The following is a 72,089-nucleotide window of genomic DNA, read 5'->3' as shown; positions in this document are numbered from 1 at the left end:
AATATTATTATTTTTATTGTTGTTTCAGATGCGGTTGGCGCTGCTACTCAAAATGGAATTATTTCCCATTATTTCGTACTTTTGTTCGCCACAATTTTCTTCTATTTTTGAAACTGGCGTATTAGGCATTCATTAAAATATTTATATGTATAAAAAGAGAAAAGTCGAGGAAAAAACTAATTAAAAGTTTTCAATTATGCATAATGAAAAATATTTTTTCCCTATAATTTTTTTTCGTTCTGTATGTTTCAAATGTCATTGTGCTCGTGAAAAAAAAAAATAAAAATAGTGAAAAGTAATAAATGCAAAGTAATAAAAAAAAATTTTTTTGAGAAACAAATAATTATAAGAAAAAAAGTCAATAAATAGTTTCAAAAGTGAGTTAATGAAAAAAATTGTGGTTTTGTTTTCCATTCATTTAAAATAAAAAATTAACAATCAACTTCGAGTTTCTCTAAATTATCAAAAGATGGAACAAATTGATAACGAAATGCAAGAAATTAAGAAGGAAATATTGTTTGTAACAACTTTCTCGCATTATATCGTTTCTACTTAATTCCATTTTTCTGACTCATTGAATCCTCACAAATGTGACTGCAAATGAGCAGAGACAAAAGATGACATTTGCACTCAACTGCCACACATTGTACACGGAAACTTGTTCTTCGTCTCCTTCGCAAAAACAACAAACATGAAAAAGACAACATCCATTTACATTCATTGAAAATAACTTTTCTTTGTTAGTTCCATGCCATCAGAGTTTGTGTCTGTTTTAATGTATGACACAAATTGTTGTTTCTTTTTGTTTTTTTTTCTCTCTCTGTGCTCTCTCTTGTGTCATGTCGCTCCCCAATATTTTTATGTAACATGAAATAGTTTTTATTATGTTAGAGTGACGTCGTTTTCGGGGTAAACAAACAAATTAGTTTCAACCGAACAAATCTTCGACTAAAACTTTATTATGTCATTACAATATTTGCACATATTTAGGTTGCGTGGTAGGTACTATGTAGGCGATGCGATGGACGGTTTTGCTTCAACATATTGTTTTTGATTACTTTTACTACCACATTTGTCTTTACTGTATTTTTGTTCTTCTGCGACATTACCGCATTTCGGGGAAAAATGTGGTAATTTTTATGCAGTGAATCATAAAAATCTACAAATATTAAGATTTTTAAAATTTAATTTTTTTTTTCAATTTTAATTTAATTTTTTACTTAATTTTTAATTAATTTTTAATAAATTTTTAAATTAATTTTTAAATAAATTTTTAATAAATTTTTAAATAAATTTTTAAATAATTTTTTAATTAATTTTCAATTTATTTTTAAATGAATTTTTAAAATTATATTTTTTTAAATTTTCGCGTAAATAAAAATTAATTTTTTTTCTACCAATTATTTATGTATTTGTAGAAAATTTTTTTTATTATGAAAAAAAATTGAATTAAGTACCGAATTTTAATAATTCTAAATTGAAGTGACTTTAAATTCAAAATCAATATATTTATGCTTAAAAAATTTTCAGCCCTAAATACAAAAAAAATTTTTTTTTAAATTCGTTGAACTAAATTTATTGCAATAATTTTATATTAAATTATAAATAATTATTAATTAATAAAAAAAAAATAAATATTTAATTTAAAATTAATATTAATATTTAATAAAATTTATAATTAATTATTTATTAAAAAAAAATTAAAAATTAAAATAAAAAAAAAATAATAATCGAAATTAATTCCATAATTTCAACAATAATTATTTTTTTAAAATTTAAATTTTAATTAAATAAAAAATTTAATTTCAAAATGAAAATTATGAATTAAATTAAAATTAAATAAAAAAGTAAAAAAAATGCGATTAAGTTCTCAAATAGTTGCTCAAAAACTTTTATTTCTCATTTTCTTTCATCATTTATCGACGTCGTCATTGTGCTTTGATAATTTTTTGTTATGAAAGCCAGTAAACGATGTTATTTAGGGCCAATGATTGGAAAAATGTCTACACATACACAAACGATGGATACTTTCCTAGACATATTTAATGTCTAATTTGGAGCCTCGATCATATTACTGTTCTGCTCTGCATATCATTGTTTCAATCTTTATGACGGTTGTAACGTATGTTTGTGTATTTTCTCGCAACTTTCTGATTATATATCGCAAATTGCTTACAAGAAATTGCTTTTTGCGAAAATGCGGTGACCAACTATTCCTCTTCTTTCAATTTTCGTTCGAAAAACAAACTAAACTCCGACAAAACATTCATTTATTATTATCCGTATGTAGTGTAAGAGAAAAGTTTACGACCAAAATTATTCGATATATAATAAAATAACAAATATAAATTGGAAAATACAAGTTTGAACAATCTTGTAAATTTTGCAGTTGATTATATTGGTAATTGTGCCATTTTGTTCGATGTAGTTTATTATTTTTGTGTGTGACGTATAGAGAAACAAGAAAATTATCATTTGTCTTTCAATTTTGCACAACAATTGATTTATGTGGAACATCATTTCGTTTTGAGAAATGCGAGAAAATGAAGGAAATTGATTGAAAAATTTTTGTGGGAGTTAAATTAAAAAGTTTTAACAAGATTTTTTATTAAATATTTCATGCATTTGCGAATTTAATTAAGACAGTAACGAACCGCATGAAAAATTTATACATTTTCATAAAACATTCCTCTGCCTCTGAGCGAACAAAAGGCTTTTAAACGATGCTTTCCTGAATGTAAAATGATAAATTTCATAAAATTTTAAACTTTTTTTTTATTTTATTTTGCCAACGGAACACAATCATTTACACAAAAAACCATTCATTATTGTTTGACTGAGGCGCACAGAAGAGAATTCGGAATTTTCACAAAGGTAACTAACGATGGCCAGAAAAAGCAAATATGTACGATGGGGGCTACGAGTTGTTGTAACTTTGCGTCTCATCTCATTTATTTTGCTATTCCGCAACGAAATCAGGTTAACAGATGTTACCTTTCATATTAGCAAATAACAAGCGAGAGAGGAAAAAACTTTTATCATTTTGATTGACAAAAAAGTACGAGAGCACGATGCCATAAGTGCGTGTTTTGTATTAATATTTCGAGATGCGAGAAATTTTCACTGATTGTCCGTCATGAAAAGTAAAAGTTACGAAAGGTGAATTCACACGTGGTTACAAAAAGTTTATTTTTTTATTGAATTATTGTCGAAATGTGAGCTTAAAGCTTAAGAAAAACTTGAAAAATATTCATCATTTTTGCTTTTTTTTCTAGTTTCGCGTTCGTAAATGATTAAAATAATAAGAAGTCGTGCAAGAAAGACAAGAAAAATCGAAACAAAACAAACTTTAAATGAAAAAAAAAAATGGCAGACTTGCTCAACCTGCTACCAAAATCCACACACACAGCACTCGAGCAACGAGAAAGAGAGGAAATATGAAGAAACTTTTTTTCTGCCATACTACGTGATTGATTTTTCAAGTATTTTTCTGACACACACACAACGTGATCGAGAGCAGCGAAACAGTGATAAACTTAATTGATGCGTAAATAATTTGATGGAAAAACAATCGACATCAATGAAATTGAAATTTCACTTTTATATTACATTATTTTATTATTAAATTATATTTATTTGTGCGAGTTGCTGTGTAGCGAGATGAAATATTAGCACTTTTTATCGTCTTTTGCATCAGCTCAGCTTCATCAGTGTTGTGTCAGGCACGAATGAAAAAAAAAACGGTGGCGATGAAAATTTTCCAATATTTATTCACGAATATGACGCAAGACAACTTAATTTAGCATAACCTGATTTTTTTTACATACGGGTCCACAGTTGTATATGAGGAGAAATATTGCTCTAAATTCGGTTCTGTCAAGTGTTAACAAGAAAATACGTAATTCAATTGGAATGTAGGTTAAGTAAATGTGATGCGGGATAAATATTTAATTGAATTTGCTTTTCTTTTGTTTGATTTTAGGTTTTATTTATGGAAAAAATTTTATCCTTTGATTAGATTTAGACAGTTATAATAATAAATTTTTATTTTTCTATTAAATATTAATGAATTAATATTTTTTATATAAAAATTTATTGGCAAAAAGCTAAAATTAATATTGAATTTATTAATTATTTTTATTTTTTCATTAATAAATATTAAAAAAAATGAATAAAAAATTATAATACATAAAAAAAAATAATTAATTTAATAATTAATAAAAATTTAAAAAAATATTAATTGATCAAATATTGATTTTTAAATTATTAAAAAAATAATGTTTTTATATTTTTCTAATGTTTTTCAAAAATAAATAAATAAATAAGAAAATATAAATTTATTAACAATTTAATTTTTTAAATCAAGTACTTTTTCAAACACAAGATTTTATGACAAATTGTTTTTTTTATCATTTATTTATTATTTTTTTTTTTTTGAATAGAAAAAATTAATTTTATCCGAAGCTTAAAAATTTTTTTACGAGTACATATTTATTTAATTAATTAAAATTTAAAACTAAAATAAATTTAAATTTTTAACTTTATTGACCCTAATTTTTATTTATATTTTAAAAACAGTTTAGAGTACTCAAAATAGTTTAAAAAAATTTTTTTATGAAAAAAATGCATATAAAAATTTATTTAATTTTTATTTTATTAAAAAATTTAAAATTTCATCAACGAAAAAATATTTCGTCATCATATCTCTTGATTTTTAAAATATTTCATAAAACCATAAAACTATAAAATAAATGTTACAGTTGCAATATGAAGGAAAAGAGTAAATGAAAATTCCCTAAAATTTCAAATATTACATTTTCATCATCTGAATGTTATTTGTGCGGCGTTGGTGCACCTACGTATCTATCATCAAAACAAACAGAAATCCCATCTGCTTTGCAAATTGCACTTTGCACATAAAAGTACAGAGGCAGCAAAAAGAGCAAGCTCATGTGCAACGAGACAATCTAAACATTTATTTAAAAGAGATTGCGATTCATTAGATTTATGTTTAATTAAAAATGTCTTCATTCATGTGATGATAGTTGTGTGTGCATCACTGAATATTGTGCAATCACATCGTTGTAAAATTTTGCAAAATTTAGACATATTTTTGTACAAACTGCGAAAATTTCTTTGCTTCGCACTCGAATCAAATACGAGTTTATACAAACATTTGTCATTTTCTGGTGAGTTTTAAAAGATTCTGTTTATATATTTAACACCATCACAGAATAAATATGGCTTCCATGGTGCTAGAGCTCCCTTCAAATGAGAGACGACAGGATTTTGATGGAATTTAATTTGCGTTGAGTGTTTCTATTCATAATAATCGGGTGAAAGACAAATATTTGCTTTACTCTCTCCGGACTTACAAAGGATTTTTCGAGAAATCGTAAAAACAACAACTTGGTCTGTCTTGTGGCACAAAAAGGGCTATAAATAGTTACAGCAGATTGCAAAGTGGAAATTAACGTCACTTTTTGGCAGGCCATAGTAAAACTACGATAAATTGCAAAAATTATAAGAAAAATATGAAATAAATGTATTGAGCTGTCAAATAAATAAAAATGACTTCCTTTTGGAAAAAAATTTATGAAATAATAACAGAACAGTTGAAAAATAAGCGCAAAAAACGATGAATTTGAAAACTACTGCAATTTCACTCAGTGTAGACATCGACGACTGACTGTAATTTCCAACCCAAACCATGCAACATTTTCCGATATAATTTTTTGCCTCACAGCAACAACAGCAGCAAGCGCGCGTCGAATCGTTTCCCCAAATAATAAAATATTTCTTATGTTTCATTGTGTGAATGGAATATTTGTGTCTGTAGTAGATTTCTACGCAAAGCACCCAGCCAAAGACAAAATTGCAACCTGATTGCTTTCCCGCCTGTTTCCGCTGCGGTTTTTGATATATTTTTCTACAGCATTTCCTGTCTTTTTACCTCGCACTACGTAATTCGTTATTTTTTTGTCTGTGACAAATATCTGGGGGAATAAGACAGCATTCGGGATAAGCTGAAACAAAACATGCAAAAATACACACATTTTCTTAATAATAATAAAAAAAATAAAAAGTTTTCGTTGGCGAACAACCAACAATGGTATCGCATTACAAAACCGTTAATTACAAAATTTTAACCACGTGGTTTTTTTTTCATTTTTTGATCACGTGACTTGAGTTATTTTCAAACCATATGATCTGAAAGTTTCTCAGATCACGTGATCTAAAAATCTTCAAAGCACGTGATTTAAAAACCTTTAGTTCACGTGATTTGAAAATCTCTCAGGCCACGTGGTTTGATAATTTCTCAGGTCACGTGGTTTGAAAATATCTCATGTTACTCGATTACAAAATGTCATAATTTTGAAGAACCCTCATGTCACATGATCTAAAATATCGTCAAAGCTGAGATATTTTCAAGTCACATGGTTCGAAAATATTTTAAGTCACGTGGTTTGAAGTTATCGTAAACTAGGTGACTTGAAAACTATTGAACCACGAGACATGAAGATTCTTCAAAATTGTAACATTTTCAAATCGAGTGACTTGAGATATTTTCAAACCACGTGACCTGAGAAATTATCTAACCACGTGCTTTGAGGATTTTTATGTCACGTGATCTGAGTTATTTTCAATTCACGTGACATAACAATTATTATAACCACGTGATCTAAAAATCACCATCAAACTGATAATATCACATTTTTTTCTTCGAAATGCGGTAAAAAAATCGCGTGTACCAGGCATCTCCATCATAAACTTTGATATTTATGGTTTGATCGATTTTTCGTCTGAACTCGTTTGGCTTTCATTGCGTTACATTTCATTCGCATCTCATTTTTTCTTTGAAAAAAGTTTTATAAGCTTTTGTTCTAAGTAAACAAAAGAAACCAATTTTCATATCTTCGACATATACGAAAAACTCCAACACGCTACACAAACACATATTTGTCAAGTGTATTCCGTTCCAGTTCACAGAACAACAAACAACCCACTTTTCAATAACTGTTTGTCTGTTCACCTATCATCTGTTTGTTATCAATTTATTGTTTTGCTTCATACTTGATCCCGATGCCTCCGTAGCACCATCCGATGTTTTGTTGATTTTGCAATTTAGCATATGTCTGTGAGTGTGAAGGCAAGCCTCTTATTCCAGTTCTTTGACATAAGCTATGTGAGCTGGAAAATATATACGTAACAAAAACAAAAGGGTTCCTTTAATATTTTTTGATGGCATAAATTGCAAGAAAATTGGCAAATTTTTCAAAAATCCGATTTAGATTTTTTTTTTTGTAAATTTTTTTCTTTTGACGTTTGCTCATCAGTGAGTTAGTTTTCCGTTACGTTTTCCTATCTATCAGGAAAAAATAGTTTACAAAACGATTTCGAGTAAAATATTACCCCATTTTGTACTTTTTATTCGTTTTTTCTGTTCTTATGTTTATGAAATATGGTTCCAATTTGTGTTTGATTGTGTGGGAAAGGCAACATTTCCTTTTAAACTTTTTCTGTTTTCATTTATTTAGGAGCTCCATGCCTTGACAAATCTCAAGAAACGCCTTCTGCCATGCGATAAATGGCCATTGAGTGCTAAACAGTCCGAGAATGTCACAAAACGTGCCATTTCTTATCGAAATTGGATGCAACAGTCAGCAAATTAAAGTCCATTATTCTCAAGTAGACCATCTTAATGTCACAAAAATACTTTGGAGCTGCATCTTTTGCACCGTACCTCTCGTATATGGCAAACTCAAGTTGTTGGAAAACACAAATAATGGAGAAATAAAAACTCGGGAATTTTTCTCATTTTTTTTTTTTTTTGCCGAGACACAAATATACGGACAAGAATCTTTCCAGATATTTAATAAATACACACAGCTTTAAAGTTGTGGAGTATTTATGCCATTTTGTGCACATATTTGTGTCAAAAGAATGCTTTTGATAGATCGTGTACTCAACTCATCGTCATAACTCTTTTTTTTTTTTGCTCCACTGTTTGCTCGTGTTGTCGTTATTATATCACCCTCCTGGTAGTACATGCGACCGAATCTCAGCATGTATCACATTGTTATTATTTTATTGTTGTCGAGAAAGGCTCAGGCACACACACACACACACAGTGAGCAGACACAAGAGGACAATCATTCACAGAGAAATATGCCATCAAAATTTCAACAGCAATCTTTTGCCATATCTTTTATTATTATGTGTGTGTAACATAGTTGGTGTTGTTGTGTATTTGTCATATCTCCTTTAGTGTAGTAGTGAGTAGTCGAAAGAATTGCTACTAGCTGTTTTCCATTGAAAAACATCGACAATGAAGACAGATAAAAAAAACGAACATCTATCATTTAAAATGCCTAAATAAAATTTTCAAGAGATTCTGAACCGGATCAAGTGACATTGTGTATGGGATGGGTATCGACACCTTTTTGCTGCAAACGGAGAAAAAATATTATAATAAATATGAAACATCAATTTTTGTCGTTCGATACAACTAAAACGCATCAGTTGACATATCGGAATTTTTATGGAACGATATTTTTTTTTATTTTTCATTTTTATATGAATTTATTTTTCCAAAAGATTGTCTTTTTTTACATTTAGGAAAAAATGCAGTTAAAGGTTTTGAGTGAATGAAATTTTAAATATATTTATTTTTTTATTTTGAAAATTTTACAAAATTTAAATTTTTAATTTTAATTTTTTTATTTTATTTAAAAATTTTTTGAATTTTTTATTTATTTTTAATTTTAATTATTTAAATTTTATTTAATTTATTTTTTAATTTTATTTAAAAAAAAAAGTTTAATTTCATTTTAAAATTGAATTTATGTTTATTTTTTCAATAAATTTTCAAAAAAAAAAATAAAATTTTTGTATTGAAAAACGAAATTTAACATGAAAAATTTTTTTTTTAATAAAATAAAGTTAATTGAAATTAATTAATAAAAACAACTTTTTTTAAAAAAATTGTTTAAATTTTTTCAATTTGTATTTAAAAATATTTCAAATTTTTTTTTTGTTTTGCCCCGCCCCATATCTTTTGGGAAAATTTTTAAAAAATTAATTATAAATTTAAAAGCGCTCACCATAAAAATATTTTTTTTACATTTTTTTCTTGACAATTTTCAATAACTAAAAAAACATCTAAATTAATTTCTTTATATTTAAAAAAAAATATTTTTGTCACTTTTTTATAAATTTTTTTCTTGTTAAAATATTTGTGTAAAATATTGTCATTGCTCACATTTTATCCTGTTTTGTTTTGTCAACATTTTTGTTTTTTTTTTTACAATAATAAAAAAAAGAAAAATTCCATCTTTTGTTTGTGCATTTCAAATTTGATGTTACAAGACAAAAGATTCCAACTGAAAAAATGCGCAAAAAATAATCATCATCGAAAACCCAGACAGCTTTATTCTCATAATAAAAACCTGGTGAGCATTTAAAATATTTCTGTTCACCTAGATTTTTTTTTCATTTTAATTAAAAACAAAAAAGTTCAACGTTTCAACTTGAACTCATCCGAGACACGAAGAAACAAAAGCGTTTAAATTCTTTTTTTTTTTCAAATAAAAATTACACAAGAACAATTTTGTCTAAAAACATTTTGATGAAAGTTTTCTACTACAAAAGAATGCTCGGTTTACTCGTTGTGTGGGAGAAACAACGCAGCCCAAGCGAGATAAGCGACGATGATAATTGTAATGAAATTTCATTTACACTTTGGTGCATTTTAGAGCAGTGCATATTCGACTTTAGAGAAAATTATGGGCGGAAAAGCATTAGATAAATTACAGCGTTTGCCCAGTGTTTGCAAAGTTTGAAAAAAAAATGGAAAATTATACAAAAATTACTGGGATTTCTGGTTGTTTCGGATGTAGGTCGTTCACATGATGAATTTTTTTAAAAAAATAATGGAAACGCCTGGTTTTTTATTGAATTTTGTTGAAATCCACACGGTCACAAACAATAAGCACTTCCTTTTAATTATGAAAGGATTATAAAATAAAATCCTTTTTTCATTACCGCCCTCTTATCTCACAGCTAATTCCACTTTTAATTTAATTTTCGTGTGTTGTTCATTCATTTTGTTTAGCGAAAATTCACAAAGACGTAAAAAAACATATTTTTTCGCATGTGTGTATCAAGATAACCAATATTTATTGTAGTGACAACATATAAAAAGTCCTTGATATTATCGTAAAAGTTATTGCATCCATGATTCGACGCAAATACGACACACGAGGAAAAAAACGACGACACAACAAAAGGGAAAAATTAGTTAAATTTATACAAGTGTCATAAAAAGGAATTGTTTGAGATGCGCGCGGATTGAGTGAAATTTTGCTTTGTACCCCGAAAAAACGAGCACAATTGTCGTAATAATACAATCATCAAGTTGTTCCTTTGTTCATGTTCTGCATACATTATGTCGCCCCTTTTACAACAAATACCTTCGTTCGAGCAAGGATGTCAATGTATGTAGATTTTTGTCGGAGATTACTCACACACAAAATCTTCTTAGTCTCTCTTTGCGATGAAAACAAGCAACAATTGCACATTTTGTGTAATAACTATATGTTTGAGTTGAGATAATCAAATTTTGATTCTAATAAAACGACAAAATTCGTGCCACAAACAACGGGAACTGGAATGTCGGTCGGATGAAAACAACTTTTGCTCGAAACATAAATTTACGGAAACGATGTTTTTTTCTCAAAAAATTCTTTTGACATTGGTCAACAACTTTCAAGCAGGAAAATTACAACAACATTACGAAACATGTTGCTCGTTCGTAAGTTTCTCTCCATCTCTGACATTATCATGTTTTCATATTATGTTGCTCCTTTTATGTGTCTCTGTGTATTTACACACTAACTTTATTAAAAATAATTTTTGAAATAATTCAACAAAATCTCTTTTGTTACGCACACAAGGTTGTTGTACAAACATTGACAAATACAACAACAGCACAAAATGTACCGAAAAAAAGCGGCAGTACGCTGAAAATTTGCTTATTGTTTAAGGAATGGAATATTTTTTGTATAACTAGGTATGTAATGTTATGATGATATACCAAAAATGCTGCATTTAGTTTAATAAAAAAATATTTCGCAGATGATGTGGAAGTCGTCGACGAAAAAATTAAAGAGAGCAGTGAAGTCGCTTTTTAAAAAAGTATTTTTCGTTAAAAAATTATTTTTAAATATTATTTTATTTCAATTTAATTTTATTTAATTAACTAAATAATTTAATTTTTATTTAATTTAATTTTTAAAAATTTTATTTATTTATAAAAATTTTGATTTAATTTTCATTTTAGAATAATTTTTAATTTAAGAAAAAAATTATATAAAAAATTTTAAATAAAAATTTTTTTTCTGAATTTAAATAAAGTAAAAATTTTTCAAAATTTAACTTTTTTTTACATTCTTGTGAAATAAGCTTACAATTATTATTCAAAAAATTTTACAATATTTCAATTATTGAATTAATAAAATTATAAAAATATTAAATATCAGAAAAAAAATATTTTCTCCATTTAATAAAAAAAAATAATGTAAAAAATTTTTATTTTTAAAAATTTATTAATTTAGGTACTTTAATTTTTTTTTTAGAAAATAACTGTAAATAAATAATTTTAATTTAAATTTTACATTTTTTTCAAACTTAATTTTGATTTATGACTGAAATTAATATCAATTATTCTTTTATTTATTTTTTTTTTGACTTAGATGATTTTTCGGCCCTACTCAAGATCTTAAAAAAAAAGTTTGTTTTTTGCACAAAACATATTTAAAAAAAATGTACAAAATACTCGATTGTCCATAAAAAGACATGAAAATCTCCTAAAAAACGCAGTTTGAAGATAACTGTAAAATAACAAACAAGCAAAAAAAACAGATAATAAAATTTTCGCAAGTCTGTGTATATAATCTCTACTTTAGAACAATACAACAACAACAACATAACTTTGTTAACATTTTTAGATGAATAAAAATAATAATAATAATTATGCACGTATGCCTGATTCGAAAAATGTTTCTCTTAACTCTGTCGTCCTTGTCGTGTCGTTGACGCTGGCACACTCTACTAAAATTATTATTTTTTTTTCTCTCTCTCATGAAAGCAACAACAATGAAATAATAAAAATGCGAAAGAATGTTGCTTTAATGAAAATTACTAGTGTATGAAAGCGTAGATCCTAATTAACACTCGACACAATCTACTTGCGAGACTTTTCTCTCTTCCTCTCTCTCTCCCTCGCTTGTGCCTATAAAAGCGTAACTGTCTCCACTTGGCATGCGGTCGTAAATGAGCGCATATGTGAGTCTGTGAATATGACAAATAATTTTGCAAATAAAATTAACGTGTAACAACGTTCTGCGATTTCTGTTGTGATATTATAAAATTTTCTTTTGTCTCTTTCGACTTTTCTGTACTAAACGAACAAAAAAAGTCGCAAGCAAAGGAAGATGACAAAAAATTTATGAACCGCAACGAAGACGAGGAAAATAATAAAAATATATGTTTGACGCAATTAAAGGCAACCATTTTTGTGTCTTATCGCAGATCTGGCATGTAACATTGCGCGACAATGATTCAATAAATAAAAATGATGAGACAATAAACGAAATTAGGGAGACAAGAAAAAAAGAGAGACAAATAGAATTAATGAAATTTTTCACGTTAATCTCAAATTGTTTCATATGACACACAGTAACAGCAGCAACAACAACATGAAACTGTGCCAAACTCATTTCCAGTATAATTTAAAGTAATCTACTCGTTTAACAATAAAAATTATTTCTAATGAAAAGAAACGATTATGATAACGAGTTTCAATATATTTATTTCAAAAGTAAGGCCATTTTCTCCGCAACTACTGTTTAGTGTGCGGTTAGTTTGTAATACGGGCAAAGATGCTGCATTGACAAATCTGATAACAATGGTAATGCAGCCAACTGAGAATGTTATTGAATTAAAGCCTGGAGTAATAAGATTGAATATTGTTTAAAAAATTCAGTGACATTAAATAAGTTTTTTTAAAGGATTTTATAAATTTTAAAAATAAATTTAAATTAATTTTATTTAATTATTTAATTTTTATAATTAAAAATTATTAAAAATTTTTTAAAATATTTAAAAAATTATTTTTTTTTTTGTACTTTTTAATTTATTAAGTTTTTATTTACTTTTTTTATATTATATTCATAAAAAATTAAATAATTTGATAAAAAAAAATAATTAAAAAAATAATTTTTTTATTATATTTTTCATTCCTAAATCTGTACAGAATAAATATCGTAATTTTTAAATTTTTTATTTTTTTAATTAATTTTTTTTTATTTTATTTATTTTTATTTATTATTTTTTTTAAATTTAAATTTTGAAAATCTTTTTATTTTTCTACCAAATTTTTCTAATGAAAAATAAAATTAATTTTAAAATAAATTCCATCCCTGCCTTAAAACTTGAAGAAATATTGCTCAGTGACAATGGAATAATATTAGAGGTCGACTAAATCCTGTTGTGTAGAGCTCAACAAAAGCGGATCAATCGATTTTCTGTTCATCTCTTCACACGCCATTGGCATGTCAATAACAACAAAATCTCTCTGTATATTGCTGTGACAAGAAAAAATAGAAAAAAATTCAACTACAAAACGATGATGCACACAAAATTAAATCTAATACGAAAGGGTTATTATTATACTTGAGACAGATAATATTTTCAGTTTGTATTTTTCACAAACATACCCGATGTTAACATAATCGCAACACAATAGAAAACTGTTTTCGAAAAATGCACTGCTCGAGAGTATTTTCGTTCGGTGAATGTCAATTTCACAGAAAAAAACTAATAAAACGAATGTTTGTGTCATCAAAGGATATATTGAATTGTATTTCATGAGAAAATTTTGAGAAGTCCCTGAATTTTTTCAGCTCAAATCCAGATTTTAATTAACTTTGTTTTAGTTTTATCTCGGTTGATCTCGGTAATTATCAAGAAAAATACAAATAATGGAATGTTTTTTAAGTATTTTTCTCATTTCCGCACTTTATTATCAATTTTCAATCAAATTATCGCATACAAAGACCAACTTTTAGCATTTACTGAAGCGATGATCCGTTAAAAAGTGGTGACGTGCAACTATTTTTGATGTGCTAAAGTACTTTTTTTTCCAACTCGACAATGGAACGCAACTTCTTTCGATTTAAAATATATTTAAAAACTTTTTCTTTCTCAGTTTATTTAGAGAGAAAAAAAGAACGAAGAAGTATGTGGAATCTAGGCACATTTTTCATTGAATTCATTGAAAAGTTCACTGTTGTACAAAATCAAATTCAATATGCCTTCGTTTATGATGAATAGCATTCTTTTCCATGTACACAGTTTCTTACTGCCAGAAGACGAAAAAAAACTATTAAAAGAGAGGCAACAACAACAAAAAAAAGTCTTGGCAGAGAAATTGGCATTATTCAATACTTTTTACTTGCAAGAATTGAATTTTACTGGTTGAATGCCACTTTGCTGCTGCAACGACACACAACGACGTGCCGTACAGATAAAAGTTGGAGGAAACAGGAAATCCAATCATGAATAAATGGTGGAGTACGGTTCAGTTAAGCATAAGTGTTATAAGGGAAAAAGTTGTTGAATATCTTGTCGATTTTCGTCGTGTACATATGGGTATGTAGAATTGTAATAGACAGGGTCTGAAAAAAATTTGACTTGAACTTTTTAAATAATTAAAAAAAAAATAGATATTTTTATTTAAAAAAAAAATTAAAAACGTTTTTTTATAAAAAAAATTTACAAAGCGAAATAGATTTTTAACTTAAGCTAAAATTCAAATATTTTTGATTGATTTACTCAAGCACAAGCTAAATTAGATAGACTTACACTTACCAAATATCAAAATAATTTTTTTAAAATCCGCCCGGCAAAGAATCTTTACTAAATTTAAGTCTAAAAAATATAAGTAAAAGTTAAAAGTTGTCATTCAGTTCAAAAATTTCTCTCTCATCTGTAAGGTGCAAAAAGTAGCTTCAATTTCTTTTTAAAGCTAATCTTTGGTAAATCAATATCACTCATAGCAAAGGTTGTTTTAAATATGCTATTGCGACGGTTCAAAGTGGAGTTTGCCTCAAAATTAGTCTTAGCTCTCTTCTCCATAAAAGGACGTTGTCTTCTTAGGTTGTAGGGCGTAATTCAAATGCGTTGCAGATATGACTAGAATTTATTTTATTAATCATAAGGCTAAAAAACCCTAAGAAACGTAAACTTATGCCTTGACGACTTAAACTTTAACTGGAGTAAAAGTAAAAATTTTGTGACTTAAAATGATAAAAAAAAATTAAATGTTGGCTTTTCAAACTATTTTCTAGAAAAAATAACACCATATTTTTAATTATTTCATAAAATAAAAATTTAGTTAATTTAAATTGATTTTTATTTTAAGTTTTAATTTTTTTTAACTTAATGAGTTTTTCAACAATGGGAAAAAATAATTTGACTTAAACCAATAAATCGAAAATTAATAAGAATTTTATTTTTTACCATTTAAAAAAAAAATTGAGAATTATTTAAATCTTTTTGCAAATTAAGTTGTTGACTTATTTGAAGTTTAAGCCAAAAGTCAAAATTTGTTATTTTTACAAATTAAAGTTTTCTCGACCCTGTTAGTAATGTCGATCGATCCTCTCAAAAGCACAAAAGTGAGAAAGAAACCGGGTGGCAAAGAAAAATTCTAATCTTTTTTTTTCATTTCATAAACATAATAATCTCTATCATAATAATAATAATACATGTCTGTGTAAGCGTCTGCATTATTCAGACCCATTTTTTTCCTACTTCTAATTTTTTTTCCTGCTTCTCACACAGCTTGGAGTCGCTTGTAGTGAAAAAAGGCACTTTTTATATGACATTTACAAAATACCATTATCATTCTCGGTGTTCATCCTCTCTCTCGCTCTACAAATGGTAGTGATACGGTTGATGTTGTTAGTGGTATTGTTCCTTGCATGCATATCGCGCGCGTCTCCGTCGTCGTCGTCGATGAAATATAAGAAGCGAGAAGCGACGCAAAGGCAATATGTGTGAAAGAAAGTTAACAATCTACGTCTGAAAGATTATTCACAAAGCGCTTTGTATTCCGCAAGTGATGCTGTGTGCACGAGAGCCAGAGTGTGAAAGTAATAATATTACACCATTAAATGTGAAATGAAAGTACCTCGCGTCTAACAAATATGATAATATGCTAAACCAAAAGAGGAAAATATCTGAAACCACATTGATGTAAATGTGTGATGTGATGGAATAGATAATAATGTGAAAGGAGGCAGCATCCTACCCTGTGAAGTAGCGGCAACGAGAAAAGGAAGAAAAAATCATATATGCGGGATAACAAGACAAAAAAAAAGTTTGGAGTAAATGAAGAAGAAGGAGCTCGTTGTGCGTAAAGCAAAAAAAAATAGGATGACGCAATTTTTTGTGTTTATTTTAAAAAAAATCTCGAAACAAAAAAAAATATTTAGAGACACCCTCTTTATGAACTGCATGAATAATTGAGTAGTTATCACGTTAAGCATGAGTTTTTGAAAGATTTATTTAGGTTTTTCGCAAGGAGCGAGCGCAAAAAAAAATAAGCAAGAAAGGTAAAACCACAAAACACATCGAAATCATGTGTAATTGGGTAGAAATGACAGACAAGTACATGAGCTCTGTGCAGAAATTCTACGAATGACGACACACATGGCTTTAAAAGATGACTGTAATTTGTAAAATTGTAAGGTAAACTTTGTTGTTTACAAGATTTTTCTATTCGCTTCGGTTGCGACATCTTTGGGAAAAGACGTTGCCGGCATACAACATGAGGTTAACTTGATTACAGTAATTTTCCTTATTAAATGATGTCAAAAATTTTATGTAACAGTATATTTTTTTTGCGCTTCGTCTTCTTCTTCTTGTTCTTTGCGGCTCATGGAGTTGACAGGTTGCCTCTTGATTAATTCAATTTATGGCACTTTACACTTTGTGTGCGTCTTTATCGCGGTTCAATTAATTTTAGAGTATCGGGCGTCTCCATTTTCTTTCATAAAATTTTTGTATCAAAAGTGAGGGGCGTAAATTAAATTTAAGAGTTCTCGATAAAAATATTTTTAAAATTTCTTTTATTTTTTTTAAGCCGTGAGTTCTTAAATTTTTCTATTTTTATTTTTAAAAATATTAAAAAATATATTTTTTGGCAAACAAAATAATTTGATGATTATTTTTTTATTTAATTTAAATTTTATTTTTTAAAAATATTTTTTTAGCAAAATAATGAAAATAAAAACTTTTCGATAGACACAAAATTTTAAATATTTAAATGGAAGCAAAAATTTAAAAGTTGGTTTCTTACTCTAAATGAAGAGTAAAAATTTTTGAGAAAAATAAATTAAATATATTTATTTAATAAAAAAATAGCAATTTAAAAATAAAATAAATTAATTTAAAAATTTATTAAAAAATAATTAAAGAAAATTAAAGAAAAATAAAAAAAATATGAACCTAAAAATAAAATAAAAAAGTTAAGTTTTTAATTTAAAAATTTAACTATTATAAAAAGAATAATTATCAAAAAATTTAAAATAAATTTCTAAAAAAAATTTCCTTTTTACTATTTATATGCCTCCAGTAAATTGCTTTACCACTGCCAAAAACACATTTTGAAATATTTATTGATCGTTTTGTGTAAAATACGTCTATCACATCAATTAATTTAATAGAAATTGCTCAAACATTTATCAACAAGGCAAACGATAAATTTGCTGAAATATCGAGATCATCCGAGAGAGAAAAAAAAACTACATTTCCCGATAAGATAATATTCGAAACAAACATACAAGTTGAATCTTAAACAGAACTCGATGCGAAGAAATATGAACCTTATCGAGATTGTGAAGCGTATGCGGCGAGAACCGTATCAATATAAATGTCAAGACGTAATTCATGACTGGAAACCTTTTACACCTATCATGTTTAATCGTTTCTGCTTCGTTTTCTCTGCTCTCTCTCTCAAATGATGATGATCCTTATTTGTGTGTTATATCTGTTTAGATAAGTCTCGAGGGCTGAGAAATCGCCGGCAGCACCAAATTTCACATCGATGCGAAAAAATACGAAAAATCATTGGGAACAACAACCCTTGCAGCATCGATATCTCTTCATCTTCTTATAACAAAAACACACAGAACAGTAGAGACGAAACATCTTTTCCACATTAGACCATGTGTGTGTGCATTCGGAGACCACAGGAGAAATCAAATAGACAGAAATACATGCCATCACATGTATTATTTAAAACAATATCATTTATAGAGCTGTTTTATAAATTGTATTTCTATTCATTCGTCCATGTGTGTGAATTGAAAAGTTTGCATATGCACAAGATCCAAGAGGTAAATTGTCTGTGCGTATTTTATTTATCGTGCTCACACAAACATTTTAGTGAGAGATAAAAGGGTGGAAATAGCACCTGTCTGTAATATGTTATTCTGTTTTTCTTCCGTCTCGCATATTATTGTTATTACTGTTATATCTCCGACTGCAGCCTCTGCAGCAAACAAAAATGCATCTACGTCATTTGTGTGGTGCGAGCGAGAGATAGGAAAATGTGCAAAATACAAAAGACAAGACGACATTTTCTCATTTAAATTTCAATAGAAAACAAAAGCTGGTCAATTTTCCGGATATTATTTGTTGTTCTATTTTATTTCATTTTCATTTGGAAAAACGTTTCAGTTCGTGTGTTGATGTAAAATGCTTTTTGCCGGAGATAATAGGCTGAGGAAATAAAGAGAGAAACTCATTCAAATGTTTACTCGAATGTTGAAAAGCAAATTATTGAGTAGCACATGTGTACTTTTTGGTACAATAGTCACTTTTTCCCAGAAAATCAACAGACTTTTAATTTTGTTAATTAAATGATGAAATTCAGTTTGAATGATTGGTTGTGTCCAAAAATCAACAAAAAACTGACGATTCAAAGAATTTTTCGATCACAAACATAAAACTTTGTCTCACAGAACAAATCTATGATCAGAGATGAAAATTGTTTTTTTCTCGGGATCTAAATTCGTTTTTTGAATATAAATATAAATATAAATATAAATATAAATATAAATATAAATATAAATATAAATATAAATATAAATATAAATATAAATATAAATATAAATATAAATATAAATATAAATATAAATATAAATATAAATATAAATATAAATATAAATATAAATATAAATATAAATATAAATATAAATATAAATATAAATATAAATATAAATATAAATATAAATATAAATATAAATATAAATATAAATATAAATATAAATATAAATATAAATATAAATATAAATATAAATATAAATATAAATATAAATATAAATATAAATATAAATATAAATATAAATATAAATATAAATATAAATATAAATATAAATATAAATATAAATATAAATATAAATATAAATATAAATATAAATATAAATATAAATATAAATATAAATATAAATATAAATATAAATATAAATATAAATATAAATATAAATATAAATATAAATATAAATATAAATATAAATATAAATATAAATATAAATATAAATATAAATATAAATATAAATATAAATATAAATATAAAATATAAATATAAATATAAATATAAATATAAATATAAATATAAATATAAATATAAATATAAATATAAATATAAATATAAATATAAATATAAATATAAATATAAATATAAATATAAATATAAATATAAATATAAATATAAATATAAATATAAATATAAATATAAATATAAATATAAATATAAATATAAATATAAATATAAATATAAATATAAATATAAATATAAATATAAATATAAATATAAATATAAATATAAATATAAATATAAATATAAATATAAATATAAATATAAATATAAATATAAATATAAATATAAATATAAATATAAATATAAATATAAATATAAATATAAATATAAATATAAATATAAATATAAATATAAATATAAATATAAATATAAATATAAATATAAATATAAATATAAATATAAATATAAATATAAATATAAATATAAATATAAATATAAATATAAATATAAATATAAATATAAATATAAATATAAATATAAATATAAATATAAATATAAATATAAATATAAATATAAATATAAATATAAATATAAATATAAATATAAATATAAATATAAATATAAATATAAATATAAATATAAATATAAATATAAATATAAATATAAATATAAATATAAATATAAATATAAATATAAATATAAATATAAATATAAATATAAATATAAATATAAATATAAATATAAAAAAAAATAATTTTTCAGTTAAAAAAAAATTTCTCAACATTTTTTTAAATTTCCACACTTTTTCCGCCCCCGTTTTTAATTGCATTTCATTGCAATAATAAATGTTTCAGATGCAATCAAGCGTCAATTGCTGCAAAGTAACAAAAAAGTGCTGACAACTTTTGATGCTCTTTTTCCACACAAAGTTACACTACAAGAAAATCCAGTACAAGCGATCATAAAATAATGATTTAAAAACTTTTGTACTGAGTCAGGAAGAATTATAGTGAGTGAGTGAGTTATAATAGAGCAAATAGATCTAACGAAGCCAGGTTAAACTTCGATGTGTAAAAGTTCGCTCAAAAAACAAGGAAAAAAGTTTTTGGATCAAATTTGTTTTTCTGTTTCCCTTATTTCAATATTTATATCGCCAGCATCATCATTATTTTCTTCGTCTCTATACTTTTTGTCGCACTTTCGCAAAAATCGCAGGGAATAAAAGTGAGCAATATAACATCATCATTGTCGTTGTCGTCGTCGTCGAATTCTTCCTATACAAACATTATAATAACATGCTAAATATACAATTCTCAAAGTTTCGCTGTGTCGTGCCGCTCTTACGTGAACGATGAAGGCAGTAAATATAAATGAAAAGATAAAGAGATTAAGAGGTCTGAACTTTATCTTTTACGCTAAATTTTACTCTTTTCGATGCGATAACCGATCTATGTAGAGCTAGGATATGGGAAGTAAATGTTGAATGAAATGTTTGCCTCAACAACTTTTGCTCTGAGATACGTGGAAGAGCATACCCAGAGGAATGAAATGGATTTTTTTAGGGTTCAGAGATTTTAAAATGAGGTCCTCTAAAGAAAAATTTCCATTTTTTTTTTTTTTTGAAAAAATCATTTTTAATTATTTAAAAAAAAAAATTGGAAAATTTTCCTATAAAAATTCTGATGGCTTTATTTTCAAAAACCTTAAAAAAAAGTAATTTTTTGTCCACTGAGTGATAAAAAAAGACGATAAATATATATTGGGAAAACAAAACGACGATTATGATGGCTTAGTCGTACATTCAATATTTTTAACCCTTTAACGAGCTTCGTCCAATCCAAGCAACTCAGGTCAACCACAACTCCACACAAAATTTTTCCTTTTTTCAATAGACTTGACGATTTGTATTCATATCATATTTACAGTGAAAGTTTTTTTTTCGTTTTTCTTTCTCGTTCAGGTCTTGTGTTGGAGCAGAGAATGCGGTAAACTGATAAAAACATTATATTATCGCTTTATCTCTACATTTTAAGCCTACTTAATTCATAATAATATCTATTTGGAGTTTTCGTTTTCTGCCTTGCCTTGCTACGGTACGCTGATAATAGTATTAATATGCATGATAAATACAGGGTAAAGTGGATTATTTTACAACAGACAGTACAATCAAAGGCAATAAAAGTCGGAGAAAATCTTGGAAAAAGTTGCTTTTGTTGTTGTGTGATGTAAGCTGTTGCGCATCATTATTATTATTTTTTTTTTGTGAACGAAAATATTTTATTTAACTACTTACGGATGATTTTGATAAGGAAGTGGTGAAAAATTTACCTGCAAAGAAAAAAAGGAAAATATTTTTATTGAAAGTAAATAATTTATAAAATTAAAATCCTTATTAAAATAATTAATAAAGGATAAACGGTGATTTTAATTTCTGTCTGAAAATTAGAAAACAAATTTTTTCAAATATTTAAATAATTTTATTAATTTTTTTTAAATAATTCGAATATTATTTAATTAATTTAAAATATTTTATAAATTTTTTAGAAGGCTTAAACTACAATTTTTTAACATTTTTAACAACTGAAAAATTTTCAATTAATTTTTGATACTAATTTCATGAACGCGATGGGGGATTTTTAAAGATTGTTGAACTTTTCCAAATTACAAAATGGATCCTGTTTTAATTGTAGAATAATTTTAGATTTTAAGTCACAAAACTGCTTTTTTGCATTTACCTATTTTTAAAAAACTTAATTTTAATTAATTTCTTAATAATAATTTTCGTTAATTCCTCACCTAATTTCAGAGAAAAAAAAAAGAAATACGTCTTTTAAAATCTAATGTCTCTCTCAAAGGGAGGAGCAATTATCGAATTTGTGACTTTTACATTAAAAAATAATTCTTAAAATGTTACTCGGGTGCGTTCAAATTTTTTGAACGGTTATTCTCGTTCATAATATTTTTTATAATTTAATATTACTAATTTAAATTTTGGAAAAATTTAAAAAAAAACATTGAATTAAAAAAAGTCTTCTTAGAGCACCGTTTCCCACATTCACTTATACGAAAAGTAATTAACTTAATAATTACATGGTTTTATCGAGAATTTATTATCATTAGTCTTATTACGCAAATTTATTTATTATTGTGTGCATACCCGTCCAACACATTCACTCCTGATGATGATGATGAACGAATTTAATGAACGTCATAACCACACATCCCGTCATGTACAGGTTTCCGTTACTTACTGCAAGAGGAGACGACATAAATGGCATTTGTAATAAAATAATGGCGATAATAAGGGCACAACAAGTATGTCACGGTCAATTACTTCCACATCAATGATAATTATTATTATGGCAAATATTAATCTGTACCCTTTAAACTTCTTGTTATTTACGCGTGGCATCTTCATTTGGTCAGGGACGATGGATTTAAGTAATTTTTAAATAATTTCAACTCATAGAAGAAAAAGAACGCCACTGACTGCGTTCAATATGGGGTCTCATTAATTTCAATAACGATGATGATGATGCTTAAAAGTCTCCTTAGCATGACACGCATTTTTCTACGACTCTTTTTTATATTAAATATTATTATTATTTTTTGTCCTTAAGCACAAACTCATACTTCATCCCATTTTTTTTTTTCGTTTTTTCAGTAAAAAAAAAAGTAAACAATGAACGCTCATAAAAGGACCAAAGTCCTGATAATACAATAATAAATTTTATATTGTACACCACTTTGAATGACTTATTATTAATAAAAATGTGATATTTTTAAAGCTTTTTTTTACGGCGAACAGCGTTAGATTATAAATAAAAATATCCCGTATGGATTTTTTATTATTGTCCCAAATATCGAGCAATTTTTTGATCGTGGTTATAAACATGAAGTTATAATAAATAATAATTTTTACATAAAAAATTGGTTTTCATAGTTTTTTTTTGTACGAAACGTGTAATCAGAACAGATCAGAAAATGCCCTAAAATATTATTTATTGCATTCCGCGGTGGGATGGAAATCTATCGAGTAATTATTATTATTTTCCCGGATGTTTTTGATATTTTTTAATAAAAAATCCAATTTTTCGTAGTTTTAATCAACGAAAGCTATAAAGCAATTTGCAAAATACGTATTTCAGTAATTACAGAAAGTTGAGTCAATAAATCCAACAAACAAAAAAAAACGGAGCAATTGAAACCAACAATTTGCGCCCCTATTTTTTCGAGTGCTTCGACATCATCGCAAATGGCCATTAGTCGGAAAAATGACCCGAAATAAAACAAAAAGTGATAACCGTTCTCATTTACGACTCTTTTTTCTCATTTTTTATGTCCATTGTTGATGCCTTAGCCTGCGAGTCCCTTTAATTTTTATTGTCTTGCTTTTGTTTCCACTCGTTGTCCGTTGATTTCGCATTTGTTTTCGCCGCTAGCAAGGATTTTACGGCATTTCTTTGTGCAACGCAACAGCAGCCCGTAATGATGCAGTAAAGTAACTTTTTACGCCGTTAATGCGATGCTCTTGGTTCGGACCTTAATTGAAATATATGGAGGACGTCTTGCAAGAAACATGCACTTAACACTGGCATTTAAACGAGTAAAGCGAACGGAGATCATCTCATATGACGAAAGAAGCCGTTTTATGATGATACAGTGGGTTGTTGTCGAGAAAGAATTTTAAACCTGCACGATGAGACAAGAAAATGTTAAATTTTATGACCTGAACTATCTCAACGTCATCAGAGTTCATGTTTACGGTTATTTGTCGTATGTCGCACGTCTTTTGCGCTCTCATGTAGAGGAAGACATATTTTCATGTTTCAACGGCAGCATTTTTGTTTGTCCGTTTTTTTCTTTCCTCGTTTTGAGGCACACGACAACGACAATGACGACGACAACGTCGACAACAACCCATTTAATGCTTGATCTTTATTTTATATTTTATTAACATCTCGGCATAATTTTACTCGGAGGACGATATGTGTGAACGCGTTACGATTTTTTATGACTTTCGCTTTTATCCGAGAGATACGATGATAAGAAGACAGCAGGCGTGACATCGCTTCGGGCAAGGAAAAAGTCGAAACGTCTTGGAATGTCCTATTAAAAGTTAAAAATAATCTTAAAAGTGGACAACAAGGAAAATATTGAAATTTGATGAATTTAAATTTTAAGTTAAATTATAAGTTAAAATTTTGAATTTATTTTAAATTAATTTTTAAAATAAAAAAAATATCAACCGCCCATGAATTTTATTTTATTTTTTATTATTATTATTTTTTATTTATTTTTTTTTTTTTTGAATAATTTGGAATTAAATTATTTTTTGCATATTTTTTTTTTAATTTTTAATAAATAATAAATAAAATTAAATTTAATAAATTAAATACCTAAAAATAAAAAAAAATAAATTAATTAATTAAAAAATAAATAAAATAAAAAAATAATTTTTTTAACTAAATAAATCTTTATTTCACCATTCCAAAAAATTTTAATTTGTGTTAGCATTAATTAATTTATTATTTTTTAAAAGCGTGCTCTTAATTTTAAAATAATTAAAGTAATTTATAAGTAGCAAGAAATAAATTATTTTTTTTTATTTATTTTAAATTATTTTTAATAATATTAAAGAAATATTAATCTATGTATGTACTAAAAAATTATTTAAAAAAAATAAAATATTTCATTGCAAATAATTAAATTTTACCGGGAAAAAAAATTAAATTTTAAATAATCAAAATAAATTTTTTAACCGAAGATATTTTAAGAAATAAATTAAATTAGAATAAAAATAATAATTTTTAAAATAAATTAAAATAAATTTATTTATTTATTTTTTTTTTTTTTTTTTTTTTTATTATTTTCCTTAAAATTTTTCTGTATTTTTTAATAAATTCTTAGTAAAATATTGTTTCGCGTTAAAAATTAAATATTTAATAAAAAAGGTCGAAAAAATAACTTTAAAACTCGTTACAAAATTGTTGATAAATTGCATTTGTCTAAATAAAACCACGAAGCTGTACCTATAGTACTAAATTTTCAATAACGAATTCTCCGAATGCCACCCAATACAAAAAAAACTCGTAAACATAAACAAGCAATGGCTGCAATTATGCGAAATATTTTATTTACAACGCAGATAGCTTCGTCACCAACGACGAACAGCACAAAAGGAACAAAAACTGAGAAATGTGCAAAACATTTAATTAGATTTTACTTATCATTTTTTTTATTTTCATTTAAAAACAACATTCAGGGAAAAAATTTTGTTTAGAAATAAGCCTCTGGCATGTTCTGACATTTACAAATCTGTTTACCTTCCTTTTTTTGTCTCGCAGTCACATGTATGAATTAAGATCTCAGACATTTACAAACCTAAAATATTTTCATATAGCAGCTAAAACGCACATAAATATGACAAAAGGAATGCTGAAAATATTAAATATAAAAAGAATTGTGTACGAAATAAGTAAGAATGCATGTCACCAAATCCCATCTGCACAAATGAAAAATATTACGGATATTAATTTTTTGTCAGGTGTGTGTCTCGTATTCTGAGATGACAACAAAAAAAAATTTTTTTTTCGACTCAGCACGAAGAATGTTGTAAATACTTCGTTCTGTGTTAGATGATACTAGTCACTTTTTTATTATTATTTTTTTTTGCTCGTGAACAGAAAAACACAAGGACAACAAATGCCACATAGCAAAAAAAAAAGTCAAGTGAATACAAATCTCAAAAGGATTGTATTCATTAGTAGCTTGAGATCCCACATACATTTTTTCATATTTTTCCATTTATTTTCTGTCTGTGCGCCGTTTCGCCTGTAGCATCAAATGCAGAAAAAAAGATGAAAATAAAAAAAAAATAGCAACTCTGCATGCACGATCTTTATAGAAATTAATCGAACCATAAACACGACAGAAGGTGATATATGAGTTATTTCTATTTTTTTTTTCATTTTTCTCATCCTTTTGCACTGAAATACTCCACTCGACTCGCATAAAGGTAGTTTGCGGTGTGATTCGTTTCTACGTTTGTTATGCGAACATAAATAACTCGTTCCAGCAAAAGAGAGAAAGAGCAAAAGAGAGCGAAAAAAAATTGTGATACAAAACAAAAGGACGAAGGATGATCTACAACACTTTTGTGTCTATCCTTATTTATTACAAGCCAAAACGATGTTTTATCATTTTTTGCCCGTCTGTGTACTGTATTTCAACAGAAATGCTGTTGCTACGCCCAGAGTACTCGACAGCAGCATAACACAACAATGTTGACCATTTTATATTTCATTTGTAGGTTGTTATGCCGTTACTGCTGCGTATACGTTTGTAAAAGTAATAATTTTTGTTAGACCTCAATGTTTTTGCAGTTACCACAAAGGCGATGACGTCCTTGGAGATTTTTATATCGGTTGCTGCTCCAATTTATTCTGTGTATTTTGTGAGATGAAAGGTTTATCATTGTGAAAAATTTTTGTTTCGCAAACAGACAAGATTTTTTCATGTGTGATAAATAAAAATTTTTTGACATAAGATTTGCTCTAAAAAAAAATTTAAAAAAATAATTTAAAAAAAGTAAAAAAGTTGCTCTGAATCAGTTTTATATGAAAAACGTATCAAAGCCAAGATCGTTTTTTGAAAAAAAAAAAATTAATCCTTTCAAAATGAATTAAATCTTAACAGAAATTTCAAACTTGAGAAAAAAAATCTTAAATATTTTTACTTAAAATATGTTTTTCTTAATCGTACGAGTTTTCGACCAAAATTGAGCAAAGAAATATATTTAAAAAAAAATTACAAATAAAATAAATTTTTTATAAAAACTTAATTTTATAAGATATATTTTATTAAAATGATTTAATTTATTAAATCAAATTTTTGTAAAAAATATAATTAAATTAAATTGAATAAATTAAAATTATATTTAATAAAATCAATTTTAATTTACGAATTTTTAAAAAATTATCAATTTGTATCTAGATTAAAAATTAGAAAAAAAATGAAAATTTAGGAAATAAAATTTTAAGTTTCTTTAAACTTCTGATAAATTTTATTTCAAAAAATAAAGAAATTCAAAAAAAAAATTGAAAAACTTTTCATAAAAAATGACAATATTAACAATTTTTAATCGTCAAAAAATTTTTAAAAAATATTTGTCAAAATATTTATTTGTCAAATATTTGTAGAGAAGAAATATCATGTTAAAATTCCATTTTTAAAACAAAAATTACTAAAAATTAAAAAAAAAATTGAAAATTTCTTGAAAAAATATGGAAAAAGAGCAAAAAAACGGTCAATTTTGATGAAATTTTCAACTTTTATTTTATTCTGCCCCATTCAATTTATGACTTTCAAAATGGGACAGGAGATAAAAACAGAAAAAATTTGGAGCGGCCTGAAGATAAAAAAACTTAAATCTCGCATTTTTTTTCAGAAAAAAATTCAGTTACAAAACACAAATTCCTCACAATGCACTCTACTGAACTAGATTTCATGAACGAAAAAAAAACGGAATGCAAACAGACTCTTACTTAATCTCGTTAGCGATTAAAGAGTTTATAGAAGCATTTCCTCTCGTCGTCGTCGTCGTCCTCGAATTGCGTCGCCTACTCTGCACACCTCTCACATTCCATTATCAAACTTTCAGCGAGACACAAATTGATTCGAATTGGGCTTTTGGGTATTTAAATGGCGAAATAAGCAAATAAACTGTCTACTGCTTTTCTATTTGAATTTTTAAACAAGAACGACAAACAAGCACCGAGAGAAGAGAGGGAGAGAAACAAGGAATGACTGACGACAACGGCACTGATAAAGGTAATGGACGGGTATTAATTAGGAAGCGTTAGTGTGTGAAAGGAATCATTTTATTAAGCAAGTTTCCAGAAAACATGCCAACATAAAATATTCAAAGGGGTTAGATTGGCAAAGTGAATGCGAAAAAGCACCTCGGGGATTAATGACGGAGTGAGGAACCTATTTTACGGTGAAAATACTGCCTAGTTGCGAAGAAGGAAAAAATCTTTAAAATTACAGAAACTTTTCGTTGTTACGGAGTGTGAAAACCTCATGTAAAATTATAAAATTTCTTGTGTGTGTGGAAAGACGAAATTTCTGTTTTCTTTGTCATCCCACAGAAATGTTGATGAGAAATTTTTTGCCTACCAAACTTATAAACAAATTTCATTGCTTTTTGATTTATTCTGTCAGACAAAGCCATACATGATGGAATAAACGCAGACATCATATAAAATTGAAATGAGCAAAATATTTTATGGTTTTTCCATCGAAGCAAAGTTCAAGGGAGAGAAGGAGAAGGCACAAAAACGAGACTTTGAATGTTTGATAACTTTTGTTATTATTTTCTGTAACTGAAGCGTTTTTCCAACGCACACACATCAACGAACATTTGGAGCAAAAAAAATACATTCAAAGTTATCAGATGAAATTTAATGGATGAGTAATGGTTTTATTTCGTTTTGATAGCTCATAATAAAAATATATTTTCCTCTATTCTCGTGTCTCATTTTGTCCACAAAAATACTACTTCTATTTATTGATGATGGAAAGGAATCAGTCACACAGTTAGGATGAACATTCGATGTTGTTCCGACAATTTCAATTGTGAAGCGAGACATCCGACCGACACACACGACGAAAGATAAAAACATACGTAAAAATAATATTAGATGATATTGGCGACAGATATTCCATTCAAACGCTGCCATGGCTACATTTATGAATAAAGAAATATTATGACAATCAGGCAGAGCACACAGCGGAATATTTGGCATAAATAGTCAAAAACCCCAAAAATATTGTATTATTATTTTATTGTGTTGTCAAGTATTGTCGAAATCTGGTAGGTTATTAAAATTGATGCAATAAAAGAGATAAAAGGGTCTCGCTGGTATATTTGATGTGATTGTTATCATCAAAGAATGTGTATTTACCTCCTCTTTCCGTTATGAGACTGGAATGTTATGCAATAAAAAACATCACATGAAGCGAAATTTTCTGTTGGCAGAAAAATCCGAATGAAAGAAAATAAATTAATTAATAATAAATAATAGAATTTATAATTGCCTCTTATGTGAATGTTGTTCATTATAATATGTTGAGTAACTAACTTCGAAGAATTAATTTGCTGATAAATTGATTTTTTTTCTTCACACGAAGAAGGATTCAACCGTTGATAAAATTTTTAAATAAAATTATTTAAAGAGCTTTAAATAAAAATTAATTAAGACATTTTGCATCTTTTGTTTTTAAATTTTTCAAATAAGGAAAAAAAAATTTCAAGAAAAAATTAAAAAATTTTTTAACGACTTTTTTAAAATTTAAAAATTTTTGGCAAATTTCAAACGATTTATTTTTTTTTTCGGATTTTTTCTATAAAAATTAGTCTAACCCTTTAAAAATTAAAATATAACAAAAATATAGATTCAACCAATTTTTGATGATTTCCAAATAATTTTTTATGTTTAAGGTTAAAATTTTCAAAACTATTTCTTATTCCAATTTTTGAATTTTCGGAAAAAGTAAGGTGGGTGGATTTTTTGAAATATTGCCTAAATTTTTTTTTCTTCGCATTCAACCGTTTTTTATTTAAAAATAAATAAATAAAAATTAATCAAATAAATTAAACTTCGTATGTTTTTCAAAAATTAAAAAAATTAAACATTTTTAAAATTTTGTTACTAATTTTTTTTAATTTAAAAATTTATTAAAAATTTAATTTAATTTAATTTTAATTTAATTTAATTTTTTAGTTCAAAAATATTTAGTTGATTAAAAATTAAAAAAAAATAATCAAAAATATTTTTATTTAAAAAAATAAATATTTATTGATTCAAAAAAAATTAATTAAAAATTAAATTAATTAATTAAAAAAATGAAATAAATAAATAAAATCAATTTTAATAATTTTTGTACAAATTCTACAAAAATTTTTTAAATTAATTTTTTTTATTTTTTTATTATTTATTTATTTTTTAATCAATTTTTTTTTCTATTTTTTTTATTTTGGTTAAGAAATTTAAAAAAAAAAACTATAAAATTGACATAAATTCCTCTTCAGTAAATCCAGAAAAAAATTTCCTCGCTGTGTGATAATTTTATGATCAGCAGATGCTCATCAATTTATGAGGCGCCATAATTTTAATAAGGATTCGATTGTCGCAGACCAAAACAGATTAAATCAGATTATTATTTTCTTATTTAGTTTTATTACGTTATTTTTATTGTATTTAGTCTTATCTCTTAACCTATCTCCTTTTGATAACTAGCAAGTATTCTCTCATCTGATCTCCCTCCTTTTTTTCTCTATTTTTCTCTGCCACGCCATTGTGACCCCTCTAAATTACTTTATTATTCTTCCTCCTATTTTCCGTATAATTTTGTACGAATAAATTTCACTTGTTTATTTCCAACTTGCTTCCTCGTGACTTGTGACTCGAGCGAAATAAATGAGCAAAACGAAGAAGAGTCGAGTGAAGGAAAAAGTTTAAAAAGACATTTCACTTCACTCATTTAGCTTTCGCGTGTCGTACCTACACGTGGCCAAGCCATGACGATGACGACAACGACAACGTACAAAAGGCTATAATTTTTCATTAACTGATTCTGTCATGTCAGACTCATTAACGCTTATCTTCCTACACACTTTGTTAACATTTCTGAACGCTCATACATATTTAATGGAAGAAAGCACGAGCAAACACCAAAGTAACTACATTAAAAGACCATTATAATTTTCTTTAAAGGAAAAAAAGTGATAACACACAAAATACAAACATTGCCGCTGTAAAATGAATGGATAGCCGGAAAGGAGCATAATTCATTTGGACACGTTAATTGATTTTGTGTCAAAGTATAAACTAACGTTTATAAAAAGATCCCTTTTTTGTTTTATATTTTTTTAGAGCGAATTCAATATCTACCGAAAAATATTGAAAAGACAAAATTTTCCAGTGATGCTCAACTGGGGGCTTCATTTTACAAAAAGGGGGCCTTAATTAATACAAAAAATGAATTCTATTAATTTTGCTCAGTAACCACAAATTAAAATTCAAAGTAAACAATATTTAAAATTCACTAATTTTTTGTTGAAAAATTCTTTGATGAATGTTTTTCTTCAAAAAAATTCTCGCGGGACTTAAATTTCCCTCAAAAAAAGTTTAAAATTACAAACCGCCCCTTCTAAATTCGTTCCGCTGTGAATTGTGTCATCATTTAAAACCAAATAATGACCCAAAGTTCTTCAAGATCCATATCTTACTCAAGAATAGATAGATAATCAATCACCATCCATTATTAAGTACGTGTCGAAATAAGACACTTTTCACTCTCTCCCTCATCATCTTCATCATCGTTGCCTCATCCTCATCGTTGGACATTGTTTCAAAAGTTTTCGGTTTTTTTTTTCATAAAAATAACAAAATGGGTACCACATCAACCATAATAATCTTCCATTTTATATAATTAAGTTTTTACATTAACTGCAATTAGTTTCGAACAAAAATTTTTCGTCGTCTTTTCCTGGTAATGACGATGATGAAGTTGTTTTCTCAAAAAGCAAAAATTTTTATTTATGGCAATCTTCATTAACGTTGTAAATTTTTTCATGTTTCCTAGTTTTTTCTCTCTCTTTCTTCCTTGGTTTTTGTTCGCTGATTAACTATTTGCCAAGTATTTAAGAAGAAGTAAAGTAAAAAGTTATTTTTGTCAAACTTTTTAATAAAAAGTTTTTAAAAGAAAAATTGAAATTTATTAACTTTCATATAAAATTTATTCTTTATTTGCGGAAATATGTCAAAGTCACATCAACTTTTATTTAATGGACCAATAAAAATTTAGTCGCGTGTAAGTCATATCGGTATGACATTTGACCTTGGAACGATAATCCAAGAAACAGCTACGCGAGAGAAAATCTTATCAAAATGTTATTTATCACCCAGACGTATTTTTTTTCCTTTTTACAAAAGGGAACAATAGAGAAATATTGCTTTTAAAAAATAATCTAGGTGTCACTTATTTTTTTTCTTTTGTTTTATTTTTCTGCGTCAATCTTCAATAGTGTCTTCCTATTTTTTTCTTAACGCATTTTAATGAAAAATAAAAAATACTTTTGGTGGGATTGTCCTTAATTTTTTTTTAATTTTTTTTAGCAGGATTGCGATTATAAAATTTTATTATTCAGTAGAATTTTTTTTGACTTAAGCTCGAGTTTAACAATAATTTTTGAAACTTTTAAAAAATAATATTTTTGTTAATTATATTAAAAAAATAATTTAAAAAAAATAAATTTAAATTAAAAAAAAATAATAATAAAATTTTAAATTAATCATAATTTTTTTATTTTTTTAATTTTTAACTTTTATTTTTTAAGCTCCAATTTTGACTTACGAAATTTTTAAGCCTTTTTTAATTTTTTTTTATTTATTTTTTAATTCTTGGATAGATTTGAAAAATTTACAAAATATTATTTAAAAAGTGTGAACATCATATTTACTAAAATTTGTATTGCCTAAGGTCTAAAAATGCGATAAAGTCAAAATTTTCCATTGAGAACTACTTCAATCTCGATTTTTTATTGTTGTCGGTATTTTTCGTATTTTTTTTTATTGTGCTCTTATCAACATCATCACCAGCAAAGATAGAAAGAAGACAAAAAAGGGAATATTTTTAAGTCAATTGTCATGAGAAGCAGCAGCGTCACCCACACTAAAAACCGACAAAAAATACTAAAGTGATAACATAAAAGAAAGAGAGACACAGAAAAAAAGAATGTCATGTAATAAAATAAAAGCGGAAACAACCCGCTAAACAAAATGCGACTGTGTGTGCTCCTTCCTCCCGATTGTGAGTTCATCAATTTGATTTACTCCTCTTTAGAATGACATTTACTGTGCTCCCCCCGAGTGAGTGCGTGTTATCTCTTCCATGGCGTTGTCGGTGACTTTTGTACAAAAGCGAAATAAATAACGTGGTTTCCCACAATTTTCTCGTATACTTTTTTTGTGTCGAAGCGCTCTCATCTCCTTCTAGCTTTCTGCGAATTTTGAATTTTTCCACAAGCGGCAATTGAATGTTGACTGGCGGTATCACGGGAAAAAATAAAATAAATCATGAGTATGTCATTCGAGCGATGCTGAAAAGTGCCTCCGATATAATAATAAAATGAACACTCGAACGATTGAATCTGAACACACTTTTTAATATTTATTGCACAAGGTTCTCTCTCTCTCTGTGCGATGCTTGACAATTTAATTCAGATTCGTCTTCATGTTTTTTTTTTGCTCTGTGTACGAATGTAATGTTATTTATATTTGACTTTTTTTCATCTACTAACTGAATGCGAAATAATCCAAATCAAATCAGTTTCTGACAATCAAACTCACAATGGATGAGTTATTATTTATCAGTGTGATGGCATGCCAGAGAGACGAAATTGTGATCCAAGTGGCATTCAAATTGACTTTTTAATCTACTTTTCGATGGGGCAATGGATGTGTTGCAGGTTTTTAATAATTCAAGCGAAAAATACATCAAAATTGGCAGAATTTTTAATTTTTTAATTATTTTTTCGACGTTTAGAAATCCATTGGTTTTCAATTTTTTTTCTGATAGTTTTTCCCTGCATTTGTTTTTTTTTTTTTTTTTAAAAAAAAATAAATTTTAGTTGAATTTAATTTTTTTTAAAATAATAAATAATTTAATTTTAAAAAAAAACAAATAAAAAAATTTTAAAAAAAAAATTATTATTTTAAAAAATATCTAAATTTAAGAAATAATCCATTTTGTAACAATTAATCGTATGAAATTAAAAATTAATATTTTTTTTACATAAAATAGCGATATTTTTAATCTTATGATTTTACAAAATTTGAAAAATATCAAATAATTAGAAAAATTATGAAAAAAATATTTTTCAACATGTAAGGGTTCTAAAAATAAATTATAAATTTTCCAATGGAAACCAAAACAAATTTTATCCTTTTCCTATAATTTATCATAAAAATCGTAATTTTTTAAATTTGAAAAAAACTAAAAAAAAATAATTTAAAATAAAACTTATATTAATTAATATTTAAATAAAAAAAAAAAATTTAAATTAATTTAACATTTAAATAAAAATTTAATAATTTTTTTAAAAAAGCTCCTTGAAACCCTCAAAATATATAAACATTACCTTAAATCACAAAAATCACTTGTCACTAAATTCAAACAGCCATAAAAGCAATTTAATTTTCGCTCGGCGTCAGATAAACGTTTTAACATGAACAAAGTAAATTGTCTGCTAAAAGTTTCATTTGCTGTCCTCTCACTACTTTTTTTTTGCTCTCGTTCTCCCCACTCGAAAGACAACCAAAAGTTTATTTACACTATTTTACACCTCATATTTACAAGAATTTTTATTTTATTATCTGTCACAATTTTTATGCAATTCTTCCTTTTGCCTCACATTCCCTCAACTTTTATTTTTTTTTTTTTATTTTTGAACTGATGTCTGTTTTGTCGGTGGCTGTGTGTGGCGCACAGAACATGAAAGACACAACATATGGCTTGCTTGTGTATAAAAATAACAATAAAAATGTACATACAACTTGTGTGCAGAAAAGTATTTTTAGAGTATAAAACAGGAAAATAAAATGTGAAAAATGCAAACAGACACAAATGAAGACAGATAATAAAATGTAATATAAAGTTATTGCTTAATATAAATCAAGAGAATTGTCTGTGCGGTGCTCTTTTGCGAAATTTGAAGAGGTGTAGGGAACGTGTGGGTGTCTAGAGAAGATTATTGTGGTTGAGAAAAAATTTCAAGGAAAATATGTTTTTTTTTATGTTTCTCATTTTGTCGCGCAATTCCATCGGAAATGGCGCAAAAAACGAGGTTAATTGAATTTTGCAGCGTGATGCTGATTTCTAGAATTTCAATCAATACTTTTCTGAAGTTGTCATGCGAAGGAAAATTTCATCAAGAAAATTTACTGCCGGCAAACAACATGTCACAATCAATTCATGTCCACTCAGCTGTCACGAAAATTAGCAAATGCCGTCTAAATCAACATCTTCATTTGTCCATCAACGGAGGCAAAACATTTCTCCCTAAAATCACTCGCATTGTTAAATGAGAAGAGGATGCATGCATGCCAAATGAGCCGCTATTATCGTCATATTTCAATGATGCGCTCGTCGTTTCGTGTCTGTCATTATATCACCCTCATGTTTGTTAAAATGTCTATTTATGACATGATGGCACTTTATAGAAAACATCAACGCGTCAAACACGCCATGATGAACATGAATGATCGCATATCACATTTGTACAATGTCAAGTATCATTAGAAATATCTCTCTAATTTTTTTTATTTGTTTCGTCCTTGACTACTAAATTTTTGCACTTGACGTTGACGTTCAAATGCACCGCATGTAATTAAACCAGATTCCAATAATTTAATGTATAATAAATATAATTCGATGTGAAACACTTAATCATGCTTATATGATTACTGCATAATTGTTGTTATCATCGTGGTCAATTCCAATGGGTTTTATGCATCAACGAGCCTTGTTAATAATAATTAACTTTGAAACACCAGACAATTGTTTAATGTTGATAAATTTTGAATCAAAATGCCAAAACAACGATAAATTCGGCAATCACTGATCCGAGAAAGTGTGTGGACCGCATCCTTGTGTTATTTGGTAATATATTGATAATAAAGTTATTTGTATCAAATAATTAAATTTTTAATAAAACTTCTTTTAAAATATCGACGACCGATAATAAATATTTTAAAAAAAATTTTTCAATTATTTTTCAATTTCGAGAATTTTTTTAAATTATACCTATTTATCTCTTTTTATTTTTTTTACATTTTTTAAAATATTTTTAAAATTTCGTTCTTTCAATTTTAAACAGAGAATTTTTTCTTATTTAAAAAAAGTATTTTTTTTTTTAATTTTAATTTAAATTTTAGAAACATTTTAAATGTTCCTTTTAATTATTTAAAAAAAAATAGATTATTTTTATTAATTAATAATTAATTTTTGATTATATATAATATTTTCTCCAAATTTTTACTTAGCTCTAAGACTGAAATAATTTTTTTTAATTTAATTTGATAACTTTAATTTTTACTTTTTTTATTTTATTTTTATATTCATTAAAATTAAAATTAAGTAAAAAAAAAATTAAATTAAAAAAAAAATAAAATTATTAATTATTAATAATTAAATTAATAATTAATTTATAATTATAAATTTTCAATTTAATTAATTTAATTATTATTAATTAATTAATTTTTTGTAAATAATTATATTCTCCAATCTAAAATAAAAAAATTCATATTTAAAAAAAATAAAAAATTCTTTTGTTACAATTTGTCATGATGTATTATTCACCCATATTTTTTTATTAACTAATTCATTTCAATCCATACTGTTAAATTATTCTCTATCTAACTTTGAACCTTTGTGAACATCATAAATAAAATTCACATATTTTCATTTATTTAAAACATTTTTTCAACTTTTTTTAATTTTTTTCCGCTGCACTGCCTGATTAGTCTTGTACATCATCAACATTACGTTTCATTATTATTTTATCATCTAACAACAACTCCTACAAAAAAAAAGTTGCTACTGAACTATGTCATACTCATCACAACAATATTCGCTGAAGCTTAAATGTTAAGCCACAAAAATGTACTCGTTGTACTTTTGCATTGTCTCGTTCATATTTATATATAAATTTTGCCAGAGAGAAATTCATCACTAGAATTTTTGGATGAAAAAGTTTTTAAAAGCTTATCCTTTATGGGTTTCCTGTTTGTTTTTTTAAGCAACAAAAAAATACAGGAGTTTATTATGTATAAATCGTAGAGTGCAACCATATTTCCATGCGAACAAAAATATTTCGCTCAAAAGTTCAACACAAAAATGGGCCACCTCAATTTTAATATAGCAAAAAAAAAAGTTCGTCTGCTAGTTCCTTTGAAAAAAAAAATTAACCATATATCATTTTACGTGAATCATTTATTCACTTTGTATTACATTTCATAAATACTATATTTAAAATTTTACTTCAACCTGATTTCGAAACTTTTTTTTTCTCTCTTTTAAGTTATGACGAGAATTTGATATGCCTCGTTGTTCTGTTATTATTTTTTTTTTCGATGTATAGAATAAAAATAAACACGCAAAAGTTATAAAGTACACATATATGATGAAAATGATTCGTAACGAGGATGCTGATGCTGAAATGGGAGAACACTAAATTAGTTAAATAAATATACAAAACGCAGGAAACGAGTGTGTCGTGTCGTCGTCATTCCAGCTCTCAGGCAAATTTTTGCACAAAATACACAAGATGAACGGAAATGTGTCATAAATGAAATGAGATTATGTTATTATAAAATTATGTTTTGTGAATTTCGGAACGGGAATGGCAATGATGATGACATGTGATGGTAAATAGGTAGCCTTAAAGAAATAAAGGCGCTGTTTGCTTTTTCACGTTAAATTTTCTAATGAAAGTTCTGAAGGAAAAATTAATGATTTTGTTAAAAATTAGCGTTACCCGTGAGCTTCGTTCCATCCATCAATTTTATTTTTCAGTTTTTACCATTTTTTTCCAAATTTTTTTAATTTTTCTGCACATAAACCTTCTTTGAGCTTTACTTAACACACTACAAAAACCTCCAAATAGATTCGTTAAACAGATTTTGAGTTATTACATTTCAAAGTCAATTTTTAAGTTCAATTTCATGAATATTCTATAAATTAATAAAATTTTTATTTAAATTCACCTGACTGCTTTGGAAGACACTCACCTAAAAAGAAAAGAGAAAAAATATGCGGTTAGTTTTTCCATCTACCAAAGAAAAAATTATTTCTTTAAAAGTTTTGATGCATCAACAAAAAAAAATCGAATTCATCTTCATCAGTATACCATGCCTCAATCTTCGTGCCATCATCATGTCAAGTGTAATCACGATGATTTGTAGTTACTTATAGAAATTTATTGAAAACTAAAGTTTATTTCTGTAAAAAATTCGTTTCTGTATCAATTCATCTTTAAATCTTCTTTCATCCTTCTTCAAATACTTTTTTGTTGCTTCTTTTTTATTTTATTCCTTTACCTTACATACATCACTTATCCAATTTTTTTTCTCTTTTATAATACTTTTTTTTCCATGGGAAAAACCTTTACTTTCGCAAACTGTCTATCAAAGACATAAAACTGATTATCTTTTTCGTTGTTGAAAGGAGAAAAACCGAGGAAAAGGAAAAAAATCAACATTCTTGCATCTTGTTTATCAACAAACTAGGCCAAAAGGAGTCTTTATTGACATGCATTTCCTAATCATTCAAAGTGTGTGTGCAGTTTCTTTCTTTACTTTTCACCAACAAAATGAAATAAAATCAGAAAAAAATCATCTATACGTTAAAGGAAAGCTTGGCCTTGTATCTTGGACTACATTACATACAGAACAAGTTTTATTGATATTGAAAATGTTCTTCTTTTTTTCAGCAACATCATCAGACACATTTACCATTCATCATTCAAATGGAGAGACAGAGAGTGGTAATCTAACATGCATATATTCTGTGTTACTTTTGTTGAATATGCTGTGAAAAATCTACGTCTCGCGTTTAAATCACATTTTTGGGTTTTTTGAAGGGTATATTTTAAATTTTGTATTATTGTAAAAAAAGATCTACTCGAGACAACAACCAATTTTCCTTTACAGATCTAATCCGATCGATCTAATCTCATCGATCTGCTTCGATCGATCTGATCTCATTGATCTAAACTGATCACCTGATCTGATCGATATGATCTTATCGATCTGCGATCAGATCAGGCGATCAGTTCAGATCGATGAGATCACATCGATAATATCAGATCGATCGAAGCAGATCAATCGATCTGCCCTTATCGATCTGAACTGATCGCCTGATCTACACGACTTGATCTGTTCGGTCTGGTCTGATCAACTGATCTGATCTAAATAATATTTTTACTAAGACTATTACTTGCCTCAAATAGATCATTTTATAAAAATATCAAAGCAAACCTATAATTACTTCAGAAAATACCAAAAATGTGATTTTTCACGTTAAACGCCGCGAGAAGTATATTTTTTACTGTGTAAAAAGAAGCAATCACTAACAACAACAAATTTCGAAGAATTTCTCTCGTTCCCTTATCAAGGATGTTTCAGTACTTTTTATGTAAATTTTTTATCATTGCAACGATGGATGTGGGTTCGAAATTTCTTATCGCACAAAATACGGCTTTAAGACATTTTGAACGAAGAAGAACGAAGAGAAGAGTTTAAAGTTTTCAAGTGTGATATTTGGAAGAGAAGTTTATCTTTTCCTGACTTGATGACGACTCCTCCGATATCAAAGCAAAGAATATTCGATTTGATTAATAAATAAAATATTTCTCACAGACAAGTCTCCCAGAAATTTTGTTCATTTAAATTCTCGAATCGAATTTCTAAAGGCATACTTTATTATATCTCATGCATTTCTTAGTCAAAAATTTCAATATTTTAGGCAGCAACGCAGCAATAACAAAGACAAGCGCAACAAAATAAATGCAAAATCTATAAATAAATATATTTTTGGGCATAAAATGTTGCAATCAAATGTATGATGATGATTCGTTGAACAAATATCTATCAGAGCCATTATTTAAATTTGAAATTGTGATGCATTTTAGCATGGCTTGTCTTGTCGTTCCCTTTCCATCCCGTACAAAACGCTTTTAAAAACATGAAACAAAATCAAGGGAACACAACAGCAAAAAAAAAAATCATTTGAATTGATGATAAATTCAAAAGATGCAAACAAGGGACATGACAAGACAAGAAAACGTACACACTACAAGTCAAATTATGGCGCAGGAAGACTCACAAAAGTATATGGCGAAAGATGAAGTTTGTGTTGCAATTTGCCTGTGAATGTATCTAGATGAGCATTCATCCACGTACTTCCATCTTTTCAACAATGTACATTTATGAGGGATGATGAGACAAAAAAAAATCGGAATAAAAGAACAAGAAGAAAGAATCAAGGAATCCATTGAATTTCAAATTGTATACAAAACAAATTTGAATGCAATTCTATTTTTTGAGTCATGAAAATTTCTAATAAATTCTGTATTTTAAAGTTTTTTTTTTGTTGTCAAAATTTTCCAAATAAATATCACAAAAATATTTTTTTTTATTAAAGGTAACTCGTTGAACATTAAAATGTCACATTTATTTCCCATTAATATACATTTCGCAAAACAAACTTTGAGTTGCCTGTTTACTTTCTTAGCCTACTTTAAAACTTTCTTCTTCCTCTCCTGGCTGGTGAGGTGATGCGCTGCTGATGAAAAGTTTTGTGAACTTTTTTTTTCTTTTTCCGCTTTTACCGTGCGGCGTTTCAGGAAAAATACTGGAAACGGAGTAAGAGTCCATCTTGCTACTACGTCAAAAAATTATAATAATATTTTTTTTGTGTAAAAATGTAAAGAAAAAAAAAGTTAACAACAACTACAACTGAACAAACTAATGAATACAGACTTGAAACTTATTCAAATATTTATGAGAAGATACAAGAAATTCTTCGAAAGATAGTTTATACATTTCTTGTTCCTGCTTGTACTTCTTCTTGTTGATGTTATTTTGCATCTTTACTCTCTTTTTTTATCGTTTTTATCAAAATGCAGAATAAAATATGATGAGGAACGAATGGAAACAAATTGCATCTATATTACGGAAAAATATTTATGTACTTTTATATTTGTTAAGGTTGATGATCAAAAAATCTACAAATTTTAATATGTTCAAAGAAGTCGATTAAATTTTTAATTTTTTTTTTTATAAATCGAAGGTTTTTTATTCAGATTTATTATAAGATAATTTATTTAAAAAATCTAATTGTCTTTTAATTTTATTTAAATTAATTAAATAAAATATTAAAAAAAAAATAAAATATTTAAAAAAAAAAATTTAAATTTTTTTTAAATAAAAAAAAATTAAATAAAATAAAATATTTTAATTAAATATTTTAAAAATGATTTGAAAATAAAATAAAAAGTACCTTGAATAAAATAAATTAAATTAAAATTAAACCTTAAAAATATTAAAATTTAACTTTAAAATTGTTTTTCTAAAAGCAAGTTTAATTTCATTTAATTAAAATTAAAAAAAAAAAAATAATTTAATAAAATAAAGAAAAAAAAATTTATATCCTAATTTTTAAATCTATTTAGATCAGACAATCCTTAAATTTTACAACTTAATTTACTTTATTCATTTAAATATTTATTAATTTTTTTTTAAATAATTGCCCAGTTACGTCTAAGAAGCAATTTATTTCTCTTTTCCCACTCCAAAGTATCATAAACCTCTTTTAAGATGAAATTATAATCGAATTTACATAATGGCATATAGTGGAGTAGCCGTTGTACGTTAAACTGCAACGAAAAACCTCAAAGAAGTAATTTATATGAAAAAAAGATTAATCCCTCTGGTAACTGTCAAGAAAAGTACAAAACAATTTTCCATCATTATAATTTTAAATTTTGTACGTAATTTGTAATGAAATGCAACTTAATGGGACTAATGTACAGTTTTGCAGTTCGAGAGAAATTTTTAAATTTGTAATGCAGGTTTATCACTGCAGTTAAACTGAAAAAGGTTATGATTTTTTTTGAGAAATGAAATTTAATAAATTTCCATGTAATTTGATGCTTTTTAACAATTTTCCAGACAAATTTCACAGAATTAAAACAAAAAATGATTTTAATACCTATTGATACTTAAAATTCCATGAATTAATTAAAAACTATTGAATTGGCAACATTGAATTGATAAAAAATTTTTTATTATGATCAACGTGGAGGCGTCTGGTATAAAAAAATACATTTTTTATTCAATATTGTCAAAAATTCAAAAGCAGTAACTGCTATTTATCAAAATCACAAAATTATGATTGTCTCCGAAAATTATGTTTGCATAATCAAACCTCTACAAATATTATGCAGTTTTAAACATTTTTTTGTCCTCATCGTTTCGCACGAGGAAGCACAAAAAAGCACGTCCTAGCAAATATCTTATAATAATCCAACTGGGAATATAAACACATTTACGCTCATACCGTGACGTAAGCCTTTTTTATTGTTCAGCAGTTACGGTTCGCTATCACGGACTCTTTTTTTGCAACTCGCCTTCAAACAACCATCATCATCATGTCAGTATACGAGAAGTAGTGAAAAAAAAATACATCATCATTTTACAGTTGTTTCAATCCCCCATTCAATTTTTCTGCCGTTTCTCGTCATGCATACGTCGCGCCTTGCAATCATACACAATTTTTTTATGCTTTAACATCGCGCCAAGAAAAAATTTATGAGCCATCATTATTTCGGTGCTTTAACGCGGCGCTGCCTAGCCAGCATATCATAACGACGACGCGGCGATGAGTGTGTTTCAGTGTCTAAAACTGGCTTAAAAAAAGGCGAGAAGCAAAAAAAAAATTTGCACGAAAACAAACAGATATGAGAGGAAAAGCAACATAAGTGAGAGAGAGCGTATAATAAAATGATACATGCATGATGTATGTTCTGAGAATGCCAGCTCCCAAAGCAATAAGAAACACTCTCGATATGTGTTTTCGGTGGCGGTGGTGTTGTAGTAACAAAACAACAACAACCCGAAGACACACAAAGGCGAAACAAAAAAATTCATTTTTTATTGTTTTGTTATTTTTTTCGGCGCCATTCAAGATTCATTTTTTACACGACTTTCTTGTATAATAATATTTACAAATATTATTTTTCCTCCCATACAAAAAAGTTAAAATATTTACTTTTAATATTCCTCACAATATTTTGAATAACACGAGAAACTTTTTAGATAAAAATATGTAGCCATGGGGTCGCTAAATATTTGAATAACAAAGTTCAACTCTTTCTTAGATTTTATTTAACGTCTTCCCACATTCACAGAAAATAATAATGACACCTCTTTAAAAGAAAAAAAAAAGGACAGACGAAAATTCACAAGAGATAGTGTCCGTTCAAAGAAAAAAAAAATTAAAAAAGTAGTCGTCTTAAGAACGAAACACTATACCGCATTTCAATTTTGTTTACTTTACAGTTTCGTACTCCTCATTTCACATTTTCGTACTCCTCACCCAGTTGGAAGTTAAAGCCTCAAGGTCTAAAATAAAAGCCCTAAAAATTTTCTGAACAGTTTTTCAACTTTTTATTTTTTTTTCGAGGAATTTCTTTTAAAAGAGTTGAAAAACTGTTAAGAAGGCTTTTATTTTAGATATTGTAGATCAAAAAATAATGCTCAAACTTCCGACAGGGTGAGGAGTACGAAATTGTGAAATGAGGAGTACCAAAATGTGAAAAGAGGAGTACCAAAATGTGAAATGAGGAGTACCAAAATGTGAAATGAGGGTATAAAAAAAACTGAAACTATCCACAGGGAGCTTCATATTATCGTACACCTCAACTCACAATTTCTTCTTTCTCATTTTCTTACTCCTCATGACCCTTTCACAATTTCTTACTCCTCATTTCACATTTTTGTACTCCTCATTTCAAATGAGTACTATTCATGACCCTTTAGACAAATTCCATACACCCAAGGGACTGCTCATTGACCGACGACGACAAATCGAGTTCATTACCGCATTTTTTCTTCGAAATGCGGTATAAAAAAAAAACAGACAACAATAAAAAAGTTATTTTTCATTTATTTGCAAAAAACCCTGATAAATCACACAAAAAAACGAAATGAAGGAGAAAATTCACCGGCAACGACCCTTTATAGTTAGAAATATAAATGAAGAGCATCATTTCGAATAACGGTAAGTAATTTCAGCAATATGCGTATTTAATAAACGTGCAACGTTTGTGCGACACAAAAAAAGGCAAAAGAAGAGATAAGAAGAGCAGTTTTTCAACTGTCGATTTCCCGTTATTTGAGCTTCCTTTTTCAAGTTTTTTTCTTTATTTCATTTTTTATTGTGATATATATTGTGTCTGTGTCCTTTCCAGAGAGCGCAATAATACGCCAACAACCCCTGTCGCTTTTTTTTTATACCGATGCCGATGATCGAAGGATCGAATTGAAACATCTGCTTGAATTTACGTACATTTGAATATTATTTTGTCTTCCTTTTTTGTACATTTTCTTTATTATTATTTATTCATTCTTCTTCGTTTTTGTGTGTAGGTCCCTTTTTTTGCTGCGATCAGTGGAGTGACGAAGACGACGACGACCAACATCAATATCAAAAAAGACGTGGCATGGTATAAAGTTGTAACCCATTTGATTGATTTATTTTCTCCATTTGTCCTCAAATTAGGTCATCAATGTATATCAGAAGAGATTGGATCAACTTCCATCGTTCGTTCGACTTTTTCATCGTTTGTTGTTGTTGTTGCTGCTACTGTAACACAATTGACTTCCACTTTGTTTGTGTTATCGATAAGTTACACAAAACACACACAGCGTTATCTTTTGTTACACAAGCAAGAAAAAAAATTAAAACATGAGCCGCAAACGCAGGATGTTGTTAAAAGCAAAAACAAATACATCCAAAAACTGATAGGAAATCGCACAAAGTCAATGTTTTTCTTTTGTGGTATGTCACACGTCTTGGGCATGCATGTTACTTCTGGCCAGATACACGTAAAGTAACACAAAGGCAAACACGAATCAAAGTTCCATCGTACAAATGAAAATAAATGAAAGACAAACATTCATCTCCAGGAAATTGATTCTTTGAATTTTTTTTCTCCATGTCCTTTGAGTATTTTTGTTATGAAATGCCCGGAGATGTTAAGGTAAAGCAAATCAAAAAAAAAATGTTCCTCAGATATTTTTGAGCTTGAATAGGAAAAAAAACTTGTACGTTCAATGGCTTATCAGTTTTCCTAGAAGAACATTAGTGAATCGCAAAGAAAATCTCTGTAAACAAAAATCACTTATCTCTCTTGTGGATATTTGGTCTGCAAACCCTCGAGGCGTAATTTGATTGGTATACTTTTGAGCTATATTGGAGAAAATTTGCTTAAAGCGTCACAAAATGTGTTTGTAAAGATATATATGAATGTAGTTAACTATCGATAACATTCTTATCCATATTGAAGTTAATCAATATTTACATTTCTTGGAAATTTTACTTCTTGTAAAAAGTTTTATCTTTTTATGATTTGTATTGATTTCGAAGAAACCGAAGAATTCGAAATGAAAAATCATCTTGAATTTTATTTGTATTCTAACTAAAGGTTAGAAAAATATTTTTATATTCGAAGTCTGGATAAAAGGCAAAAATCTCAGACAATATTTTAATATTTCAAAAGTTCAAGATATGACAAAAATATTTATTAAATTATTTTTACGCTTAAAATTGATAAAAAAAAATAATTCTGGACCTAAAATGATAAAAGAAAAGAAAATATTGTTTTTCTACCTTCTTCAATATTTTATAATTTAAATAATTTTTCAACGACTTTTTTTGAAATTTCAAAATTTTTGTCAAATTTCAAATTATATATTTTTCTCACTTTCACCTCGTATGAAAATTAGTAAAAATCTTTGGAAAATTAAAAATTATAACTGAAAATATTGTCAAAATTTTGATTTTCGAGGAAAAAATGCAGAGTTCGAAAATGTTAATTTTTTCCCGAGATCCAAATTTATTTCTCAAAATTAGAATTACAATTTACCCAAAATAGTTTTTAAAAAACCCTAATTTAAGTCAATTTTATTAATTTTTTAAGAACATAAATTTTCAAATTGTAAATTTTCCGAATTTTTCTCTAAAAAATTTTAAATTTCTCTATGATTTTTGTAAATTTCCCTGGAACGAGGTTCCCGCACTTTTTCTACAACCGTAAAAAATGAGAAAATACTGTATTTTGATTAGTAAAAAATTAAATAAAATATAACACAAAAAATTACTTTGACATATGTTAAAGTTTTTCTAACATTTTTAGTAAAAAAAAAAATATTTTAAAAAATTAGCATAACATAATTTTTTTTTTTTTTTTGAAGTTAAAAAACTTGTTAAAATATTTTATTTAGACTTAACTCAAAGAATGAGAAAAATAAATATTACAAATTTTCTTAAATTTTTTGAAAAAATTCATTTTAAGAAAAAAAAATCGCTAAAAATTTAAATATTTTCACTTGAAACATGTCACGAACGACATCAGATGAGAAACTTTTTAATTCATGCAACAAAGTCTCCGCAATAAAATTCGGAAAAAATAATAAAAGAACACTCACCACATAACTAAAATTTAACATTGACCAATAAAAGTATTTTAATTCTCGGGGTCAATTTTACCAAATATATTTAAAAAGGAAAAGCTATTTCCCTTTATTTTATTTTTAAAACTCATCATTAAATTTATATGTGAGAATGTGAGTATTTTACAGAAAAGTTCATTTCATTTTAATGCTACTCAAATTCACAAAAGAAATAATTGAATGCATTTTATATACTTTTTAAATAGGTTTTTGTGGTTTTTCCTCCTGTTGTCAGATCTCCCACAGAATTTATTACCGAAAAATCCTTAAAAAGTTTTCATACAAAATGTGTGTGTGTGTGCGTTACACCACAAACATCAATCGTAAAAGTTTCGGATGTTTACTCATTTTACTTTGGCCTCTACTGAGTGCTCTCGTGCAAAGTGTGTCATCGTGTCGTCGTCGTCGTTCGTGTATAAATATTAAAACTTTTAAAGTTCATTTAAATTGATTTTCACTTAAAATTGGAAAAGTATTACATAAATTTTATTTTAGTGTCCTTGCTTCAGCCGGGTCGCCTATTAGTAGATAAAAACTTTTATATTTTAGATTATTTTTTTAATAGAACATGGGCAGATGTTTGGCTTATGTACACAACAAGTATGTCCCCAAAAGGTCTGTTACGCGACGATTTTGTCACTCGTGGATTTTATTGCAAAAAATTTATATCGAAAATCTTTTTCCTTTTTTTTATTTGTGGTTTTTAATGGTCTTACACTCAAGACACCCACGAAACACGACACAAACAATGGAAAATTTTCACTTTTATCTTTATTAACGATCTTCGAGATTGTACGTTCCGGCATAAATTTTGCGCGTAAGATCATGAAACATTTTATTGGCCTTCGTCTCTGCGATTTTTTATTTTATTTTGTGAGCCTGAAAAAAAAATTTTTTTTTTCTGTAAAAGTCAAACGAACATAAATTTGATTTTGTGTCGTAGATTTAATGGATTTGTTTTAATAGTGAGTTAGCGATGGAAAAAGAGAGAGTTTTAAAAAAAAAGTTAAACGATGTGTCTTTCAGGTCATAAAATATTTATTTAAATAAGGTGATTGCTCAATAAATTACCAAACTTTCTCCACTAAAAAATTCGATTTAATTCAAAAAAAAAAAATATTTCACTTCCGCTAATTCAAAAAGACTTTTTGCGCTTCAAAAGAAGAGAAAAATAAATAAACGCACAAAAATTTACCGCATTTAGCGAAAAATGTGTAATATTATATGCATGCTTGTTACGCAGGCAATGATATTATTTATAAACTGAACAACCGTTTTGTTTCCTTTTTTTCTTGCGCTCAGCACAATAACAAACCACAACTTTACCACATCTGACAATATTTGAGCGAGCGAAGAATGAAACGGAGAAAAAAAAAGGAAAAAGGGACAAAGAGGTAAAATTTTTATTCAACATTTTTTTGGTTATACTATAAATTTTTTTATATATCCTTTTTTTCCAGCGAACGAAGAAAAAAAAGTGAATCGCAGTTGTGTCGTTTTGCGAAAATTTTGCGAGGAAATTGACGCGAAACATCCAAAGTTTTGAGCAAAGAGAAAAATCCTTTTAGATACACTCGAATTCCTGCCTTAATTGAGTTAATTAGCGTTAGAAAATAATCCTAAGAAAATATTTAGTGTTCCCCTGCGATATTCATGTCGAATCACAGCTGGTTGCCATCGTGTCGTTAAAATCCAATTGCTTGACGATTATTAGCTGTGAGTGTCTGTTGAGTCAACATTGGTGCTTCAACGACCAAAATCCCGTCGTTCAAGTTGATTTGAGCTTCGGTCGGATCAACATTCGACGGCAATAAATATCGGGTTTGTATTTGTCGAGCACTTTGGCTATTTTGGGACATTTGACGATGTGTTGCTTTGACAATTACTTCGTGATTTTGAATTTCGACTTGAACGTCGTTCGGATTGAAATCAGAAACGTCAATATTGAGCGAGAAATTTCCATCACGAATTTCGGTTTTTATGCGAGAATTTAAGGAATTGTGACGAAAATCACGGAAAATATCCATTTGTCGCATCATGTCGTTGAAATGTTCCTCCATGCGAGTTAAAGTGGCGTTAAACGGTGTAATTTGGTTATCAGCGGAATGTGGAATTACGGCACGATTATTATTTCTACGAGACATCTTGATAAATTTTAGTGCAAAAAAGAAACTACGCAGCAAGAAATTTTGACAATCATTGACAATTTTCTTGGCATGCTACGAAAATTGGAATCCAATTCATCTTGAGTGTGGTTTAGAAAATTACCGCACAAAAGGGAAACGAATGACCATTTAACGAAACATTTATTACAATTTTATGTCAAATAAATACCGGACATTACAATACCACATACTGACTTTTGCTGGTAAACAGTTGGAAGGAACCCAGTTGAACGAAATTGCTTTTTTTAAGAGTTGGGGCTTAATTTTTCCAAATAATTTTAAATATTTTTTTTTTAATTAACAAATATTTTTAAAATTTTCGTAGGATACAAAATAAATTTAATAAAATATTTTTTATTTATTATTTTTTTTTTTTTTTTTGACAATTTATTTTTAAAAAATTATTAATTAAAAAAAATATTTTAAAAAAATCCAATTAATTAATGAATTAATTAATTAAATTAATTATTTATTAATTTTAAATTAATTAAATAAATTAAATTTAATTAAAAAATAATTAATTAAATTTATTTAATTATTAATTATTTAATTTGCTATTTAATATTAATTTTATTTTAAATTAAAAATATTAAATTAAATTAATATTCATAAGAAATTGAAATAAATTAAAAAAATAATAATTTTTAAATATTTTTCCAAATATTAATTTGTTTTGTATATTTTTAGAAAAAATAAAAATTTGCTATAAAATTTTTCTATTTTTTTATTTTTGAAAAATATTTTTTAAACTTTCTTAAAAATTAAGAAAAATTCTCCTATGAAAGTTTCTTTATTTTTGAACTTCCAGAGCTTTAAAAAAATGCTAAATAATTCCACTGGGAAAAACATCGGGCAATAGTGTCAAACAAGCAATCATTTAGTCATCTGTTTGCCCAATTATGGGACCAATGATACAAAATTGTCCTCATTAGGAAACAAACTTCACTTTTTCTTCCTTCATAATAATTTTTTTTCTTCTTGCAAACTTGCTCACTCAGGAACAGACGCAAACAAACATTTATTAAATAGAAGTAATCGAGAGAGAGAGCAAAAAAATCTACAAACTCATTTTATGACGACGATAGTTCTCGTCCACACTACAATCCTGTGAACGTTTTTCGTGAAACAAACAAGAAGAACTTTAACTCGTATTAAGTACAACAACATCCTGCCGGTCAAAAGTTTTTCTTCTTCATCGTCTTTTTCGTATAGGTACATTTTGAGTTGAGTCACATCTACCGAACATTCATATAAAAGTTTTTGGCACAAGTTATGGTCATTTTACTCCTTGTTGAACAAAATCGATAAAAAAAATGTTTTACTATGTTGACCGTACATTAGAGAAAGTTTCGGCACTTGATCCGGTATCATGACTAAACAACCAGTAAATGGCCTTCAGTCGTACAGTGGTGTCAAAGCCCTCAAAAGGTGTCCAATATCTGACTCAAATTTTCCTTCACTTGAGACAAAATCGCTGAAATTCGTCAAAAACAACAACAAAAAGCGAGATTGAACAAGTTTTTTGGCAAATAGACAAGGAAACGATGAAAAACAAGCAACAAACTTCACACAATTTTGTCACAAATAATTATCTTGTACAAATTAATTTACACGCCTTTTTGTTTGGACCGCACACAAAACTAGTTTTTTGTTTGTTTTTCATTCAATTTCGCATTCCACTAATATACCAAATATTTTTGATGCCACAATAATCAAAAATAAACGTGATATTTTTGTCGTTTTAATTGACAAAATCAATCATCATTTGTACGTGCTACGTTTCAAAATTAGAAGCCAGCCACAAATTGTTCTGTGGATAAAAAAATTTTAAAAAAATAATTTTTTTTTTGCGATAATAAATATATTTTTTATATATTGAAACAATTTGTCATCGTGTATGTTTGATAATGTCAATCAAAAAATTTAAAAAATAAAAAAAACAATTTTATCTGTTGGCAACCTTCATTTTCGAGAAAAAAATATTTATTATAATTTTTTTTTTCAGAAAAAAAATATATTTATTTATTTATGTAGTTAACTTAATTTTGTTCGTCATCCTGAATTAATTGCAAATTGTTTGATTTTTTCCTCGATTTTTTCACTGCAACAACTTTTGTTTGGTTTTAATTAATTTTGGGCTCTTGTTGTTGTTTTTCGTGCTTCATCAAGGTAATAAAATCAACGAAAAAAAAAACGATTGTCATTCAATTTTTTTTTATTTTTACGGAATTTTAAAGTTAACTGTCTCTCCTTGCCAAATGGTGATTATTTCCGGTCAAAACAACTTTTTCTGCTCAATTATAGTCAGAGTTGACGCAAATAATGAGTGACTTGTGTCACATTTGACACGAAAATTAACTGTGGGATATGCTGCATTTAATTTCAATGTGTTTTTTTTTCAGCAGAAATTTAAAAACACGAAAAAAATTTGTCTGGATGAAAAATTTTTCAGGATTTTTTTTTTAATAATAAACAAAAAAAAATACATGAAAATTTGTTCGTAAAAGACCCGCATAAATTAGGGAAATTATTAGAGGCTAATGTTTCGCCTTGCTTTAAATTATTCATTTTCTGCGTTGATTCTGGCGAACGGAAAAACAAAATCTTCTTGCACTAAAACCTCATCCAATACAAGTGCACTTGAAATTTAAGTTGAAAAGTTTTAATTATATTTTCAAAGACTGAAGGTAATTTATGCACACAGGTACCGTACGTACAACGTATTGTGATAATAATAAAAATTATAACCGAAAATTTATTTTAGGTACAGGACCAGCAAAAATTTTTGGCGCACAACAAGTTCAGGTATTAACACTTGAGAAAGTTTTCCCTCTCTCTCTCTTTCTCTCGCTCAAAAAAATCTTTTTAAAATTTTGTGAAACACTTGCTCTTCATTTTCTACTTTTCTTCGTCGTACTTCTTCGTGGACCTCTGCGATAAAATATAAAATAATAAATAATAATAGTGTGTATAGGAAAAACCACTTTCATAAAGTGTGATATTTCCATTATGTGAAAGTAGGTACTTCTAGGCACTGCACACTTTTAATGCTATTCCATAAAAGAGCCAAGATTTATGTTTCGTAAGAGTTTCTTTTTTTCTTTAAGGCGAATAAATTTAATTTTTTCATTTTTTGTCCCATGGGGATTTTCATAAGAAAGGGGAGGTATGGGTAATTAAAAATAAATAATTTTTAATTTTTTTATTTTTATTTTATTTTATTTTATTTTATTTTATTTTATTTTATTTTATTTTATTTTATTTTATTTTATTTTAAATTTATTTTTATTTTTTATAAAATTTAAACGTTGATTCTTAATATTCAAATAATTTTATTATTTAATTATTATTTTCAAATTTGAAAACATCTCCAAAAAAAATTATTCTGGTTACTAAAAAAAATTTTCATCAACATTTTAATAGAAAATTTTTAAATCAAATTTTATTTTGTATAATTTAATTAAAAATTTTAATTCTTTATGATCTTTTATTTGAAAAATTACAAAAATGCTTAATTTTAATTTTTCCCCTTAATTTTTTTTTTAGAAAATCAGAGGGGGAGGCGACAAAAAATGAAAACACAAAATTTATTCGCCTAAAGAAGTTATTTAATTTTTTTTCCATAAAAAACACAAATTTTATGAGAAGAAAGAAGAAAATCACTGCAAATTACTTTTTCACTAATAACAATGACGAAAAGTGTTCTTAAAAAAGTTTTTCTTTTGCATAATTTCGGTCACTCAGTCACAGATTGTCTTAATTAAATTTTAATCATAAAATAGCGATTATTATGCAATTTGTATGCGACGGAGAAAGTTTTACTTTTCTTACGTGAACAAACTTTTGAAGCACGATTCAAAGACATTTGACCCTTTTAAGTCTATTCAAGCGTAGGGAATTCCTCAGAAATTCCAAGTTAATTGCATTAGAAAACTCATTGATTCTCGCGTGTTTTTTCGGGAAAATTTCTCTATACCTTTTGCACAAATTATTATTTCACCTGATTAAATCCAATTACATCCAAATAATTTTCCACATTTTAAGCATACTTAAACTAATTTCTCCCAAATTGAAAAGTGACCTTTTTCAAGTCGGTATCTTGTCTATGCCGCAGAAAAAAAAACGTTTTATGTATGTCGTCATCATGATCATCCATCTCTCTGTGTTGCCTTTTCAACAAACACACAAAATATTTCCTCTGAATATCATTTCAAGCGGAAGTTTTTTTTTTGCCTCTCTAAAAACCAACATTTCTCGTCTGATGCGAAGAGTCGACAGGTAAACGACGGGAAAATATCCTGCAAGAATCACTTTTCATTTTCTAAATGTTTAATCAAGCATTTCAACGACTTTTGTAAAACGACCTGTGTCGTAGTAACAAAAACAACGAAGACGACAGAGATTTTGTGGAAAAGATATCTTGAGAGAGAAAATGTGTGTGATTGTCTTTGTGTGTCATGTCGAGTTAGACGCACATGGGAAATTCGAAAGACGACGAGCAACAATAATCTCTTGAGCAGGGGAATGTGATGATGGTAATCTGAAACGACTTGCCCTACCTTGAATTTTAGTTTTTCTCTCATGTAACGAACCTTTCGCACACACAGAATGGATAAGATGATTTAAGGCAATAAATTTTCAAAAGGAATGGATTAACCTAGAGCCGCAAGCAAATTTTTGATTTATTATCATGTTTCAACTGTACGTCTTCTTACAAGGTTAGTTTTTTCCACTGTGCTCTTTGTGCCTCTTTCAGTAGTTTTTACGGAAAATGTCGCTTTTTATTTTTTTATTATTATATTTTTTTCCTCTCAGATAAATATTTATTTTCTGAATAAAAAAAAAATGTTGACTCGTTGAAGTCGTCTAACTAGAATGCTGAAGACGTATAAAAAATTCATTTATCAACTTCTGTGAATTTACAGGCAGAATTTTAATAAGGAATCGCTTCCAGGAACGTTTGAAGTTTAACGCTTCAGACATCTTTTCATCGTGTTATTTGATGTAAATAATTGCATCACAAACACACACGACGACGATAAAAATTCATTTCCACGAAAAACTGTTTAAATTTAAATGCAAAAGAAAAACTTACACCTGTTCATGAAAAAAATAGCTTACGAACGCACAACAAAAATGTGAGTAAAGCAACAACTGATCAGTATCACAATGTTGGTATGTGTGACGATGATAGAGCGAGAAACGACACAATGTATAACAAAGAATTCGGTAACAAAAGAATTTTTGATGTTGAATATTATTGTCATTTTTTTGATGTCAACGCACAAGCAACAACGACAAAAAAAATGGCCAAAGGGTGAATGTTTTTGTGTAAAAAGATGGAAAAAGTACGTAAATGAAATGTGACATGCTACAAGTATTTAATCGTATTTTTCATTTTTTTAGGATTTTTTTAAATTTAAAATAATTAAAAAAATTTTAATTCTTATTTAGATAATTTTTAATAATTTTTTTTGATTATTTTTAAATTTCTTTAAAATTAATTCATTAATAATTTCAGCAAATTATTCAATTTTCAGAAAAAAATTAAAATAAATTTGACCTAAGTTTAAGAAAAAAATTAATTAAAAAAAATTAAGTTTAATTAAGTTTCATTCATATAAAAACGTAATTTACAAAAAAAAAATTGAAAATTAAACAATTTTTTTTCTAAAAATAATCAAAAAATAAAAACAATTTTTCAGTCGAAATTTTGACTTATTTTAAGCTTAGGGCTTAAAATAATTTTAATAATTTACCTTTGAAAGCTTAAGTTAAGTCTTTATAATTTTTCAAAGTTTAACTTCAAATAAAAAAATTTTTAGATCATAATTTTCTTCTTTAAAATCTAATTTTTTGCTTATCATGAGTTTCTGATTATCATTTTTCCCTATTTTTTTTCCTTATTAATTTTCAAAAATTTTCTTGAATTAAAAAAGACAGACAGACAAATTTTCATTAAAAATCTTCATAACAAAATACGAAAAACGCTTGAAAAATGTTCGTCATTTCCGTTATTTTATTTTTTTTTTTTTGCGAAATTTTTCTCAACAATTTAAAAAACATCCGAGGAAATGTAACGAATTTAAGAACATTTGTCTTAATTGACAGCTTTTTCTGCCTCGCAAAAGAAGGTCAACACTCCAAGGTGCGATTTAATGTGAATTTAATCAAGAATAAATCAGTTACTTTTTCGTTCGCTGCGAAAGATTTATTTGTTTACTTGTAAGAACCTGCTGAATTTGTATGCAAACAACATTATTTAAGCCGTATTTACTCCGGGTTTATGTCATGCACGTGTCTTCTGTATATGTTTGCAATTATACCAGCTTTGGACTTTTCTACCAGCAACGCACTCACTGTCACCATAACAATTTATCTGTTGTTTTCTTTTTCTCGTGTCTTTCGATAAAAACCAATTTTATTCACATTTTTTTATTATTTCTGAAACGTGACAACAACGAAAGCAACTAATACTTGCCAGTTATTCAATAATATCAGCATCAACGCGATTGAAAAGAAAAATGATAACGAACTGGTTGTAATCAGGATTATGAGCTTTTGATGTAAAAGGAAGAAAAAAACTTGGTCTTAACAATTTTAATAGTTCATCTCTGTTATGACATCATTTTTGATTTTTTTTTCTCTTGATCCAAATTTATTTCCCAAAGTTAGATTTAAAATTTTTATCCTTGATAAAAAATAAAAAATAATTTTTTTAACATGTTTATGTAATTTAATAAAAAAATAAATTCAAATACCTAAAATATTTTTTAAAAAAAAATAATTTAAATTTAATTTTTTTTTTATTTTTATTATTTTAATAAATTTTAATTTAAGTTTTAACTTAATTAGTTATTAATAAATTAATTTAATTTTTTTTAAATTTAAATAAATTTTAATTTTTAATTTAATTAATTAATTAAAAAAATTTTAAATTCTTAAATTTCCCTAAAGATTTTTTTTAATTTTAATAAATTATAATTTAATTAATTAAATTAAATTTAAATACAATTAAAATATTTAAAATTTCCTAATTTTTTCTTGAAAATTCAAAATTTTTCATTTTTATAAATTTTTCGGAACAGTTCTCATTATAGCAATTTTCTGTGAAAATCACGTAGTTCCCTTAAAATCTAAAAACCCTCAGAACACTTTAATACCTAGGTCAAGGTCAGTCATGAATCCAAATAATGTAACATAACAGGGAAAAAACGCAAAAAGACGAAAATAAATGTATATTACTTGCACTTTATATATTATTATGCCACAAAATGTGAAAAAAAGCAGAGAGAGCGAAAGAAAATATATTTTCCTCTCCACCTTCTGTCGCGCGGCAACTTTTGCATGCAGCAAAATCTTCTCTCTTCTTTTTTTTTTCATTTTCACGAAACGCCATCCGTACCACATAAAGTTGCTAAATCAACATTAAGTTAATCTTCAACAAGAAAATTTATTATGTACTTTTGCACCGTGTCTAGATATTAATATTGAGAGTCAGTGTGTGTGTGTGTGTATTTTTTCGTGTCGCACGAGAAGAGTACTTATTTTTTTTTCTCTGAACAACATGAAAAACGTCGTTGCTGTGTAATGCAAAAACACTGCGGTTTTCGGTTCAAATTTGGTTTATGGTAAAATGGAATAAATGAAAGATCTTACACCTTTTCTCCTTCAGTTTCTAACTTATTTTGTCGGATCCAACGGAAAAACGAAGTGAATTTAGGAAAAATGTAATAAAAAATATTTCAAGTGTCGTAGGGCTTCGTATCTTTGGCAGGTGGAGATTATTTACTACTACAAGTACTCTTAAAATAATAAAAAAATAATAATAAGGGAAGAATGAGAAAATCTTTATTGGTTTTTGTTGTAAATCCGAAGCGTTATGAGATAATTCCTGCGGTAAATCAAACTAAAATTAGGTCACCGCAGATTAAATTATTTCTTTTTATGCAAATTTTCCGTTAAAATTTAATAAAAAAAAATCTTGCGACACAAAAAAATCGCCAGATTGATGAATGTTACAATCAGAACATGATTGATCCGTTTTTTTTTTAATTATTAATTTAAATTGTTTGTTAAAGCGTGCCGTTACAACAACGACGAAGGCGGCAGCATCGATGTTGTGTAACATTAAATAATTTATAATTGGCTTATTAAAATTCATTTCAAATTGTGTGCGCGTGTCATGTTGTTCACATGTAATAAAATGTTTATTATGTGTGTTGTACGATAAGTAAATGTTTATAGCTTGTGAGTGACATAAATATTTACAATAACTATTGCAGTTGCATTGAAACGGAACATAGGTTGTCCCTCAAAATTTACTCTTTTTTCCGATACGAACAAAAAAGGCTTTGCATCCTAAACGTCAGTAAATAACGCCTAAATAAAATACTTTAAATAAACGTGACGTTAATTATGCGATCGTGCCAGTATTTTGTGTGTGTTTGCTTGCATTTGAAAGGGTGAATAGTTAAAATTTTATGTTTTGCACAAAATGTAATTAATTTAGAGTGAGCTTAATTAGCTGTTACAATTTTGTAGTAGAACCAAATAAAATATAAATTAGAGTTTTGACCTGAAAGCAGGTAGACTGCAGTTGAACTGGAAAAATGCAGTAAAATTTAAACAGAATTTTATCTATTTTTTATAAAAATTTTATAGTTAGATTTTTTGAATTAGAAAATTTTAAATTATGTTGTAAATGTATTTTAAAATTAAATATGTTAAAAATATAAAATAAAATTTAATTTAAAAAAAATACATAAATTTAATAAACCAAAAAAATATATACCTAAGTTTAAAAAAATCTGAATTAAAAAATCGCAACATCAATTGCGATTCCCCTAGATAAAATAAATTTTTAATAATTTTTAAATATGTTTAAATAAGTTTAAATATGTTTAAATAAGTTTAAAATTTTGAGGCCCATTTTGATATTTTTAATGATTTTTAAATAATTGATATTTATTTATTTTAATTTATTTATTAATTTTTATTATTTTTTTTTTAATATTTATTGATTTATTTTAATTTTTTTTGTAAGGAAATTAATTTATTTTTTTTAATTTTCTTTGTATTTTTGTGTTATTTTTAATGAGATCATTTTCCACTCTGAATTGTCATCAATTGTTACTAACTTTGATTATTTATTAAAATTTCCCGTCAAATAATTTTTTTCAATTAAAATATCAGACAAAATTCAATTTGATTTATAATTCAATACTGTCGCATATTATTCGTGGAAAAACTATTTTCAACAATTTTTTTATGATATTGCTTCATTTTTGTACAAAAATCCTATCAAAAGCACAAAAGTTTTATTTCGTTGTAATTTTTTAATAATTTTTTTTTTAAATACCAAGAAATATGACAAAAAACTGAAAACAATTTTAAATAAATCGCATCATATTTTACTATGCACTCCAAAAATTCACATTGATTCTAGGAAAAATAAAATGCAGCACAAAAAAAACTATAAAAAATACATTTTCTGGGGACAAAATGATCAAATATTTTTTTTACGAAATAAATTTGTGGTATGCAACTTGTACAAAAATCCTTTATTTTAGAAACTTTACACAAAGTGCAACAAAAACCCGAACTTTGGTAAAAAAAAAATGTTAAAATATAATAAAAAACATTTTTAAAAAAATCCGTTTTTGTTAAATAATCAAACAATGTGACAAACTACAAAAATATTCTGCTTCAAAAAAAAAAAAAAAAGCACTTACATTCCAAAAACACTCACAACTAACAAAAATATGTAAATTTAATATCTCATGCAAAATAGTTTTTGTGTAACATAATCGGATTGAATTAATTCCGGCACAAGAGCGGGTTCCATCTTGCTCATCATCATCATCGCATAAATTGAAAATAAAAAGGGCAACCTTGTAGTACGGCGAAACGTTGCGCACTTTAAGTCTCTTATGTTTCACTGGGTTTTCATTTTATTTTATTAACATCAACAGATTCGCCGACTCTCACATTTGACACGTTGTGTGAATGAAAATTTCTGTTGTTACTGTGTCGTCGTGTAACTCGCATCATTATTATTATCATTACGCTGTCATCTGTATAAATGAAGCAAATATGTCGCAGTTTAATCCTCTTTTGTGTATTCTACGAAAATGTCGTAGTTTTGTATTTCGAAAAACATATGATGGAAATTTTAGATTTATTTTGTGTGGCACCGAATTTTCACACAAAATTTCGCATCATTGTCAATCTGTCGTGTGGCACGTAACAGATAAGATTTTGTGAGTTGCGAAAGTCTAAGATATGTTAATGAAAATTGTTTCGAAAGAAAAGTATTTGCACATATTATGAGTGATTATAATAATTTTATTATAAGAAAATATTTATTTAAAAATTTATTTAAAGCAGTTTTAGTTAAATTTTATATTTTTTTTGCCACTAATGAGCTTAGTGAAAACAATACGTTAAGTTGATATAATTCCGAGCGCATCAATGAATAGAAAATAAATAAACAAACCTACGGGCGAAAAGCGGATCAGATTGACACCTCAGGAATCAAATTTCCAGTGGGACGAAATAACCTTTTTTTAAAGCTCTGCACAGTAAAGCCTAGTGAAAAAATTTTTTTTTGAAAAAATTTTGTTTTTCGACCAAAAATTCAAAAATTGCTTGAAAATCAATGAAAATCGTTAAAAATCGAAGTTTGACATTTTTTGAAAAATTTTTTTTTCACTTTGTTTGTTGTCTCGATGGAGATCATTTTTCACCAAATATTACCATTGCTTCAGAAAAGCCAAAAATATCAATTTTTCACGTCTCGCGCCACGTCTCGCGCACGTCTCGCATCACGTCTCGCGCCGCGAGACGCCGCGCGAGACGTGGATTTTTTACTGTGTGGGGTCTTGAAAATAAGGCCCTCAAATTTTTACATGGAGAAATTCCGAAATTTTTATTTTTTTGTAAAAAAACATTTTTTTCATTTTTTTTATTTTTTCAAAAAAAATAAAAATTTCGGAATTTCTCCATGTAAAAGTTAGAGGGCCTTATTTGAAGACCCAAGTGACTTAAAAAAAGGTTATTTCGTCCCACTGGGTTGATCCCTTAACTTAAGGGAATTTTCTGATCCTGTAAAGGACCGATTTATTCAGCTAAGGGCTCAGTTTGATCCTTTTAGGCGCCATTTGATTCCCTTTCAAGTTGGTCAAAGATCTATTTTTGCAAGAGATCAATTTGATCCCTTAAAGCTTAAGATATTAACTTGATCTCTTGAAGGGATCAAATTGATATCTTATGACCTCTATTTGACCTCTTGCAAAGATTTTTTGGGCCTGTAGATGACCAACTCAAAAGGGAATCAGATTGACGCCTAAAAGGATCAAATTGAGCCCTTAACGGAACAAATTCCCTTAAAGGATCAATTTGACTCCTGAGACGTCAATCCGTTTCGTTTTTCGCTCGTAGGAAATTATACTCAATGGTATCACATATCAACATATTTTACAAATATACTGCCCGATCATCGGTTTCAAATGCAATATAATATGCTTATTATTTATTCAAAGTATTTAAATTTGATACAACATCACAAACACAAAAGGGTGTCCCAAATCCACTGCGTGACTGGAAAATTTTCAATAATCCGATATTGATACTGATTAATTTCACATTAATTTCCCTTTTGATATTTATTTAATTTGGTTTGATAAATTTACACGAGAATCAAAATGATCAACCATTCATTAACACCCCGTGATATTTAATGCAGTTGCATTGCCACGCAATATTCACACAACGCGAAAAAAAAATATTTGAAAACCTTATTTATTCGGTGAAATCGGTATCAAATATCAAATTCACACACAAAACGCAACAAAATTGCATCAAATTGTATTTGCACGAGAGAGACTAAAATATTCATTAGGGATATCAAAAAAAAAAAAAAAACAAAAAAAAAACTAGAATTGCAGCAGTATTTTATTTAAATACCACGCTTGTTGAAATATTTACACAAATGCACAGACATGGTCTTTTATTGATAATAATAAACTCGCTTGGTGCTCGCTAGCGAGGTTTCGATTTCAGTTGGGATGCTGCTGTCACGCGTTGTGCAATATTCGGTGAACAATTTGCATATGTGTGCAATTTAGTTGGTTCTGGTTTAGTTGTTATCCTTTTTTTTCCTGTGCACTTCGTTACCGGATTCGATACACGAAATGCATAGCAAACCAAAAATTTTCTGCTACACTGTATCGCTTGTATCATTAAATTTTGTTTGTTGGTGTCACTGATGTACTACCAACAGTTGTTGTTGTTGCTATTTTTTTCTATGGAAAATTTATGCCCGATGGGTTCGTAAAGGAAATTTATTTGCAGCAACCAGAACCGAAAATCGTTTAAGTTCCTCGGTTTGATTGCAAATTTTATTAAGTCAAAATTTAAGTTTAAATAAAAATTACATTAGTTTGACTTAAGTCAACTTAATTGACTTAATTTACAAATTTTTATTTAAAAATTATAAAAAGAAAGATATTTTTCCAAAATTTTACAAAATTTGAAAAAAAATAATTGAATTTAGCCCAAACTTAAGCTTATTAAGTCAAAATATTTATTTTACTTCAATTTAAGTTCAAGCTAAGTTTAAGTCAACTTTAAGTTTAGTTGAATTTTTTTTTTCAAGTTTAACAGCTTTTTATTTTGACTTAAGCAAAAACGTAAAACTTTAACTTACAGAAATAATGTGACTTAAACATTAACTTAAGTTTAAGTCAAAAAAATATTTTGACTTAACAAAATTTTGACTTTGGCTCAAGTTTTAGAAAAATTTAAAACAATTCAAAAGTCAATTGGATTTTCGACCTAGCTAAAGAAAAATTTCATTTTTTTTTAATTTTGCAAAAAAAAAAAAATTATTTATGAACATAAATAACTGAGTCTCAGATTAAGTCTTATTAAGTAAAAGTCAAAAGTTACTTCGTCCCTGACATCAACCTCCATCGGAAAAAAAAGTAAATGAAACAAAAAAATTTCCATAAAACAAGAAAAGTTTTTAATGAACATGATGAACCAGTTACAGTTGACCATGAAAGTTTAAATTTTGTCTTGTCTCCTAATCTGCCTTTTTAAAAAACATTCTTCCGAGACGCTGTTTATTTTGTAATTTATATTTTTTTGTCATCTAAATTTTTTGTTGTTGTTTCTAAACGTGTCACGAACACATTTTTTCTCTTCGACCAACAAACACATCCAAAACAATTTTGTGCATTTAGGTGTGCCAAAAATTGATTAAAGAAATTTTATCTGCACACAGTTGTTAAACTAGAAAAAAAAATAGACACAGACACACACCCACAGGAAAAACTTATCTCAGTTATTTTTTTTTTCGTTGCTTCCAGATACTCCACAAAAGTTCTGCTACATTAGATCCAGATACGAGTCACATGTTCTCAAAAAAAAAAAGCAAAAAAAAAAGGAGAAAAAAAATTCGGAACATTTTTGTTAAATTTTTCTTTCCATGCAGAATACCCAGGTTGCAAATAAAAAAAAAGTGGAACGATGAAGGAAAAAAAAAGTTTATGCACAATTTTGCAATATATTCACGATCAGAGACCATAATCTAATGTAATATACATTACGATAAATTCATGAGAGCATCTTTTTTTCTTTTTATTTCACATGTTTGTGCGACGACTTCGTAGTAAAAAGCGCAAGAACAAAATATTTGGTGTTTAAAAAAAATCTAACATGCATGAAAATTTAAGTGGAAACTATAAAATAGGATTTTTCCCTTTTTTTTGCTCATTTCACATATGAAAAGGAAATTTGTTATATATTTATGTGTGTAATGAAAAGACTTGCAAGAAGATGCTTTGTAGGGAGATAGACAGACAGCACAGTAAAAAATCTACGTTTCGCGCCTAAATCATATTTTTAACTATTCTGAATGATTTCTTAATGAAATTAATCAAATTCAGAATTTAATAAAAGAATTGAACAAACAATTTGAAGTGATTTAAAAAAAAAATTAAAATTTCAACCTAAGCCTTCATAAATCTAAAATTTCCCTAAAAATTGAAAGTCAAGGGAAATTTTTGAATTTTTGCTGTTCAATTTTTCTGAATTTTTTATTGGATATTATTTTGAGTTAAGATCCACAAAAAAAATTGAAGAAAAATGGTTGCTAAAAGTGAAGAATTTCAAATTTTTAACCAATTTTTTTCTAAATTTTCTTTAATTTTTTCAAAAAAATAAAAATTTCTTTTTTTTGTAAAATTTTGATGACCTTTTTATTTTTGCAAAGAAAAAGAAGCTTTTTTTGTTATGAATGAAAATGTAATTTTAGTAAAGTTCAATTTTTTTTTGTTTTGCAATTTGTCTAAATTTTTTTTTTTTTTTTTGAATATTATTTTGGTTAAAAGTTTTTCAACGGATTTTTTTTTAATTCTAAAATTTTCTATAAATTTTCCGAGTTTTACCCATTCTTAATTAATAAAAAATAATAAATAAAATAATAAAAAATTTAGATAATTTAATTATAAAATAAAATTTAATTAAAAAAATTTTTAAGAAATTTAATTTAAAATTAATTAATTTTTTAATTTTAATTTTTCAAGCAAATAATTCTTTTGCAATAATTTCGAAAACTAAATGAAAATTTAAAAACATCACATTTTCAGATAAATCTTTAGTGAAATGTTGATTTTTCACAGTAATGCAGATTTGCGCACTGACTCGTGTAAAACATCATTCCACAATATTTTTGTATGTTTAAGTAAAAATACCTTAAATCTTTGTATGTCTTGAATAACTTTGTAGCAGTAAAAAAAGAGAACATTTGAATCTCTCAGAAAAAATATTTATGAAAAAAATTTAATAAAAATGTTTTGCTGATGCTCTTTTGCCAAGCAAACATACATTTTGCATTTTGTCAACAAACAACTGAGATTTATTGCGAATTCATCGAAAATCATCTCCTTTTCTAATATTAATAATATATTATTTGATCATATATTCAAAAGTTGATCATTTATTGCAGAATTCCGAAGAACGTTGGTCAGCAAGACAGATTATTATTATTTTATTTTATGTGCAGTTCATCATTTTCTATCACAAATTTTTTTTTCGTGAGTAAATTCTGATGTCTCTCTTGTCTTTTTAGGCCGATTTCGCTGATGCACACGAGCGAATAATAATAGTAATTTAGCACTTGATGCAAAAAAAAAGTTGTGCTTGGCACATGAACAAACAACGATGACACAGAAAAAGGAGACTCATAAATTGACAGTTGAAGCATAAAATATATCGTTTTGCGATAAAATGCATTGTCGCCCGAATAGGTCCTCCTGGTACATGCAATGGCAGCCGTTTCAGATGAAATAATAATAATGATGATGATGTTTTATATTTCATGCACAAAGAGACATGTGACGGCATGTGATTGGAGTAGTAAGTGAGAAATACGTCAAATGACGATGATGATGCACCAAAAGCCTTTGTTTGTATAATATATTGTTGACGTTTTAAAAAATTGAATAACGTTTATTTTTGGATTGATAAAATACATGTTCACAGCGACGACACGAACGACAGGCAGACGGGAAATTTATGTGACTACGTGTTTTAGATATAATAATAATGATGAAAATTTATGCAATTTATGTTTACTTTTTTACTGTGTCAATATAATATTTTTATAATAATAAAATAGAAGCGCGACGAAAAATATTTTGATGGCTTTAGCGTCACAGCCATACAACTTACATTAACATAAAATTTAAATTTTTACTTACTAAACTGCCAATTTTGACACTCACCTGCAAGAAAAAAGAGAACAAGAAAAATAAGACATCATTAGTATCTATTTTTTGTTTTAACAGCAAAAAAAAACAGTTCAAGAAAGGCAAAAAATTGTAAAATTAGGCCATTTATCTCCCTTCACCTAATCTGCTGTAATTCAATAATTTATCGATTTCTGTCGCAAATAAATTGATTTTAATCGTTGGCTATGGACGCCACGTAATTTAAATTTATTGATTCGTTAAAGCGGGCGTCACAAGACTTTTTATCAAAATAAACGACGTGAAACGGAAAATCAGTGAAAGTTGAAGTCTCGCACATTTGAAGGGCATTTGTCTTCGGAACATGAAAAAATGTTGATTGAAAAAAGCGCTTTTTGTGTTTTTTAACAAAAAAAAATTAAATAAAATTTAAAGAATTTAAAAAATTTAATAAATAAAAAATTAATAAAAATTTTAATATTTTTTTTTAAATAAATAAAGAACTTTTAAAAATTCAGTTTTTCAATTTTTTAAACAAATGTTTTTATAAGATTTAAAAAAATTTTTATAAAAAAAATAATTAAATAACAATTTTAATAAAATCTCTAAAATCTTAACATTTTTAAAAAATATTATGAATAAAAAAATAATTTAATAATTTAAATAAATTAAATAAAATAATAATTCCCAAAAAATTTTAGGGATGCCAATTTAAAATTTTCACATTTTCGTACTCCTCAACAACATTTTCTTGATTTTTAGACAGACAAAGGTCACAAAACAGATTTATTTCGAATTTTTCTCCAAAATTCGACGAGAAAAACGTATTCCCCATCTACGCACCGTCAAGTTAGCTGTAAAGCATCATCAATCATCGTCTGTCTACGCAATCTAATGTCGTCGTTTTTTTTTATTGTAACAGGATATTGAACCTTTAAATAAATTGTTTTCTCTTGTCTCCCGAGTCGTAAAAAAACGAAGGAGATTTTACACAAAATTTAATCTACAAGATGAAGAAGACAAACACACACACACACACATATTTTTCGTTGTTCTCAAATATTCGCATAAAATATAATCTTTTTCCCGGAAACACTGGAGAATTTTTTTTTGTGTGTGCCATAAACCAAAGTTGTGGGTAAGTAATCATATCTAAACGACGGCTGTTTGGGTTTTGTGGCATGCGTGATGAAAAAAAAGTAGTATTAGAAAAGTCTCGAGAAGAAATCACAAAAAAAATTGGACAAATTACATTAATTAAGAAAACCTCAATATATCCTTTCGAGAAGAGGTTAGGTTTTTATGTGGGCATGGAGAAACACTTACTTGTGCTAACAAGCAACAACTCTCTCTGAAAATCATACTTCAACTTTTGCTCTTCATGTCTTCTCACCCTCTTTTGTCTTACTTTTTTTTTGTGTTCAGATGTGAACAAATTTTCCATGAAAAAGGAAAAAAACTACATCTACAATTATAATCAGAGACCATGATGTTTTGGATGCCACAGTGCGGTTTCCTGTTTGTTTTTCAACAATCCTTATCAAGCTGGTTGCCCACTTGTTCCAGACAGTCTCTCAAGGATTGTTTGAAGAAAAATAAGTTGTTTTGGCATAAAAAAAGGATTCAAGCGAAAAATTAATCAATAAAAGGTAAAGTCGAGTGTTTTTTCTCGGCCGGCAGACAATAACCTTTCGATGATTCCTTTGTCGTCGAGGTTAATTATCTCGACAAAACGTACCGTGCATCATTTAAAATCAAGTGACAATCGTTAGATGTACGATTCGAATCATGTTTAAGTTGATTACACCAGAACGACAAACGAAAAACAATGAGCTAGTGATACGGTCTGGTAGTTTTTTGCCTTTTCTCCTTTTTTTTCTCTTCGGCTTCGGCTATGTTAATGACTGTTCTTGATTACCACTGTAACTATAATTAAATTTTTTCTTGTTCGTTCGTTTATCTGCTTTTCTTACACTAACTGGCTGCCTGTGCTTTGCATACCAACAACATAAATCATTTTCACTGAATAAATTCGAACTTGTGCGTCAAGAGCTCCGACAAGAATTCTCCGACGACGAGTGGGAGAGATACAAAAGTCACATCGTTCATTTCACTTATTCATTTACGTGTCTCGACAACTTTCAGACACTTCTTCGGCGAACATCGAAACATCGACATTTATCTTCCATCCCAATCATCCAAATTTAACGAGAAATGGTGCAGACAAATTGATTCAATCATCATACAATGGCTCACATATCGAAGTGAAATGGATTTTATTAAATTCTCTCTCGCTCTCTCCCTCCGTGCAACAAAAACGGCAGGCAAGAAAGCAAAAAAGGTGAAAAGATCAAATTTATGGGTCACTTTGTATAGCAGCAAAAAAAAACACGTGTACTCACAGAAAAATGACATCGCACAGCAGGCGGCATCACAAACAAACAATGGTCAGAAATAACACACACACACACACACGAAGGTGAATGTCAATCTCAATATCATGCCATAGATGCGAACTTTGATTTGTGCCACACAAGAAACAAGATTTAGCACGGATAAAATTGAATAAATCAAGTAAGAACAGTTTTTTCTGCTGTATCCCATTATTATTATGATTGTTATTTTTGATGTTGATTGGTTTGGGGTGAACATTCCAATTTGTGCGAAATCTAGCGTGATAAGAAATAAACACCTGTCACAAACAAATTCCTGTTTCTTCGAGTTCTCAAGGGACTTTCTTCGCAAAAAAAACCTGTGACAGCCTATTCCATTGTGCATCGCAGCAAATCGTTCTTTTATTTTTATCAGCAAAAAAAATGATAGATATGATAAAAATTGTCCGAGACGACCACTTGTCCGAAAAAAAAACACATTCGTTCAATGAATGTTCGTTAGATGAGTTGTCCCTGAAGGACCAAAACAAGAATGTGTTCGTTCGAAAAGTTAAATCGAATACACAGAAATGAGGTTGAAGAGTATTCGTTAAAACAAAGAGCTTGACTGCATTTCAAATGTTATGTTTAAATATTAAATTTTTATCCATCACATTTTTCAATGGAAATTTTTTTTAAATTATTAAATTTTCTTTGAATTTTCCGAGTTTTTCCAAAATTTTTCATGAATTTTCACTTAAATTGTATCTCACAAGACCCTCACGAACTTTTTTTGATCTTAAAATTTTTCAAGCACTCCTAAGTTTCCACGAAATTTTCCAAGTTTTCCCGCGATTTTTTACAAATTTTCTTTTTTCACGTTCCTTACTTCAAAAATCTTCCAAATATTTTAAAATTTTAAATTTTTTTTTACAAATATTTCAGGATTTTTCAACAATTTTAAGAATCCTTTGAACTTTTTTTAAGTTTCCCGACTTTCCTTGAATTTTCAATTAAATTTTGTTTCTCAAAAGACTCACGAACTTCTTTTGACATTGAAATTTTTTAAGCTCTTCCATAAATTTTCCAAAGTTTTCCTGAAATTTCTTACAAATTTTCTTTTTCCACGTTTCTAATTTCTAATATTGTTCGATTTTCCACATAAAATTTTTGATTTTTCATTGATTTTTCACCAATTTAAAGACTTCTTCGAACTTTTTAAGATTTTAAACTTTTTCTAATTTTTCCGATTTCCTTCGAATTTTCCAAGGTTTTCACGAGTTTTCATCTCATTCGTTCTCAAAATTTATCTTTAAACTACTTAGAGCGATTTTATTGAATTTACCTTCTGCTGATTCATGAAAACATTCATTTAACAAAATTTGAATTAGCAAATGGCAAATTTACACGTCGTTACGGAGTGACGGACAATACAAAAGGAATTACCGTATTTTTCAAAATAATTTCTGAGATGCGATAAAAAAAAACATATGAAGAGGAAAAAATTTCATCAGAATGTTGCAAGAAAAATATAAACGAGAGAAAGAGAGACGAAAAAATTTGTACATGTTTATGATGGAACGATGGCAGATGAAGAGACAAGTGCGAAAGTTATGTCCGTTCGGTTATGTCCTTCAAAAAAAAAATGTGATACATGTGTCTTGGCATCTGTAATGTTTGTTCAACTTGAAAAAATGACATCCATTTTATACCCTGTCCAATCCTCTCATTCACGAAATTTGTATGTGTGTGCGAGAGGAAACGAACCCACACACGCACGTTCGATATTTTATTACAGGGATTATAATTCCTCACTAATAAATGTTATTCCAGCCCACTGAACTGTTCCTAAAGATCATAAGTAATATATCCTCTAACTGTGGCCAAGTGCCATTAAATTACATCCAGCCATATATCTACGTCGTCGTCGTCGTATTTTGGGTGAAACTTTTACATTTGAATCAACAATAGAACTAGCAGTGGAAATCATCCAAATTCATACATGCTATTTTATTACGTATCGCTATGATCTTCGGTCCTTCACTTTTTTTTTCGACACGATATGGTTTCCCAAATATTGTATTTCATATATCAGTTCACACTTTTATGGGCCGGAAAATTGGTCATAATTTTTTTTTCTTCCTGACAAGAGTGGCGAGCACTGAAATGAAGAGAACAAAGTCTGGAGCAATTTTAAAGGAGATCAAATGGATCGTTGTAATCTCCCTTGTTTGACGTAGATGCAGCACAAAAGACGTCTTTTGTTCATTGGGCACATGAATTTGCTTGTAAACAGACATCCCGAACCATTTTTCCTTTTCTTCTTGTTAAAAAATCTATTTTGTTTGAAATTTATAACTAAAGTTCCCATTCTTGTGTTTAATTTATGGTTTTCTATGAAAAAATAGGATAGAAAGTTGTAAAATATCAATTTTATTTGAAATTATTATCTAACTATTCATTACAATTTAGAGCTAAAAATAAGTTTAAAATAAGGAAAATATTGAAATAAAAATATTTCGTTAAAAAATTGATTAATTTTTGTGTTTGTCATATTAAAAAATTGCTTATGGCCTTTAATCATTTTTTTATAAATTTTTTTAAAAAAATTAAATTTAATTTAAAAAATAAAAATTTTATTTAAATAATTATTTAAAATTTTAGTAATTTAATTTAAATTTTATTTTTAATCTTATTTAATTTAATTAAATTTAATTTTTTAAATAAATAGTTTTTTTTTTATTTTTAATTTTTTTAATTAAAATTTATTTTAAAAAATTTTATATAGAAGAAAAACACTTTAAATTTATTTGCTATAAAATTATACTTAAACAAAAAAAAATATTTTCCATTAAATTTAAAACCAAGGCAATGCCCCACAAATTACTGAGAAAAAACTTCATAATGAAATGTTTCTACTTTTTCTTTTTCAATCAAATGAAGTTTTATAGTTGCTTTGAACTTTCCTCCCTCATAACTCAATTTTGCATTTTATGACGTTTGCAATGACGCACATTGAAAGAATTAATAAAATGAAGTTTTAACCACATTAACCATTTATCGCATGACAGAAGTAAGCAAAAAAAAACGCTGAAGCAAATAAACCAGCATCAAGCAAATTAAATAACAATAAAAAAATCTTTCTTTCTGCCAAAGTCCCAAATTCCCATGGACTAAATTTACCTTTTAATTTTCTAAATGGTTCAATGATTTCCATTAGATTCCGAAATATAAAGTACTTTTAGTAATACTTTTTTTTCTTCTTGCTACATTCCTTATCCACCGAACACCCGAACAGCAACGAGGCAAGCAACACAAATAAAATAGAATAAAAGTATAAAAGGTAAAATATATTTGAAACATTTCATTTCATTATATGCTCGGAGTATATTTATAAATATAATGGAAATAAAAGTTGCTCTACTCTAGCAAAACTTTTTTTTTCTACTTTTCTGTGGGATTTTGTGTGTTTGTGTGTGTTTTGAAGAAATGTCCTGTTTCACAGTAAATCTACCTTTCATTCATGCATTCAGACTGTCAAACTTTTCTATTCCCTCTCGCTTTGCCAAACTCACAATCCCACACAAAAATGTATTCATCCGTAAAAAGACAAATATTGTACTAGCAGCGTGGCAGTTTGTTGTAAAAGAGAGATTGAAACATTGAACTATTTAAAGAGTGATATACGACGAGACCTATTTAAACTTTTATTTATTATTATTATTTTATATTTCATCCCCCAAAGAGACCTACTTTCGAAATAAAACTTTGTTAAGCACAAATAAATTATTAATGATTGAGTCAAATGGGACGCCGTCGACGACGACGACAAAATATTTTGTATATTTTCCAATTTTTAACACACACACAGAACCACATTGGAAAAAACAATTTTAATAATAATTACACCGCATAATTTGTCATCTTGTCACACAGTTAATCTAACATTTCTGGTGCGACGGCAACAGCAACAAAACTACACAAAATGAGCGGTTTCATACGCGTGCGATGCCGGAAATTGCACGAGTAATGTTTGGGTTATTTTTGCGGTGTGTTTTCTATAATAATTGCAATTATTGTTTCATTAAAAATATAATCGGCGTACATGAAATTTGTAGATTTTCGCCGCGAAATGACATTTGTTTGTCGAATGGTTAAACAATACATAACAAACAGCAACCAGGGATGAAAAATATTTTTTTATAGATTCGGACTCAAATTCCTTTAATTTTTTAAATTTTTATCACATATTTTAGCAAAAAATATTTTTAACATAGTTCAATAAAATATTGATAAAATTTAACTTATTTTTAGAAAATTTTAAATTTGACTTATTTTTAAAAAATTTTTATAAATATTTTTCAAATTAAAATAAAAATTATTGGAATTAGAAATTTGGCGAACTTTCAACAATTTTAAATTATTTAAAAAAAAAAATTTTATTTTATTTATTTATTTTTATTTATTTATTTATTTTTATTTTATTTTTTTAATTCAAATTTAATTATTTAATTTTAATTTTTAACTTTAATTTTTTTTAATTTTAATTATTTTAATTTTTAAACAAATTGTAACGAAAAAAATTATTTAAATTTTTGAATTTTTTGTATTAATTCAGATTCAGAATTGCTTTGAGAAAAATTTTTTTTTTTTCAAATTAGAAAAAATTCATAAAATTTGAAAAAAAAAAATCCCAGACATGGAAAAAGTTTATTAAGAAACTCATTTCAAAAAAGAAAAATTAAAACAATTTTGAAAAAATTAAT

At 27.1% G+C, this 72,089-nt stretch overlaps 2 protein-coding genes across 2 annotated transcripts in view; one reads left to right on the top strand and one right to left on the bottom strand.

Moving 5' to 3' along the window:
- Window positions 1-345, top strand: part of LOC134836927 (tenascin) — a 6,555-nt gene extending 6,210 nt beyond the window's left edge. The window contains exon 7 of the mRNA XM_063852213.1: window positions 29-345. Within this exon, the coding sequence (XP_063708283.1) occupies window positions 29-111 (83 nt within the window). The 3' untranslated portion in view covers window positions 112-345. The remainder of the gene's footprint in view (window positions 1-28) is intronic.
- Window positions 346-48,716: 48,371 nt separating this feature from the next.
- Window positions 48,717-49,175, bottom strand: LOC134837334 (heat shock protein Hsp-16.48/Hsp-16.49-like). Its single transcript, XM_063852705.1, has one exon. The coding sequence runs from the start codon at window positions 49,173-49,175 to the stop codon at window positions 48,717-48,719; it is 459 nt and encodes a 152-aa protein (XP_063708775.1).
- Between the last annotated feature and the right edge of the window lie 22,914 nt (window positions 49,176-72,089).

Source organism: Culicoides brevitarsis, chromosome 1 (assembly GCF_036172545.1).
Source record: "Culicoides brevitarsis isolate CSIRO-B50_1 chromosome 1, AGI_CSIRO_Cbre_v1, whole genome shotgun sequence".
Classification (NCBI taxonomy): domain Eukaryota; kingdom Metazoa; phylum Arthropoda; class Insecta; order Diptera; family Ceratopogonidae; genus Culicoides; species Culicoides brevitarsis.
This window is presented reverse-complemented; position numbering and strand designations above follow the sequence as displayed.

Excerpts from the sequence above, each read along its gene's own strand:
- LOC134837334 (XM_063852705.1), bottom strand. The coding sequence starts at position 49,175 with ATGTCTCGTAGAAATAATAATCGTGCCGTAATTCCACATTCCGCTGAT.